At 41.0% G+C, this 72,089-nt stretch overlaps 2 protein-coding genes across 2 annotated transcripts in view; one reads left to right on the plus strand and one right to left on the minus strand.

Moving 5' to 3' along the window:
- The first annotated feature begins 5,669 nt into the window (after nt 1–5,669).
- BTBD7 (BTB domain containing 7) lies at nt 5,670–56,603 on the plus strand. Its single transcript, XM_082647729.1, has 10 exons — nt 5,670–5,844; nt 6,411–7,490; nt 34,870–35,078; nt 37,009–37,084; nt 40,486–40,646; nt 43,471–43,614; nt 46,256–46,445; nt 46,853–47,031; nt 49,018–49,452; nt 51,328–56,603. The coding sequence occupies exons 1-10, from the start codon at nt 5,763–5,765 to the stop codon at nt 52,141–52,143; spliced, it is 3,372 nt and encodes a 1,123-aa protein (XP_082503855.1). The 5' UTR covers nt 5,670–5,762; the 3' UTR covers nt 52,144–56,603.
- A 10,164-nt stretch (nt 56,604–66,767) lies between these two features.
- Nucleotides 66,768–72,089, minus strand: part of UBR7 (ubiquitin protein ligase E3 component n-recognin 7) — a 16,300-nt gene continuing 10,978 nt past the window's right edge. Inside the window, exon 11 of the mRNA XM_082647730.1 lies at nt 66,768–68,967. Within this exon, the coding sequence (XP_082503856.1) occupies nt 68,875–68,967 (93 nt within the window). The 3' untranslated portion in view covers nt 66,768–68,874. The remainder of the gene's footprint in view (nt 68,968–72,089) is intronic.

Raw genomic sequence — 72,089 nt, forward strand, 5'->3', positions numbered from 1 at the left:
TCTAAACTCTCACTCTGATCTCATCTATTTGAAGATGCCTTCAAAAGGCAAAGGTCTCTTGCTGACTGCTTCTGATTTACTGTTCACAGTCTCTTTTTGTTTTGTTGTTCTTATTAGGTGTCCAAGGATAGAACTGAAGATTACAGTATCTGTGACTTTAGGCAAGTTACTAACCTCTCAGACTCATCAGTTTAAAAAAGTGGGGAGCAGTATTTGGAGAATTAAATGGATTTAATACATATAAAGGCTCTAAGAACAGAGTCTGGCATATAGTAAACCCTCAATAAATGTTAGTTGTTATGTTAAGTAAAACATGTTTGGGTAATGAGAATGGGCATATGAAGTTATATTCTTTTAACTTAGTTTTTTTTTTTTTCTTTTTAAGCTTTATTTCTAGCTGCTCTGAAAATGTGAGATTTGACTATAGAAGTGATCATCCCACTTTACCTCATTAGGCCTGTACCCCTTTTCACTCTCAAGCATCCTGATTTGAATGATATGATTTGAATGATGTGGTCACCTTAGATTTGACAGAAGTGAAATATTACTATAGTTTTACATTTCTTTTTAATTATAATTGTTTTTCATATTCACATATGCCCCACATTCCTGTTCCTCTATAATTATCCGTAAAAATTGGACTAAGTGGAAAGCATGTTTAAATTCCAAAGTCCAATTGCCTTTTTTTCCTCTGTACACTAACATTTAATATAGAAGTAACCCCCCTCCCCATCCTCATTTTCCAAATCAATAAGTATTACAGCTTCAGTGGATTTTAGGAACCCTGTTTTGATGTAATTTATAGATGTTGCAACCCATACATTTCAGTTTAGGTTTACAAAAACTGAGACTCATAGAAGTTAAATGTAGCTTATCCTGTGTAAGTGGTAAATTAGTGACAAGAGGGAGAACTCTATCCCAGATACCTGACACTCATTGTTCTCTCTGCTGCCTAAAGTGTAACAAGTATTTTTATGCAAAGGTCAGAGTTTTCTAAACTCTGCAAGTGTTCTGCAAGTCCATTCTTTTAATGCTCTGTGGGGCAAAGGGCCTCCTTTAGGTTATGCTGAATACTTCCTCTTGGAGGTTCACAATGCACCTTACCACTTTAAAGATGCCAAAAAGTTCTGAAGTAAAGAAAAGTAAAGCTTTGTTTAATACTGCATTTTCCAAACATTGCGAAAACTGTTTGGAAATGCTAGCCTAGGGATTTTGGGAGGAGAGAGAGGTTGATTTTTTGGTTTTGAAATTTTTTTCATAGGGTTGTTAATTCTTTCTGTTGCATTCAGCATGATTTTTCTCCCTTAGTTGGGTCTACTACAATCACTGAAGCTTATTTTAAGCCAGTTGGCTCCTCTGATTGAGATTGGTCATGTCAACTATTAACAGAAGGAGCTCCCCCAGAAAGGTGGTTCTAGGAAAAGGGTTTATGAGTTCCCTAGGGCTATTTGCATCCTCTGGGCCTCTCCCAGTCCCATAGGCCCTCTCTTTCCCTTTCCTTTCCTGTCATATCATACAAAGATTAGATTTCATCTTGTTCTGTGTAGGATACAGACAAAGCTTGCCTGGAATGAAAACATCCCTGGAGAGGTAAGACTGTGACTGACTCTCACTTCCAGCATTTAAAGGCAGTGGATTCGATTAAGAAATAAATAACATCATACTGCGTTCCACTTGGCATGAGGTTTTGGTTACCTAAGAAATAAATTGTTCTCTGAGAATTTTGAGAGATGCAGCTTTAGTAACTTAGTCAGGGTTACCCCCAGGATTTGGAATTGGGGACACAGGGTGGACTTAAGGGTTATATCTGATCCAGAAAAGATTCTCCCACCAAGTCTTTCCAAGACCTGTGTTTATTTTAGTATTAGAGCTCTAGTAGAAGATATTAATGTCACCCAAATCAGTTCATCTTGAAGGGGATTTCCATTGACTAGGAGCTACCAGGAAGAGACTCTGTCCCTAAGTCCCAAAGACATTTTTATTTCAAGCCACATCACCAGAGTGAGACCCCAGCTGTCCTGGTGGTGCTAATTATAGTGGCAAATGGCCAAGCATCTGTATCTCAGCTGCGACTTCTCTAGTGCTTGCTAGGTGTTCTTGTGTCTTCAGTGGGTCTGGTGATGTCTTCTAACCCTTCTGTGGTTGCTTTAGAATATCTAATTGTGCTCATCATAAAACTGAGATTTTTTAAAGGCATTTTTGGCATGGTTTTAATCTCAAGCAGACCAGTGTAATAATGTTTGGTGTCCCTGCAAACTGTACAAAATTCTCAGATGAAGATTATTCTCGTATATGTGTGTACACACATTTATGTGACAAAGTGAGAACAGTTAACTCTGTCCACTTCTATAGATGCTCTGACTTTTCTTCATCTGGAAGCAAGCCTCCATTCTTCCTTGGTTTGTTTCGACAGCATACTTTGTGCTATGTTAGTGGGTTTACTCTGCAGTCATTAGAAATCAAAAAGCAAAACAGAACAACAACAACAAAAAATGAAGCAACATGGAACTTCACGAATTGAAGTTGGAAGAATGGAACTTCCTTCCTTAAAGAAGGAAGTGAGACGAGGACTACCATTAGAGTGACACTTTATTATTTATTTTTTTACCATCTTTATTGTAGTATAATTGCTTTATAATGGTGTGTTAGTTTCTGCTTTATAACAGTGAATTGCTTTATAATGGTGTGTTAGTTTCTGCTTTATAACAAAGTGAATCAGCTATACATAAACATACATCCCTATATCTCCTCCCTCTTGCGTCTCCCTCCCGCCCTCCCCATCCCACCCCTCTAGGCGGTCACAAAGCACCGAGCTGATCTCCCTGTGCTATGCAGCTGCTTCCCACTAGCTATCTGTTTTACATTTGGTAGTGTATATATGTCCATGCCACGCTCTCACTTCGTAGAGTGACACTTTAGAAACACTTTATCAGCACTTTCCACCATCCACCATTACTTCCAGATTTAAAGCTCATCTTTTTAATCTTTTTTTTTCTCATTTTGGTAAAGGCTTTTATTTTGCATGTTTTTATTCTGGATTTTTCTTAATATATTTCAAACTTTTTTTGAGAAAGGATTGCCTATGCTGTTTTTATGTTTTAAATACAAATCTTTAGTGACTGAGAGTAGGATTTGACCCGTAAATGAGGCCACAGACTTGGCTTTCCAGGATCCTATTTTCTTTTCCTTTCTTTTTTTTTTTTTTTAATATTTAACTATGGTTGATTTACAATATTGTGTTAGTTTCAGGTGTACATCTTCAGATTCTTTTCTATTATAGGTTATTACAAGATACTGAATATAGTTCCCTGTGATATATAGTAAATCCTTGTTGTTTATTTTATATATAGTGCTGTGTATCTGTTAATCCCTTATCCCTCCCCTTCCCTTTTCCCCTTTGGTAACCATAAGTTTGTTTTCTGTGTCTGTGCATCTGTTTCTGGTTTGTAAATAAGTTGATTTGTATTGTTTTTTAGAGACCCTATTTTCTTTTAAAGAACCAGTAAAAATGCCTGATAGAACCTTGAAACTTTTTAAGGAGCTCAATTTGAAACCTAAGATTTACTACTTAGACTTACTGTTTTTTAAAGTTTGAACTGAAATTAACACAGACACATTTAGTTTCCATTTTATAAAAGTTGACAACATTCAAAGTGAATTACCAAAAAATTGCTTTTTCTACCTTTTTAATATTTAAGAATAGAAAACTGTGAATTTACGTACACTGAGCATCAACCTTTAAGAAAACTGACTTTTCTGGAAGAAGTAATTTTCTTGATTAAACCCTCTGGATTCCTTGCTGGGTAGTTCTTAACAGAATGTACTGTCGGGCTTCCCTGGTGGCACAGTGGTTAAGAATCCGCCTGCCAATGCAGGGGACACGGGTTTAAGACCTGTCCGGGAAGATCCCACATGCTGTGGAGCAACTAAACCTGTGCGCCACAACTACTGAGCCTGCTCTCTAGAGCCCCGAGCCACAACTACTGAGCCCTCGTGCCACAACTACTGAAGCCCATGCACCTAGAACCCGTGCTCTGCAACAAGAGAAGGCACTGCAATGAGAAGCCTGCGCAGCACAGCGAAGAGTAGCCCCTGCTCACTGCAACTAGAGAAGGCCCGTGTGCAGCAATGAAGACCCAACGCAGACAAAAATAATAATAATAAGTAAAATAAATATTTTTTAAAAATCTAAAAAAAACCCAGAACGTACTGTCACATCTCTTGCTGCCGTGCATCAGTAACGTGCACTGAAGTAAAAAAAGTCTGTAATGTGCTGTGTTCTCCTAGGGTAGGTAGGTAAATTTCAAATAGGAAATTAAATTTGCTCATGTGAGCATACGATTTGATTGAAGTTACTGCTACTTTGCATGATATGTAATTAGTAGAAAGTTTCCCAGTTTTCTCTTGAACACTATAGGTAGATAATTCTATGCTTAGATAAACAAATTTCCACATATTTATAGTAGGAAAAGATTGAAGGAAAGGACAAATGTAGAGTGATTTTCTTAAACTTGAATTCCTAAGGTTACACTGTGTAACAGAGATGAAAATAAATTCCAAGAATCTTGACATAGTTCTGTTTTCCAGCAGGTTTTTTGTGATATGTATGTGTGTGTGTTTAACTTTTATTTGTTAAAACGTTTCATTCTTAATTGTGAGGCCAGATTGACTGCCTACTGGTTGGTTTCCTAACAGTTCCAATAATAGATTTTAAGTTGTGTTTTCTCTTAAGCCATTATTGCTTTTGGTCAAATAAATTTTATATATCTGGATGGTATAAATATTTTGAAGCATTCCTGTTAACACTCAGAGAATTTCTTCTCTTTGCGCTTATATCTTCTGCTTGCAGCTCTGAGAGTTAAGGTTCCGTGATGTAGAATTTAATCTATAATTGTTAAAATTATCTCTTAAACTGGTACTACCTTGTCCCTGTTAAGTCATAATATCAGGTAAAAGAAAGCAGTGTTTTTATTTCAGGGCTTTATGGAGAGGAATGATAAAAGTTTTTGTTTTTCCTTGTGTCTCCTCACTGTACTTATTATAACTTCTCTCAAAATTGCTATAGAACAAGTAGCCTAAAGATAATTTAGTTTGAACTGTCCACCTTTCCTTCCCCCTCTTTCAGTAAAATGCCTAATTACACAGATTAAGGATCAATTTAAACAATTTTATCTAAGGTAGAAAAACAACAAAACATTCAACTATCTGTTCTCTGTATGTCTGCATCAACATACATGCATTTGCACTACTGGTATCAAACACCTCTTAAGTGTTTGTAAATGGCTTAGAATGTTAGATTATATTGACTGGTGGTTGCCTCTAAGGAAAAAAAATTTTTTGAAAAGTTTCTTTTTAGTCTAAATACTTTTCCCTGTGATTTGAAATATTCTTTCTGTAACTATATTTAAATAAGTCTGATATGTTACTTTTTACTTTCTTAGAAAGTATATAATTGGTACCTTTTATGGCTCAAGATTACAGATAGTACTGATTCATAGTTCAACTGTTTACATTTTCTGAAATTTTTACATGTGAATTTTACAGCATGTCATTATTTGCAAATAAAAGCAGTTTTCAGTAGCTTGCTTTTTTTTTAACTGTACAATTTGAGATACATTTGAAAAAATGAATTAAATTATTTTTGTTTCATATCAAGAAATGGATGAAAAGAGGCTACTGGATCCAGGGTTGAAAGTTCGTAAAGGCCTCTGGGATTATACTCTGAAGAACCAGCAGATGGAATGCCTGAGTGACTGAAGAAAATGGGTGCTAATGCATCTAACTATCCTCATTCATGTTCCCCGAGGGTAGGGGGAAATTCTCAAGCCCAACAGACGTTTATAGGTAACTGTTTCCGTTTTTCTAACTTCATTTTCTTTTGTGAGTATAAATAGAATCGGGTTTTTGGTGGTCTTTTTGGATTAAAAAAAGGATTAAGCTATGGAAAAAGTTATTACAGATAATAATTCTGTAGCATCCAGATTTTTTCCCATCAAATGTAAATCTGGCTTATATGATTTTTATCCTGAGCAAGCTGCTATAGCACAGTTGAGCTTTTCTTTGGTTGTCTTAACCATAATTGCCAGTTACCCTAGGAAAACTAGGAATCTCCATTGGTGTGGAAACAGCAAAATATGTTTCTTGTGTCTTGGTCCATTTGTTTTGCCCATACAAATGCAGAATTTTTTACAATTAATAATCTGCTTTGTTTGTCCCTATTCTTTCTTTAATATAAAAATGAGTTATCTGAACTCTTTAGTCTTCCTTTATGAAAACAGAAATCAGTTTTATTTGAATGGTTCAGAAATGTCTGTAAATATTTTTAGCACAAAATGCATATTAAATTGAATGCTGAAAATGACTGTCACGAAAAAAGAGACAAGTTTTCATTTGTTTAATTTCCTTCTTAGGGACATCATCCTATTCTCAGCAAGGCTATGGTTGTGAATCAAAATTATATAGCCTTGACCATGGCCATGAGAAACCACAAGACAAAAAAAAGAGAACCTCTGGCCTTGCCACCCTCAAGAAGAAGTTCATCAAGCGTCGAAAATCTAATAGGTCTGCTGATCACGCCAAGCAGATGCGAGAACTCCTCTCTGGGTGGGATGTTCGAGATGTCAATGCATTAGTGGAGGAATATGAGGGAACTTCAGCCTTAAAGGAGCTTTCTCTACAAGCCAGTTTGGCTAGACCAGAAGCCCGGACATTGCAGAAAGATATGGCCGATCTTTATGAGTACAAGTATTGTACTGATGTAGACTTAATATTTCAAGAAACTTGTTTTCCTGTTCATCGTGCCATTTTGGCGGCAAGATGTCCATTTTTTAAAACACTACTTTCTTCCTCACCCGAGTATGGGGCAGAGATCATAATGGACATCAGTACAGCTGGTATAGATATGCCCATGTTTTCTGCGTTGTTACACTACCTTTATACAGGAGAGTTTGGAATGGAGGACTCAAGGTTTCAAAATGTTGATATCCTCGTTCAGCTTAGTGAAGAATTTGGAACACCAAATTCCCTTGATGTAGATATGCGTGGACTCTTTGATTACATGTGTTATTATGATGTCGTCCTTAGTTTTTCTTCAGACTCTGAACTGGTTGAAGCTTTTGGTGGAAATCAGAACTGTTTAGATGAAGAGCTCAAAGCTCATAAGGCTATTATTTCAGCACGGTCCCCATTTTTTCGAAATTTATTACAAAGGAGGATACGGACTGGTGAAGAAATCACAGACCGAACTTTAAGGACTCCCACAAGAATTATATTAGATGAGTCCATTATACCAAAAAAATATGCGAAAGTTATATTACACTGTATGTATACTGACGTGGTGGACCTCTCCGTTTTGCACTGTAGCCCCTCTGTGGGGAGTCTCAGTGAAGTTCAGGCTCTCGTCGCAGGGAAGCCAAACATGACTAGGGCAGAAGAAGCCATGGAACTTTACCACATAGCACTGTTCTTGGAATTTAACATGCTTGCACAAGGTATGAAATTCTGATTTTTAATCTTGATTTCTAAAATGACATATTTGTCTTCCAAATTGAAAACACAACCAGTATGTTCCATGATTTCAGTGTCTGGGATGTAACAGGGTCAGTTTTTTCAAATCTGTAGTTATGACATCTGAGACAGAATGAGGGTTAGTTTTAATGTGGCTCTTCATTTGGTATTAAAACCAAGCATTCAAAACTAATGACTAAGCAATAGATGAGACTTGAGGCTCTTTCTTCCGTAATGTAAGATGATAGGTGTGGGAATATATAATTACCCAGCTACCATCCACCTACACCCTGTCTGCTCTTGAGCTTTGAGCTAGCCCTGTTTCCCAGATTTCAAGGTTATTCTTGATCTAAGACTCCTTGGGTGACTTAGATTCTCATATTTACACCAGTGCCTTATTGATTCTTAAATATTTAGAATAAGAATGAAAGTTCATTACAGAAATGAAGATAGTCCCATTTGGATACAAATTAATTGAATCAAAGAATTGGGCAAGGTTTCTGACTTAAATTTTAAAATATTCTATATCTTTTCAAGTTCAACTTGTACCTCAAGCAACAGTTTACAGGGCATAAGGCAGAGTTAGTGCTTAGACTCGTGCCTTCATTTAATTTAAACTGAAACTAAGTTAGAATGGCACATTTTGTGTGTTACAAGCAAATAAATACATAAAAGTTACATTAAAAGAATTGTATATCTGTTGGTAAACATTAGAATCTTAACATTTCAGAGCTGGAAAGAAATCTTCCATGGGAGAGCAAAGGGAATTTGCTGGCTTGACAGAATGCACTCTTAGCTTTCTATGGCTGTATATTAAAAGAAAACAAGCTATATGACATGAAACTACTTGAGAAACTTGGCTGGTGAGGGTTTGCTAAAAGAACACTAGAAGTTGCCAATTAGAAGAGAATGTTAATGGTTTGGGTAAAAGACATTAATTTAAATAAGGAAAGCTAAGCACATTTTTCTAACTTGAAAAAATGTATGGCTAAATCAACAAATTAATAAGACTTTGAGAAATAAAAATAAAAGCCCCAGTTAAATAACAATGTCAGTGACAACATGAATGAGAGAGATTATCAGAAGACATTATAAACATGAGTGAAAAAGTTAAGATTTCTATTACGTAAAGAATCTTTTAAAATCTTATTTTACCATTACCTGTGTAGTAATAGTACTAATTTTGTTTTATTACCATAATCAAAATGTCATCAAAATATTTTCTTACTAGTTTAAAACAAAAATTATCAGTAATAGTAGACTATTAGACATCAGAATATAGGAAAATATGTCACAAAAATAACCTAGCAGCTTGACCTACCATTCTTTCATTCTGTAAAAGCAAATTTGTCAGAAAATGCCTCTACAGAAAAATTTAAAGGTTGCAACATTACCAAAAAGAGATAATAATCTCTATTTTCTCAAAATGGCTTTATTTTTTTGACAAGTTTAAATAATAAGAAACCAAAATGTACTGTGTATACTTTACTGTTTTTAAAAATGGGAAAGCACTCCTTAATGTTTTTTTGTTTTGTTGCTGTTAAGTTTTTAATGGAAAGTAAAATGGTGAGCCAGTTCTTGGATCTTGGATAATACTTGATCTAGAGTTCTTTTATGTTAAGTGAGTTAAATTTTTTATATATATAATTTAGCTAGAAATTGTATTTTTTGGAGCACATTTAAAGCTATAAAACAACACTCCTTGCAGAACCTTAATTTTGGTTACTTAAAACAAGCAAACAAATATTCCCTTAAATTTGGGTGTACATGGGCTTCCCTGGTGGCGCAGTGGTTGAGAGTCCGCCTGCCGATGCAGGGGACACGGGTTCATGCCCCGGTCCGGGAATCCCACATGCCGTGGAGCGGCTGGGCCCGTGAGCCACGGCCACTGAGCCTGCTTGTCCGGAGCCTGTGCTCCGCAACGGGAGAGGCCACAACAGTGAGAGGCCCGCGTACTGAGGAAAAAAAAAAAATTGGGGTGTACATGACTCTCTGTTTCCTTTAATTATTCAAAATATAGAGTTTGGGTTATTTGGTGTTTTGTTTTTCGCACCCCATGTAGGCCTTATCTTTCTTCCATACCCATTATACTGTTCATACTAGGGTTTATAACAGACCATAACTTCAAGGTAATTTTTACCTATTCCCATGGGAAGGAGAATATTTAGTCACTTGGAGAGGGATTTTATATCATAAAGCCTAAGACCTCAGGCTCTGGTACCAGACAGGCTGGATTTGAATCATTTACTATCATGTTTTAACTCGTTTGACCTTATAAGTCATCTCTCTAAGCCCCTGTTTTCTCATTTGTAAAATAAGAATTGTAATGCTATAAGGTAGGTTTATGAGGATTAAAGGAAATAATATGTTAAGTGATCTGAATAGTGCCCAGTACATAGTAAGCATTCAATAAATGTTATCTGCTAAATGCTAATCATCACAACATACATTGTTCACTACCACAGTCTTTTCTAAAACTAACTTTTTAAGTTTTAAAAAATAATTTTATAATTATATTGACTAAATCGCATATTGAGAATAGTTTACAGATTGTTTTAAGTAATTACTGTTTTTAAGATTTTCTTATAATTTTATCACTAGTGAGTTGGTGCATACCACTTATCAAACTATTGTATCTGGCTGTTTGTCACTCAGCTCTCAGCCAGAGTTCTGCAAGCAGATTAAACCTATAATCCTCTGAGGCATCTATTATGTGTAATGAATTAGCATCTCTTCCATGCATCCAGCATGATACTAGTTACATACCATTTTGGAGAGAATTAAGAAAACAGTCACCGAAATAATTTTCTGTGTTCTATGATTCAGACGAGGACTCCCAGTTAAGAAAGGCTGTGAGACTAGACTGGCAACTTGAGGATAGGACCATATTGTTTTCATCTTTGTGTCCCCAGTGCCTGGGGCATAGTAGGCACTCAGTAAATGTTTATGAATTAATGACTGTTACCTTTTATTCCAAATTAGATTTAACTTTAAAAGTTAAAGCCCAGTTTCAAAAGGAGACAGATTCTATCGAAGGAGACCTTGAGACAACGTATGCCCTTCAAGGTGGAGAGGTGATTTAATAGTTTTAAGAACATTATAGGGCTTCCCTGGTGGCGCAGTGGTTAAGAATCCGCCTGCCAGTGCAGGGGTCATGGGTTCGAGCCCCGGTCCGGGAAGATCCCACGTGCCGCGGAGCAACCAAGCCCACGCGCCACAACTACTGAGCCTATGCTCTAGAGTCCGTGAGCCACAACTACTGAGCCCACGTGCCACAACTACTGAAGCCCACACACCTAGAGCCCATGCTCCGCAACAAGAGGTGCCACCACAATGAGAAGCCCGCGAACGGTAATGAAGAGTAGCCCCCGCTCGCCACAACTAGAGAAAACCCACACATAGCAACGAAGACCCAACGCAGCCAAAAATTAAATAAATAAAAAAATTTATTTTAAAAATTAAAAAAAAAAAATAACATCATAAAAAGAGGCAATATAGGCAGACAGCCGGAGTGGTTTGGCAAGTAGATAAAAGGGAGGATTCCTGGCCTACACTGAGAATGTGTTTTATTCAGACAAGTAGGCAATCACTGTTAAGGAGGTGAATTAACAGGTAATGAGGCCTCAACTTACTGTGTGCCACCCTTTATTAAGCTCCCATGAATACGTGAGTTAGTACTTTTTCATTTTGTTTCAGTGGTCCATCTGTCCTTGCATTAATATCACTTGCAACCAGGTGGCAAATCCTGACCTCTGCCCCCTCAATTCCCTTCTAAACACAAGAGACCTGAGGTTTATTTTCAAACGAAGTGAGCTAGAGAGATTCCACATCTGGAGATAACGATAAAGAAGGGTCGGGGTAAGGCTCAAGGTTGAAACCTAGAATTATGTGAAAGCCTACAAACTAAATGGTGAAGTCATTCCCTGACCTTCACCTGCTCTGGTCCAAGCCCGGACAGATACAAGACAGTAAATTGGGCTCCAGAAGTGGTGAACAGCCCAAGAGCATATAGACCTGTTTCAGAGTTTCATGATGAAATTACACAGTGAAAAAGCCAGCATACCTTCCAGTGGTTCTACAGAGAAGACTACAGTCAGCAAGCCTCCTTCTGTAAGAGCTTCCAAGTAGGTATTTACTGCCTCAGTCTTAAATATAAAAACCCTGGACATTTGAGGAAAGCTTCCAAATTGAGACAGAAATAATAACATAGAAGAAACAGACAATGAAGGGAGCAGAAGAAAAACGTCAGTAGAATCAAGATATCCTTACAGAAAAGAGCATTTTATTGAACAATGAGACATAAATAGAATGCTATAAAAGTAAAAACAGGAGCTTTTGGAAATGAAAACTGTAATAGAAGGATTGAAAGGGAAAGTTAAGAAATCTAGAAAGTAAAATAACAAAGAGAGGGACAACAGTGGAGACAAATAAGAAAACTAGAGTATTCATCCAGAAAGTGTAACATCTTAAATAATGGCTTTAGAAATATATACTAGAGAAAATGGAAGAGAAGACAGTATCTAAGGAATAATACAATCAATATTGCCAAAGTGAAAGGGATTTCTATATTAAAAGTTTCATCCCTTTCACTAGAAAACACCAGGGAAAAAGAGAAGATTCTGAAATGATTTAGAGAGGAAAGAATTAGTTTCCATACAAGAAATAGGAATCAGAATGGTATTGAACTCTTCAGTAGCAACAACTGAATTACATATTGCCTTTAAAGAGCTGATGGAAAATTGTTTTAAACACAAAATTCTATGCTTAGCCACACTGTCAATCACGTGTCAGGCTAAATAAATGCATTTTTCAGTCCTGCCTCGAAAAACTTACCTCCCGTCTACCCCTACTCAGGAAGTTACCAAGGATGTGTTCCACTAAATGATGAAGTAAACCAAGAACAAGGAAGTGTGGGATCCAGTAAATGGGGTCTAACACCAGAAAGAAGAAAAGAAAATCCTAGGGACGAGCTGTATGTTAGGTGTAGTGGGCGTCTAGTCTAGACTGGACTAGGAGGAGGAGGAAAGGCTCCAAGAAGTAAATATCTGGGAAGAAATCAATTACCTGAATGTTTGAACATTAAGTGACAAGTGACATTGAAAAAGGTGTTATAGATCTTTTGGTACATTTATGAAGAATTAGCTATTGTTAATTTATAAAAAATGAAGCAAGTGAGAAAAGAGGAAATTAATATTTGCCAGAAAAATTTAAAGTTACATATGGAGGAAAATGTAATTCTAGTATCCAGCCTGGCTCAGCAATAAGTAGTATTTAAATAGTCATCATAGGGACTTCCCTGGTTGGCCAGCGGTTAAGTGCTTCCACTGCAGGGGGTGTGGGTTCAATCCCTGGTGGGGGAGCTAAGATCCCACATGCCTTGTGGCCAAAAAACCAAAACATAAAACAGAAGCAATATTGTAACAAATTCAATAAAGACTTTAAAAATGGTCCACATCAAGAAAAAAAAATAGTCGTCATAATTTGAACATTGAATTTTGGTTTAATAAAATTTCTAAAATTTTATTTTCATAAAATTTTATAAAAATTATAATAGAAGGAGATAAATACCAGAAGATACTAAAGTACTAAAAAACTGAGAGTAGTTGCCTCTGGGAAGCAGGACTGGTGTGGAAGAGAGATAGGGCAGGAGGTTTTATTTTTAGAGTAAGCTTTTTATTGCTAGGTACAAGACTTTCAAATTATGAGCATACACTGCTTTGATTACAAAATTGATTTTTTATAATAAAATAAAGATATGACATCAGTACCCAGAAGAACCAGAGAGATCTAGATTGGCCACAGTCCTGAAGAACTGGGGGATTTATCATATCTATCAGGACTGTTAACTAATGAGATCATGCTTATAATTTTGGTCTACACAGGGCTTTTACTTTCCTCTCATTTGGTTATCTTGACAACCTATGAGTATAGTAGGGCTCAGAGATTAATAACTAGCCTTCTTCTAAGCTTGTAAGTGATGAAGTTGTGACTCATACCAGCCCTTCCAACCCCAAGCCCAGGAATTTGGGCATGGTGAGGCACGGGAGCAGTATGAGAACCACTTTTCGAGGATGATGGTGGGAGGCCACTGTGGCCTAGTTGCAGGAACAAATCAGCAGACTAGTGGTTGAAGCATCAACTCAGAGGAGCCTCGGCTATAAGCCTGGTGGGACTGAACCGCTTGCAGATGGGGCTAAACACATATGTGGGGGAATTGTGGGCCAGCTGGAGATTTAAATACCTGGGTACATCACCACTCAGACTGCTTCAGAGCACTTCGCCAGAGAACAGAGGGCTTTGTACTGAGCGGGCCGTTCTTTCCTGAATAGGCAAGTATTCCAATATCAGTTATTTGACTTTTTCAGCTGCCCATAGTAAGGAACTCCTTCCTAATGTTGGGAAATTCCTCACTGTGTAGGTCTTCACAGAAGGCAGAGCCCACCTCCCAGTGTAAAAACCTAAAAGGTCGGATACTTGCTTTCTCAGCCTTCTCTGTGTTTAGGGCTTCAGCACATGACCTAGGCTTTTTCAGTCCAGAGCTGATGGCACAGAGAATCAGGGACTGTAGAGAATTCTTTCTGGAAGCAGGGTAGGAGCAGCAACACCAACACCTAGTGGAAAAGGAGAGAAGTCAATGACAGTGGTACCAGTGATGGCATTCACTGTCCAGGAGTGGTTTTGGCCACGGTCCCAAGGCTGCACAAGGTACTCACTGGACTGTTTCTGTGGTGTAGTACTCACTTGCAGCCTTCCTTTGTTGTTTGTTTTCTGAGCCTAATCTCCAACTTTCCCAGCAGCTCTGTACTGACAGTATCCTTTCAAATAAATTCCGTTTCTGCTTAAGCCAACCAGAGTTGTTTTCTGTGGTTGCAGCTTAGAAGCCTAGTTCATAACAGTACCTATATTAAAAAGACTAGTGTATAAAATTCCAAAATAGAAGACTAGGTTGGAAGAGCCTCAAAAGAAGGACCAGGTGTTTGATCACTGACTTTGCACAATGACCTTAGCATACGCTGTGTAAGCAGCCTTGAAAATGTGAGAACAGTGAGAATATACTATTGATTCATAATTTTTTTTTAATAAAAATCCACTCTTTAGGAGAACTACAGGTTTTCTCATGAACTTTAACAACCCACAGGCCTACAGTAAGAACTTCTGTTTCCATGTCATAAATACCATTGACCTCAGAACAAAATAGCCCAGAATTAACACCAACATCTACATGCATATTCCAGTCCAGGACATTTTACAGTAATATGCTTTAAACAGATTTATTTTTTCATATTGATCAAAACTGTATTTTTCAATCTTTGGAATATGAAATTTATAACTTTAGTTCCAAAATAGCCTCTGAAATTCATTGTCCATATTTTTAGGCATAATACATGTGATTATATTTTATTGGATTAAAAATCTAATAGAGAAACAACTGAAAGCAATGACCTAATTTTTTCCCTTAGCAACTTGGTCAGATTCCAAGAGTGTGTGACTTGAAACGAATGCAAAATAGCAAAGACTAACTGTCCCCACTCTAATCCATTCCTCCCTCCTCCCATTGTCCCCATGTTGACACTCTTCCTTCTGTCTCCGTTTGGTTGAGCTGACAGTTCATTTTGCTTCTGTCTGTAGTTATTTCCTCTTCAGCAGATTAGTCTGGATATACTTCCTAGAGAACAATGGAACTAAGTTAAAGACCATTATCAACAGATCAGAGTAGTAAATATAGGTTTCAGTTAAATATGTGACATAGATGAATTAATCTCAGTTTCAGGAATGGCAGCTCAAAAGACTCAAGTTACACATCTCTAATCACAATAAAATTTAGCTTACAAAACTTACTCAAAATTGTAACATGTAATATTTAAAATATTTAATTGCACATTTTATTTTAGAACTTAAACCGTTTTTCATATAAACTATAAACTCTTCACCTCTGACCCTCTACTCACACTTTTCTTTAGTTTTGTAATATCTTTGACTTTGTTCACTAAATGTTCAAATTCTACCCTTGTCTTTAAGACCAAACTCACATGCTACTTCCCTTGTTTGGTCTTAGGCATTACAAATTAAAAGTATTTTCTGCTTCTTGCAAACTTCTAAAACACTTTGATTATTCTTTTAGGTTTTTACATCTTCTGACTTATTTTGAAATTAACCTATATAACTGTTTCGTTTCGTCTACCAATTAGTATCAACTATATTCTTTAAAGATAAGATCAAAATCTGGGTCATCTTTGAATCACCCAAAAAACCTAGCACAGGGCTTTGCTCCTGGTAGACTCTCAGTTATATATTTTGAATTATGTTTAGAACCTATGAAAACTGAGTAACTTTTTCTTTTAAAAGGGGGGAGGGGTATAATGTTTAACCCTAGAAGTTGAAAATAAAATGAAAGCAGGGAGCCTCAATCGAGATAAATATGAAGTATTGTTTATAAAAGTAAATTTAGATGTGGTCCAAATGATGTATAACTCTGTACTGTTAAACGCAGTTTTAAGTTAAATTTCAAGTAAAATTGTCTCATCAGCTCTTTACTTTGTTGGTCCATTGATATGAAATAGAATATCAATTGAATTTAGAATATTCTTGGAAGCCAGTCAAGGCTATTAATTTTTTGAAGCCAAAAAAGTTTAATCCAAGTATAATCTTACCTTTTGTGCTAATTATAATTTAGATCAAAGAATTAATTATGTATCTAAAATCTCACTAATAAAAACATATTTACAGTAATAATGCAAATGTAATTCAAAACGTTAAAGTAACTTGGAAATTCTTATTCTAAATTAGGCTTCTTTTTACTTCTTATTTATCCTGTTTTTTTGTTTTGTTTTGTTTTTGCGGTACGCGAAAAATGGCCCATAGAACTTTCCCTATGGTACGCAGGCCTCTCACTGTTGTGGCCTCTCCCGTTGCGGAGCACAGGCTCCGGACGCGCAGCCTCAGCGGCCATGGCTCACGGGCCCAGCCGCTCCGTGGCATGTGGGATCCTCCCGGACCGGGGCACAAACCCATGTCCCCTGCATCAGCAGGCGGACTCTCAACCACTGCGCCACCAGAGAAGCCCTATCCTGTTTTATTAAAGGAAAATAAAATTGTAAAGGAGTTGCCATTTTCTTGTCTATTGAAAGTAGAGTGTTTATTCACCCTTATTTTATATACTTAGAAGACAGTGAGTGTAAATATTATGGCTTGTTATATGACTTTTTGAATGTAAATGTAATATACACCAGGCACTTTACAGTCATAGCAAGTGTTATTTTAAAATACATACAGTTTATTTGAAGTCTATCAAATGTCTGTTCCTCTTTATTTAAAATTATGCAGAGTTTAATTAGAAGCCTTTTCTCAACACTAAGCGCAACCTTTTTTCTGTAATACTGAAATTCCAAGGATGCCACAGTGAAGGGAAATGAAATAGAGGAAGATTGGTTTGGTTTATTTCCCCCAACCCAATTTGTGTGTTTATTATAGTCAATGTCTAAGCAATTGGATTTAATTTGAATTTTATAGATATTAATCAGATAGAAGATGAAATGCTATACTCAGGTCAGTATGGATATGAACACAAAACTTTGAACAACTGTACTACTTCTCTGAGATAAGAAAGAGCTGAGCATTTATATTATTTAAAGAGTATGTTGAATTCTGCCCACTTGGAGGTAGCAGATAGCATCTGCAGTGTATTCTGAAACAGCGATACTTGATTTCAGGTTAACTTTTTTTTTTTTTATTTTTGGCGGTACGTGGGCCTCTCACTGCTGTGGCCTCTCCCGTTGTGGAGCACAGGCTCCGTACGCGCAGGCTCAGCGACTGTGGCTCACGGGCCCAGCCGCTCCGCGGCATGTGGGATCTTCCCGGATCGGGGCACGAACCCGTGTCCCCTGCATCGGCAGGCGGACTCTCAACCACTGCGCCACCAGGGGAGCCCAGGTTAACATTTTTTGAACACTGTTGCTATACAAGATGCAGTGCCAGGGAGAAGAGAATTACAGTTTTCAAATGCCACTGTGTACCTAGCAGGCACTTCAAATATGCTGTGCCCAAATTTAATGGTATTTTATAAACAACATTAGATGAGGTTAGATCTATGTTCTAATCCTGCCTCTGCCACATACTAACCATATAAATTCTGTCTGGGTTCCTCAGCTTGAGCTCGTTTATTCCTCTTCATAGAAGTACAGGCACCAAGCACAGTGCCTGGCTCACAGTTGGGCTTTAACAAATGGTTTTAAAACTGGATTACATTAACTCTTAAGTAGACAATTTCTAAAGATAAGAATTGAGTTATTTTCCTTACACATAATTTGACAGTACAGTTCCAAGTCTCCGAGGTCTAAAAAAATTACCAGATTCAGACTTTTTTTAAAGCAATGATGCAATTGCAAGAAACATCCAATGTTAGATGGCAGAACAGAGCCATTCCAAAAAATGGTCCATAGAACTTTCCCTATGGTGGTGGGCTATTTGGTGTATACTCCCATTTTGCTTTGATTCAGTTATAGTTCCCTTTTCTCTTAGAAACACTAAGAAAAACGGCCTAAATTGTGGCCTTTTCCTAAAGCCCCAACTTATTTTTATTTTTCTGACTCTGCCATCGTCAGATTTTGACCTTCCTCTTATACCTTCTATTGCCAAGGAGTGCAGAAACTAATGCAGTGTAAGATGCAGGTTATACCAGTACAAGGAAAATGGGATTGGGAGAGGGCATTATTAGTGAGTTAGGAGGGGAAATGACAGGAGGAAGAACCTCTGTATTATACAAGTATCCTGGCTTTTCAAACTCAGTGTTGACATACATAGTTGACGTTTCTGCCTTAAAACCAAATATTGCACTTAACTCCTAAAATATCCAGAGTAGAAGGACTCTGCCCAGATACAAGTATTCTGTCTACTTCTGGTTTTAAAAGTGGCTGCAGGAAACTATTGCAGGAATTAAGATAGATTAAATGTTTTAGCTATTACAGTGTGCAAAACATTGAGCTAAGTCCTTTTTGTGTAAGACCTCCCTTAATCTTTACAATAGCTCATATGGTAGCTGCTATCATCCTGCCTGTTTTAGAGATGAGATGAGTAACTTTACATTGTTACTTCCCCAAGGCCACTTCTATTGATCAAAAGATGGACTTCAAAACAAGAATTTACCGACCACCAACTCTATATGCAGTAGCTAAGCTTCCTATATACTTTGGTTTTTTGGCCGCCCCAAGCAGCATGCCAGATCTTAGTTCCCCAACAAGGGATCAAATCCGTGCCCCCTGCAGTAGAAGGGCGGAATCCTAACCACTGGACGGCCAGGGAATTCCCTATACTTCGTACTTTTAAAAAGTTTATAGACAGTGTGTTTGGTAACAGTCATAAGTAAACCATTCCTTGTAACAACTTTAAATTTGAATGAATTTATTTCAAAAGCAGTGTATGCTCATTGTTGAAAAAGGGAATCGTACAGAAACATAGCCTAAAGTGTATTTTCACCTATTACCACTCCTTTCCCCAAATCCTTATTGATGACATGATTTGAACAGTTTGAGTTTCCTTGCAAACCTTTGCATGTGTATGAGTGTGTGTGTGTATTTCACATGCATATCTTGTTCTGTTGTAATATAATAGTACCATACTATACATGTTATCCTGTGTCTCGCTTTTTTACATACTTAATAAACTTTGGGAAAATTATGTTGTTACATAATAGTTACTTTATTTTAATAACTGTATTCTTGTTTGTTTCTAAAAATGCAAGGATGCCCTGGTTGGATATTCAGATAATAAAAATAATACAAAAGGCGTTGAAGAACCTTCAGAATCACTACTCAGTGAAAAGCACTTAACAAATAGTACCTTTTTATAAATATCTCCTGAAGACTGAATCTGAGTTTGGAGTGTTAATTTATGAGCCTGCTAAAACATTCAGTGAATATAAACTGACTAGAAAGTTCTTCCATCCAGCTGTTTTTTCATATATGTAGATGAAAAGGAGTATCAATTCCTATTATAAATTAACATGGGCTAGCCTCACTAAATATGTCTCCACGAAGGGGGTAGCTTTGATATATTAAAAGACTTTGAGCTCTGGTTTTGTTCTCTCCACTGAAACATGCCTCATACTTAGCACTGATGTGTCCATAAGACTTTGAATAAATGTTTTTACATGTCAAAGTACTTGAAGGTGAAATATCCACACATCTGAAAGTCATGCCAGAAAACTGAAAACACTATTTGCACAGTTACATGGCTTTGTTTTTAACCATGTTCCTCTTCAACAATAATAGACCCCTGAAGTGGGTTTGTTTTAATACTAAGTTTTCACTGTCAGTGTTCCTTCCTAATGAAGTTTACATTAAAGAACAATGCTGGAACTTCCCTGGTGGTCCCGTGGTTAAGACTCCGGGCTTCCACTGCAGGGGGTGAGGGTTCAATCCCTGGTCGGGAAACTAAGATCCCACATGCCGTGTGGCACGGCCAAAAAAAGAAAAAAAAAAAACCAATGGTGAATTTTGGAACCTGATTCACTAAACTATTTCTAGAAAATACGTGGGCATCACCTTGGTTTTCTAAACCTTGATATCTGTCTGAGCTTGTATCTAATTATGAGAGGTTCAGAAATGTATGATTAAATAATTTCTTTGTTATTTTTATGCCTCATTGTAAATTCTAGATGGATAGTTTTTTGTTTATAAGTGTAAAGAAAAATATTAAGTATCTAAAGTCTTCAGTGGTGTGAACTCCCCCTCCTAACCTAGTTAAATAGAAGGTAGCAAGTACTAAGTTAAATAGTAGATAGATACAGTGTCGTAAATCTGTTCATCATGATAGGTCTGTGAACCTGAGAGAACAGCAGCTGCCTGGGTTTTCAAGCAAATAAAGGTAACAATGGGACATTATGGGGGGAGGGAGGAATGTAACCTGTTGATTCAAATGGATCCTTGGTATAGAATTAGCACTGTGACTCCTATACTTTATTCACTTAGCAAACACTTATTGACCTCTTAACTGTATGCCAGACCCTGAGAGTAGAGAAATGAATAGGATAGTCCAGTGGTGAGTGCCAATAGGCAATTCCCGTGTCAGTGCCCTAATAGAGTAAAGCACTGAATGGTAGGGAGCACATAGGAAAAAGAGGAGCCTCAACCCTCAATATAGGGAGTTACGGAAGGAGAGACAGGGAAGGAGGGACAGTATCAAGAAGAACTATACAAGAACTTTACAGGGAAGTGACCTGGAGAATGAAAGGAGTTAAGTAAATAAAGGTTGGAGATAAAGAGGCACATATCAGGCAGAAGGAACTGCAGGTAGCAAGGCCTAGAGATAAATGAGAGCAAGGCACTTTTGGCTGGTGGGAAGGGGAGGGGTTGCAGAGATAAGAGAGGTATGGGATGGAGAAATGAGGCTATAGCAGCCGGCAGGGCTGTGTAATGAAGAACTTGGTATACCATGCTGAGACTTTTGGCCTTATCCTGAGCCTGTGGCCTGATTAAATTTACATTTCTGAACGCTCTCTTTGGTTGCAGCATGCAGAGACCATAAGAAATGTTCCAGAAATAGTGTTTTTATTTTAAATGCATACGTTCTTTAAGCAGGTAAAATCTATTAATTACGCATCAAAAAGTACTAATTCTTTTTAAAAAGTTCCTTACTCTATTTATTCATTTATTTAGTAGAATTTTTTGAGCACCTATTTTTTTTGCCAGGCACTGTGTAAGCTCTAGCTCACGTTATCCTCTGTGGTAGGTATTATCTCCATCTTACAGATAAACTGAGGCTTGAATATATTGTCACCTGGGTTTACAACTAGAAAGTGTTAAGGCCTAAATTTGAATCCTGGCTTTTCCAACTCCAGAGCTACTCTTTCCCATTTGAGGGGGAGAGGGAATATGATCTCTGTAAGAAGAAATCATCTGTGAGGTACACTGTTTCAAAGGGAGAACACGATTATATTGAAGAGATAAAAACCAGTAGATATCAAAAAGTTTTCTGAAAGTCATAATTACATTGGCTCTACCCCAAGAGCTTTGGACTTTTCCTTTATTATGATAATGGAATTAAGGATACTAGCTTACTGTTTTGTTACTAGTGGGAAAATGGTTTAAGAATAATAAACATGGTATAGATATAAATGGGTATTTTTTGTTTTTAGATAAAGAGGCATACACTTCTGAGTTTTTCACGTAATAAGTACTAGGATTATTTTTATGTAGCATTTTAATAAATGATCTGTGAGAGAAAAGTGCACATTTAGGTTGTCACTGACCCTTTCTGTTCCCTTTATGATCTTTGACTTGCTCTGCTGTCTTAAGATTATGCTCCCTTCCTACCCTCTCCTACCCCCGCAAATCCCCATACTTGCTTTTGAATTAGAATACACCAGAACGGTGGGGGCCCTCTTCAGGGGAACTTAGTTATAGTAATAGCTGCCATTTATTTAATGTTTATCGTATGTTAATGTGCTAGATGCTGTGTGTATATTTTCTTATTTAATCCTCAAAATAACCTGATGAGGGAGATTTTTAGGATTAGGAAACATTTTTCAGATGAGGAAACAGGCAACATTTCATACATCACACAGCTAAAGGGAGTTGGGATTGGGTCTCGGATCAGTCCGACTCTAGTGGTGTATCTTGGCATCTCTCTTCCAGTAAGATGCCTGCACATGAGAACGTGTGTTCAATTTCAAGGAGTTCAGGCATCCTGTAGGTCCCAGAATTAGATCCCCTCGCATTTTAGTTTAGCAGAGGCCTATATATAGTGTTTGTGTGCAGAGAACGGACATCCCCGTGAATGCTTCTCCCTTTCATTATGCTGTTCTCACCCCAAAAAACACTTAAGCACAAATATTAAAAATGTCATATTAGAAACGTTAATTTATAACAGACATTGAAGAAATATAAATCTATATTCAACTAAGTATCTTAGGGATTCTTAGTCTTTTTTTTTTTTTTTCCTTTCATGGTATAAAGAGAAATCTTCAGTCTTTTGTCAGTTGTCTGTGTGCTCTAGCCTCCTCTTTTAGTTACTAAAGTTGTTCTTTAGACATTTTCAGCTTCTTTCCCATCTTTGTTTTTCCCTTTCACACAGCTTGGCAGAGCTGTAAGAGTAAAGAATACAAGCACTCTTTGTACATTTTCACACACAAGTTACATGAATCTCAGTGATTGCGTCTTTCCCATCAGAAGGGAGTAATGTTCTCAAAGCAGCGAACCTTCTCATTTCCTTCCCAATATTTGCTTGGATTTTGTGGTCATTGATTGATTTTATATTGAGCACTGAGGGAAGGAACTCCTGGCACCTTCTATAGCCTGGTGTTTTTTGTTATTTTTTTTATTATTTGATTTTTTGAATAGATAACCATTCAAATGGAACAGAATTCAAAAGGTACAAAAGGGTACTCAGCGAAAAGTCTCCTGCCCTCTCAACTTTTTGTCCCCCAGCCCCTATGTTCCCCTTCACAGAGGCAACCAGTGTTACCAGTTTCTTGTATATCCATCCAGATAGACAATCCAGAGATTGTATTAGAACATAACTTTTAAAATATACTGAAAGGGAATTTTAAAAGATATTTGGAATGGATCTATAATACTAGTAATGCTTTCTGGCATTTAGCTATTACAAGAAAATCTTATAAGGCTGTTAAAAGGGGCAGAAGTTTGAAAGACATACTTCCACATAGATAAATATGTTACACTTAAGTCTCTGCCTGTATGTTAATGCCCTTCTACCCAACAGGGACAACCAGGTTCTGAACATTAGCCAAAAGAGTATAAGAAATAAAACCCAGAAAAACTCAGTCTCCTTTTTTTTTATAATGAAAATAGATTTTAATCCAGAGTTATTTTTCCCCCAGCTTTATTGAGCTATAATTGACATATAGCATTGTGTAAATTTAAGGTATACAATGCAATGATTTGATACATGTGTACATGGCAAAATGTTTACCACAATAAGATTAGTTAGCATATTCTTTATCTCACATAATTAACATTTTGTTGTTGTTATGGTGAGAACATTAAACCTGTGCTCTCACAGCAACTTTCAAGTATACAGTACAATATTGTTAACTAGTCTCCATGCTTTACATTAGATCTCTGGACCTTATTCATCTTATAACTGAAAGTTTGTACCCTTTGACCAACATCTTATTTTCCCTGCCTCTCAGCCTCTAGAAACCACCATTCTATTCTCTGTTTCATGAGTTTGATGTTTTTAGATTCCATGTATAAGTGATACCATATTTTTCTTTCTCTGACTTATTTCACTTAGCATAATCCTCTCAGGGTCCATGCATGTTGTTGCAAATGGCAGGATTTCTTTCTTTTTATGGCTGAATACTAGATATAGTTTATAGATATAGATATCTCACATTTTCTCTATCCATTCATCTGTTGATAGACACTTAGGTTGTTTCTATGTCTTGGATTGGCTATTGTGAATATTGATGTGATGAACATGGGAGTGCAGATATCTCTTCAAGATAGTGATTTCATATCTTCAGATATATATACCCAGAAGTGGGATTGCTGGATCATATGATAGTTTTATTTATAATTTTGTGAGGAACCTCTCTACTGTTCTCTGTGGCTGTACCAATGCACATTCCCACCAACAGTGCACAAGGGTTTCCTTTCTCTCCAACCTTGCCAGCATTTGTTGTCTCTTGTCTTTTTGATAATAGTCATTCTAACAGGTGTGAAATGATATCTCATTGTGGTTTTGATTTGCATTTCCCTGGTGGTTAATGATGTTCAGCACCTTTTCATGTACTTGTTGGCCATTTGTATGTCTTTGGAAAAGTGCCTATTAAGTCCTTTGCCCAGTTTTTTACTCAGATTGCTTGCTGTTGAGTTGTATGAGTTCCTTATATATTTTGGATATTAACCTCTTGTTATTTATGGCTTGCAAATATTTTCTCGCATTCCGTACGTTACCTTTTTATTTTGTCAATTGTTTCTTTTGCTATGCAGACACTTTTTAGTTTGTTATAGTCCCACTTGTTGATTTTTGTTTTTGTTGCTTGTGCTTTTGGTGTCATATCCAAAAATACTTGCCGAGACTGATGTCAAGTAGCTTTTTCCCAGTGTTTTCTTCTAGGAGTTTTACAGTTTAAAGTCTTTAAGTCCTTAATCCATTTTGAGTTAATTTTTTGAGTGGTATTAGATAGGGGGTCCAGTTTCATTCTTTTGCATGTAGGTATCTAGTTTTCCCTGTACCATTTATTGAAGAGACTGTCCTTTCCCTCACTGAGTATTCTTGGCTTTCTTATCAGTCCTTTTTTTTTTTTTGGCCAAACTATGATACACCTTTACCTAAAATATTGATTGCAGTTCTTACTGCTCTTCAGAAATGTAGTTACGTTAGACATGTTCTGAGAAAAGGCAGCTAAAGCTGATCAAAGAAATGAGTACTGTGGCAGACTAAAATGATTAGGATTGTCTAGTATGTCAGAAAGGATATTGCTAAGACGCTTATAAACGTACTGTGACCCCTAATGACCCTCACCTTCAGGTATTCATACCATTATGCAACCCCCTCCCCTTAAGTGTGAGTGCGACGTAAGACTTGTTTCTAACTAATACAATATGGTAAAGATGATGGGATATCACTCCCATGGTTTCATTATATTATATAAGACTCCATCTTCATAGTAGACTTACACTAGAGACTTTTTACCTTGCCAGCTGTGAAGAAGTAAGCTACTATGTGGTGAGATGGCCTGTTGAGTGGACTGCATGGCAAGTACTGCAAGCAGCCTCTTGGAGCTGAGTGTGAACCCCGCAGCTAATAGCCAGCAAGAAGCTGGGCCTTTAGTTATATGGCTGCAGGGAAATGATTTCTGCCAGCAACCCAAATGAGCTTGGAAGCAAATTCTTCCCCAGTTGAGCCTTCAGATGAGAATGTAAACCCAGTTGGCACCTTGACTGCAGCCTTAAGAAACCCTGACTAAGGACCCAGGTGACCCGTGCCCAGACTCCTGACCCACAGAAAATATGGGATGATATGTTTGTTGTTTTAACCCACTAAGTTTGTGATAATTTGTTACATAGCAATGGAAAACAAATACATTATTTAATCTTCTGATTTTCATAGGTTAGAATGGTTTAATATCAACAATTCCATGTGATTTAACTTAATTAGGGGAAATCAGTAATTTAAATCTAATTTATCACAGAGCCTTCAAGGTGATAACCAGCCACGCCTCTATAAAAGACTCAGTTCAGGAAAGATGGTGCTATCGGCCACAGTCCCAGCTGCTGCAATTGGCTGGAGGCTATAATTGATATTCTCATTGTAACTATATCACTCAGAGTTCAGTCAGGGAAGCTGAGCAACTCTGACTTTCGGGGTAGGGGGATTATTATAGGAATTGGGCCTTACACAGTTGTGGGAGAAGCTGGGGAAGTGAAGGTCTGAAAGGGAGAGGAGTTAGACCCAAAGGAGTTAACAACCAGTCAACCTGGGAAGCCAAGGACATCGAGCCACTAAGGTGGAGCTGCAAAGGGGGAAGCACGCCCGATAGTGGCTCCGTGGATCTGCAGCCAATCATCTGGTGGTTGCCTGGGGCTGGTGTTGTCACCAGGGCTGCAGTTGGGAGGGAGAGCTGGATGCAGAGCTGCAGAGCAAGGACAAGCTAGAATCCACGGGCACCTCTGTGTCTGCCTGTCACCACATCTAGCTACAGTGACTTTTTTTGTTGTTTGTTTTTGGGATTTTTGGTGGTTTTTTTCTGTTTTTTTGGGGGGGGGGCTGCGTTGGGTCTTTGTTGCTGCGCGCGGGCTTTCTCTAGTTGCAGCAAGCAGGGGCTACTCTTCGTTGTGGTGCATGGGCTTCTCATTGCAGTGGCTTCTCATTGCAGAGCACCAACTGTAGGCACACGGGCTTCAGTAGTTGCGGCACGTGGGCTCAGTAGTTGTCACACACGGGCTTAGTTGCTCCACGGCATGTGGGCTCTTCCCAGACCAGGGATTGAACCCATGTCCCCTGCATTGGCAGGCGGATTCTTAACCACTGCGCTACCAGGGAAGTCCCTACAGTGACTTTTAGAGAGTAATGGCTGCTGCTGCTTCCTTTCAAATCACACATTTCTGTTTTGGCCAACTTTAGCTTAGAAACAGACAGGGATGGAGATCGTGGAAAAGAGTTTTCGCTTAAGCAAGTTTAAACAGTACAGGTCAGCACAGTCTCCCTCTTCCATCACCCAACCTAGATTTTCTTCATGCTTTGCCAGCATTTCATCAGGTCTAGATAGCCTGCCAGGTGAGATGACCCAGACCTTCATCCCAGGAGTATCTGCAGTTGCCCAGCCTCCATTATCACTGAGCAAGGAAGCACCAAAAGGTACTGCAGTTGAGTCCCTCGGATTCTGGACGAACACCTTCCTGCTCCTTTTGCACTGCCCCAGACCTAGCCCCCTGGCACAGCACTCTCAGTATCCACTCTCACAGTATTTATATCCAGGTCTTGTAATTCCTTGGGTGGGTGTGCTTTCTTCCCAGAACGGGAACTGTACTTTCTCTCTCAGAATGTGATTATGCTTGAACAGATCCTCATTATTGGTTTGGAGCTAGTGAGAGGAGGCAGGGGCAGATGTTGAAGAAGACAAACCCTGTCTTTTCAGGCACCTCCAGGGTCTTCTGGCAAGAGAACGCTACTGTCCTCTAGCAAGGAGTTGGGAGGCGCTGCTCCTCCCAGCGTGGAAAGTTCAAGTGAATCTTGGGGTTTAGCATTCCTAGCTCATCCACCCAAATATCCCCCTTGCAGGTTTCTGTGTCCACCTGTTCCTATCAAGACCCAGATTTTGTCAGAGGTTTGCCAAGACTTTGCTCAAGTCTTCTTTGTAGTTCTGATATCCTTAAAATTAAATCTTGAGCCTGAGTTTTGGCAGTCTTTTCTGCAGCTGCAGGAAATAAGGGTCTCTTTGAACACTGATCTAGAAGTTTCCTGATTTTGACAAAATTCTTAGACTTTGAGGGGTGACTGTCATTTTCTTTTTTTCATGACTTTTCATCCAGCCACATCAGGTCCTTCGAATTACTAATGTTTCCATTCAAGTTCAACCACTATTGCCGAACTAATACTTCACTTAGTGAATCTCAGTATTGTCATGCTGCTACAGGCAGGGGTTATCACCACCCCACTTGTCATTAGGAATGGGGTCCTCTTCGCCATCTTACCAGCGAGTGATTTAGTTCCAGAATCTCACTCAAGAATCTTTATTTCCTAGGGCCACTTATCTTACTATCATAGTGTGGGTGTCTCCTCTCATTCCCCCATAACCTGTGCTGAAACAGCCTAAAACAAAGGCTTGCTTGCAGGTAGTTTATTTGGTAAGGCATCCCATGAACAAGAATGAGAATTAGAGGGATTGCAACGGGGGAGGAAGGAAAGCAGCGTAAGAGTGGGCCATTGTGTTGGTTACCACTGGAGGCTACTGGGCTTCAAGCCTGCTTCAAGCCAGGATCCTTGAGGAGTTTTGTAGAATCTTCTTCAGAATGGTCCTCCTGAAGGATAGCAGAGAGGAACCTTTATCCAGCCAGCTCTCAGATGTTGCAGAGTCCAAGGACTAGCAATGAAAAACACTAAGGCATAGATTGACTTGTCCTCTAACCCCCATGTCTCATGCTTATTCTCTGCCTCGGATCTGGAATTCTGGTTGCCTTTTTAAAATAGACGTGCAGGGATGATGTGTTGATAGTGGTGTTTTAGAAAGCAAACCTTTCGGCTGCGTGATCATTATAGATTAGAATACTGAAGGGACAGAGATAGTGGGAAGCTTTTCTATCATTAATGTGTGAGGTACTGAGGATTTGAACCAAGGTGGTGTTAATGGGAATGGAAAACAAAGCTAATCAAAGAGCATTTTGAAGGAAGAATCAGTAAGAAACATTAACTAGTTTATTTTGTGTGTGTGTATGTGAGAAAGAGAGAGAAAGATAGTTGGCACAGCTGATTTAAGATTTCTTGCCTAGAAAAAGGATAGTGTTCATGGACGCACTGGCTCCCCAGTATTATTTAACATAATCCTCAGAACTCTGATGGAATTATTTCATCCTGGATGTGAGGAAATGAGACTAACAGAGGGTGGTGTGCTTTGATCCAGTACAGGCTGATAGGTGAGAGCCAAGAGTTAGTGATATAATTACCTGAATTCAAAGCCTTATATGCTCTTCCTGCTACTTTATGCTGCCCTCATTTCCCTCTTGTTTCATAATTCCTTTCCTTAGGATTTGAATCAGTCATGTAGAGGTTAGTAGGAAAGAACTGAAACAACTTTTCTCTCAAGCCTATTTGCACTTGAAGTCTTCATTCTAACTCTGGTGCCACTGAAGAGTCACTATGCATGCTCTAAGGCCAGCCTTCCTCTAACCTTATTATGTTGTTTTATGTTGCATGGCAAGCCGTAATCTCCATAATTCCTTTTCTTTCTTCCCCCTTGTCTATTTCTTTCTTCCTCTTACCACCTCAAACCCAATATGAAACTCTAAATTTGGAAGCAGCTTATACATTTCCTGTTGGATATGAACCAATGAAAAGGTCTCCCACTGATATTGGTGAAACATGTATGAGGGTATATACCTAGGAATAACGAAGAGTATGAGAGTGGCAGTAAAGACAGATGCTGACAGTGTATTATTCAGGAAATCTGTCAACGTTGAAGTGCATTTTAGTTATCAGAGGAGCACGAAGAGGAGAAAAACAAAAATGTTCATAATAAAAACAGAAAGTCGTCCTATTTAACATGCAGCAGTAACAATCATTTGTATTACTAAATGTCAAATTAATTTGTTTCACTTTGTATTTCTGCCTTGATCATTCATGTTATATAGCTCAAATTTTTGGAGAGAGGCATTTTTGCCACCTTAAGTTAAAGATTAGAAAGAAGATATTCTGGTGAAAGAGAATAGAAGAAAGGATATAAAAAGTTGGAGATGGATCTGTAAAATGGGGTTATCACACAAGCAAAAAGAATTGTAAATTGCAAAAAGACAGACTTCATACTGTCTGCCAGCCTCACAACAGCATTGTTGGAAATCTGCTACCTGAGCAAAATACATGGGCATCTTTGAGCCATTACATGGCTAGGCTACAGATGAGTTTTTCTGTTACAAGGAAATCATTAAAAGCTTTGATTCATCCAAAAAGGTGTATGGTTTATTAGTCATTGCTGTGTAACAACCACCAGAGAATCTCAGTGGCATTTAATAAAAAACATGTATTTCTCACAAATTTCCAGGTCAGTTGACATCCCAAATTTAAATTTGCAGCACTGGAGTCACTCTGATTGCCACCATGGTTGAGTAGGGCCAGTGGCTGTGTTCCCACTGCTGCTCATTTTCCTCCTGGGACCAACAAACTAGCCACAGTATGTGCTTCCCATGGCAGTGGCAGAAGGTGAGAGGGCAAGTCTAGTTCCCAAAAGTACTTTTGAAGCCTTTTGTCACATCACATTCACTAACATTTAATTGGCCAAAGCAGATCTCATGGCCAATTCCAAAGTCTTGGGGCAGCGAAATACACTATGCCCGTGGAGGTGGTGGGGTAGGGGGATCAGAAGGCTGGGAGTAGTGAATATGTCTAAACAGTAATCTAGCACATGTGGATACTAGTCTAATAAGCTCTAAAGTTCTAGTTTAAAAAGATAAAGTAGTCATTCTGACTGTGTCATTTAGTTGTCTTTAAAGAAATGTATGTACTGTTTAGTCTGTAGTTAGGAAATGGAGTCAGTAAGCTCTATAGGGAAAAAAGAGAGCGCGTGCCCTCTCTTATGTTTGTTTTTAATTAATTATTTACCAGGTGTCAGGTAGATAGATAGAATCAGAGATAAGATGGGGCCACTACTGGAACTTCCCTGGTGGTGCAGTGGTTAAGAATCCGCCTGCCAATGCAGGGGGCACGGGTTTGAGCCCTGGTCCGGGAAGATCCCACATGCCACGGAACAACTAAGCCCCGTGCGCCACAACTACCGAGCCTGTGTGCCACAATTACCGAAGGCTGCACACCTAGAGCCCGTGCTCTGCAGCAAGAGAAACCACCACAATGAGAAACCCACGCACCTCAATGAAGAATAGCCCCCTCTCGCTGCAACTAGAGAAAGCCCGCACACAGCAATGAAGACCCAACGCAGCCAAAAATAAATAAATAAATTTATTAAAAAAAAATAAAAAGATGGGGCCACTACCCCAAAGGAGCGCTCAGTCTGATAGAGGATTCAGACAAATATATCAGAAAGATAAACTATTATGAGAGTTTAATGCTATTACAGAGAGAAACACAGGGCACCATGGAAACTTTTAGGTAAGAGGAACACCTGACTTTTGACTTAGGCTTTGGGGAGCAGGTTCAAGATAGGCTTTTGAAAGAGGCAATATCTAAGCTGAGTCTAAAAGATGTGGAGGAGTTACGAAGGAAAATTAAGAGCATTTCAGAAAAATGGAGCAACATATGTAAAGGCCTAGAGGTGAGAGAGTTCGGTGGAATTCTAGGAAATTGTAAGTAATGCAGTATGACTCGAGTGCAGGATATGAGCCGAGTAGGGGCTGGAGAAGTTGGCAGAGGCCAGATCACCCAAAAAACTGCAGTTTGGATTTTATCTTGAAGTCAGGCTACTGAATAATTTGTTACATATATAACAAAGTTGTGTGTGTTTGTGTGTGTGTGTGTGTGTATGTGTGTGTGTATATATATGTGTGTGTGTATATATATGGGGAGGGAAGTGCTAGAGGAGGGAGGAGGAAGGGCTAGATTTCCCAGAGGAAACGAAGTGACTTTTGGATTAAAGATGTCTGCAGAATATCCGTGTGAACTCTGGGAAGTTAAGGAATGAGTCTGGGAAGTTTAAGAAATGAGTCTGGATGTCAGGAGAGAGCTCTAGGTTGGACCTTGAAAGACATAAGGATACAATGGGAGTTAAGGCCATGGGGACAGGTGACATTACCCAGGAAATTGTGCAGTAGAAAGAGCTTTGTAATTACAGCACTTGGCAAGTAGGTACTCCAGAATGTTCGAATGAAGGAAGAATATCATCAAGGATACGGTCTCATTTAAATCTCATATCATAACCCTGAGTTAGGAATATAATCCCAGTTTTACAGATGAAAACATTTCAGGCTCAGGGAGGGTAAGTGATTTGCCCAAAGTGACTTTTCTGCTAAATGGTCAAGCTGGGATTTCAAGTCAGTTTGATTTCAAAGTCCATTTTTCCTGTCATGTCTAGCTTCTTTGTAAACCTCAGAAGTTTAAATATATGATGTTATCTTTAATTCCCTTTCTTCCCTCTGCCAATATCCTGGTTTTAGTAGGATTGTGACACATTCTTTTAAAAACCACATTTTCTCTAATTTGCCTGGCTTTGTCCCCAAACATGTCTACCGGGTTGCCTGTCCTGTCATGTTGACTCATACTACTTGACTCCACTTCAATGCCCGCTTTAAAACAGCGGACTGACGGGAGTTCTCCACTGGCTGCTGGGCGAGGCCCGTCCTCAGCTTGGCATTCAAGGCTTACAGTAAAATCTTGAGAACTGTTCAGAACTTTTCCATATTTCCCACTTCTCATCAGCACATATTCATGCCTTTGGTGGTGTTTACATGCAGATTTCATTTATAAGGATCTCATTTTAATGTTTAGATTAAAGAAATTAATCTTTAATCTTTAGATTTAATTACTCTTATGCTTACTCTGTTATTTCTAAAAATGATTTTATCTTTGTGGCAGAAAAAGCTTGGATGTCTTCCTACCTTAGTTCCATACCCAGTGTAAGGGTTCTTGGTACGCTACTCCTAATGCGACAAGCTAGCCTCTGCTCCTGCCTTTTTCTAGAGGGATCCTTTTGTTGAGGGGAGGTAAGGAGAGCAGTTCTAACTGTTAGAAATTTCTTAATAATGAGTCAAAATCTCTCTTCTTTTACCATCAAGTGTTTCCCAGGACTTGCCCTTGCAACCACAGAGAATGGGTCATTTCTTTTCTGCCTCATGAGGTTCCATCAAACATTGAAAGATAGCTCTTATGTCTCTCCTCAGGTTTCTCTTACATAAATCAATAATAATCTTGTTTGTTCAGAGCTTTTCTTCAGTAACAGGTCTCAAACTCTCCACTGTACTTACACCCTCCTCTGAGAATTTTGGAGTTTTGTCATTGCCCGTCTAAACACAGGGCTCACAACAGAGCACAGCACCCCACAGGAGAGCAGTGCAACATTATTCCTTTGATTATGACTCTATGCTTGTATCTTAAAAGCCTGAGATTGCTTTAGTTTTATAGCAGCCATGTCACATTTTGCATTTGCTCAGTTAACATACCCAGATATTATCTTTAAATAAGCGGTTATAGTTAAGCTAGCTCGCCCCTGTCTTTTACTGTGCTGTTGCTTTTCTTTAATCTAAATATAGAACTTTCTGATTTTTTTAGTTAGATTTCATCTTCATTTCGATCCATCTTTTTAGCTAATTATGATCATTTTATCCAGTGTATTTTTAACTGCGTTTCCCAGCTTTAGGTCATCTCAAGACTTTGAAGCATACTTTCCACAACTTAATTCAAATTCCTTTTTTTTTTTTACATCTTTATTGGAGTATAATTGCTTTACAATGGTGTGTTAGTTTCTGCTTTATAACAAAGTGAATCAGTTATACATATACGTATGTTCCCATATCTCTTCCCTCTTGCGTCTCCCTCCCTCCTACCCTCCCTATCCCACCCCTCTAGGTGGTCACAAAGCACCGAGCTGATCTCCCTGTGCTATGCGGCTGCTTCCCACTAGCTATCTAGTTTACGTTTGGTAGTGTATATATGTCCATGCCACTCTCTCACTTTGTCACAGCTTACCCTTCCCCCTCCCAATATCCTCAAGTCCATTCTCTAGTAGGTCTGTGTCTTTATTCCCGTCTTACCCCTAGGTTCTTCATGACATTTTTTTTTTCTTAGATTCCATATATATGTGTCAGAAAGAGAAAGTCAAATTCTTGATTAACATCGGAAAGACAGAGACTCTCCGCTCCATCCCGGGAGTTAATCAGTGTTACTTGCAAATGGTTCTGTTAGCCACTGTTCTGTCATCCCTCCACATCTTTCTGTCTTATCTTCAAAGATCTCATTTGTACATTCAGCAAATTTTTATTTAATGCCTACCATGTGGTAGAAGGTGCTAGAGATACAGTGAAGACAGCGGTCCCCGTCTTCTGTAGCTAACAGTCTAGAGACATCATGAAGTGTTTTGTTAAATGCTTTGCAGAAATCAGGTTATACAGTTCTCTATGATATTCTGCTTATCTGGTACCATATCAGAAAAGGGGAGGAAGCATTACTTTTTACAGACTCGCTATTGGTTCCTAATGATCTTATATCACCTGAAAATGGGAGTTGTTATCTTTCTCTTTTCACTTTTCATAGGTTCACAAGAACTTTGAGCTTTGGAAGTCTCCAGAGTTCACTGCTGCCCTTTCTGTCTTTTACTACTCTATCTTTTAAACCTCTGAGCTCATTAGAGAGCAGCCTGTTTAGCCACATTTTTGTTGTTGTTGGTGGTGGTGGTGTTTAAACAACCCCCCCCATTATTGGGGTTCTTTTTTTATTTTATAGTAAACTTAGTTGTGAAGAATTTCTGTCCAACTTTAGCCATTTTCCCTTACACAGTCTTTGTCACTGTAATTTTACTTACATTTTATCTTTGTATTTTGAAATTATCTTTCCTAAGGAAAATAGATGACTATCCTCAGATTTTCTTCTTCTCTTCTTTGAGCTTTTAAGGTGCCATAGTCTCTTTCTCCAGGATCCTGGTCCTTTTCACTTAAACCACATATTTCTTTTTAGTTCACCAGATGAACAAAAAACTGCAGTATTTTATCTGTATTCTGAGGGATTAAACTATCGACGATGCGAAGTGTTGGTTTTTTATTAGAATAATACAAAAAACAGATGTCCTCATAGTTCCTAGAAGATAGCCCACCTGTCTTACCCCTAAGGGTGGATTCTCTTATCAGTCAGGTGTCATCCAAGCCTTCCTCTTGCCAGTTCCCAAAACTGTACCATTTCTACCTATTCTTCTTTCTTTCCACTTTGGTCCAGTGCCCTCCACTATAAGGTCTTATACAGATTGTTGAGTTGCACATAGATGTTTATTTTCTTAAACAGTTATGAGGGTTCCTTGCCTTTTTCTATGGATCTGTCTTTATGGAACGGCAGATTCCCTATAGATGTCATAATCTATTACAGTTACCAACTGTTACCCCATCCCACCAAGTCTTGGCGATTACCATGAGATTTTATTTATCTCCTTGTTCTTTTTTACCATTGATACGTTTAAGGTTGGTGTCTAACACACTGATGTTCAATAAGTAATATTTATGATTAATCTCAAGAAGTATTTGCCTTCTCTTTTAGGCTGTGAGGATATCATTGCTGAAAGCATCTCATTAGATGCCTTAATTGCCATCCTCAAGTGGAGCTCTCATCCGTATGGCTCTAAATGGGTACACCGACAAGCTTTACATTTCCTCTGTGAGGAATTTTCCCAGGTCATGACTTCGGATGTTTTCTATGAACTCAGCAAAGACCATCTGCTTACTGCTATCCAGTCTGACTACCTACAGGTAATCATTTATACACCTCTCAAATTCGTTGTCATTCATAGGTGCACCAAGAAACCCATCTGTACTCTGTTACTCTCCCATCTAGGGAGATCAGCCCACCCAGGAATACCCTCTTCATGTTTGTGCAGCCACAACCTTCTAGCTCTCTGGCCCTTTGTGCACTCTGCCGCCATGATTCAGCATTGTGAACCGGCCCAGGTCCTAACCAACCACGCCAAAGGGGTTGTGACAGTAGGCAAAAGGCAAGGTCAGAAGCATATCCCAATGGTGATTCTCTTGGCTTCTGTTAATAATAGATTCACTGTAACAGTTTCGTTTATTTGGTGAAGTATCAGAAGATAGTTAGTTTAAGCAGCACAAAGTAAGAATAATACTCAATTTCTGACCTACTCAAATGCTTATAAAAACTCAATGTGTGTGTCCTGCTGAAGTATAATAATGTTTTCAACTACTTATTTTTAGTCAGAAGTACTTTTAAGCAAATTCTTATGCCCTTGACTTATATGTCCTTCATAATTAGGTAATTTAAACTAACAATAGATTTAAAATATTGTAAAAAAATACTTTCAGGTAGAATATGTTCAAGCTTTTTTTTTTTCTTTTTTTTTCTTTTTGCATTGGCTGTATGAATTTTATGCTAGAAACTGTACAACAGTTTTAATGTTATGAAGTCATAAACTCATTGAGCCATTTCCTGTTTCTTTGTATTTGTACCAGAAAAATTATGAAATGCTTCCATCTCAGTCAGAAATGAAGATTTAAAAAATCCATTTAGCATCTGTGTTTTTCCTTCATATATTGCTTTGATTGCAGTACAAATGTTGTCATAATTGCTTTTGATTTATTTAGTATCTGTGTTCATTAACCTTATTTCACTGTCCTGATGCAGACATTGTGGGAGTTAGGATTTGTCAGTTCTCTCAATTATTGTTTTTAGAAGCTTTGCATTTCTTCTTAGAAAGTAAAAACCTTGGACAGCAGCCTAGATTTTGCCCTCAGATTTTAAATAAAGTACAAAAGAGGGGCTTCCCTTGTGGCACAGTGCATAAGAATCTGCCTGCCAATGCAGGGGACACAGGTTCAAGCCCTAGTCTGGGAACATCCCACATGCCGCGGAACAACTGAGCCTGTGCGCCACAGCTACTGAGCCTGTACTCTAGAGCCCTCAAGCCACAACTACTGAGCCTGTGCTCTAGAGCCCACGAGCCACAACTACTGAGCCCACGCACCACAACTATGGAGCCTGCGCGCCTAGAGCCCGTGCTCCGCAACAAGAGAAACCACTGCAATGAGAAGCCCGTGCACTGAAATGAAGAGTAACCCCCACTCGCTGCAACTAGAGAAAGCCCGCACACAGCAATGAAGGCCCAACACAGCCAAAAAAAAAAAAAGTACAAAAGAATGAGGGGCACATTGCCATTTCACAGACAGTGCTTGAAGGGTCCTTCGCCATTCAGTAGCATACTTTGTGGAGATTGTAGAGTCTTCTGCCAAAACAAGTTGCCATACTTGTTTTTTTCTGCTCCTGCAGGAGATAGCGGTCACACTGTATCCTTACACTTTTACCTTCATCTGTTTATCTCCATATTGTCCCCAAAAGAATTTAAGCCAGCTGTATCGAAGGCATATAGTAAGGTAAATTTAAAACAGGGGAAGAAAACAGGAAAAGAAAAAATAACGATGGAAATAAGAATAAAAATTTAGTTAGAGCCAAGAGTGAGGTTACTGGACAAAACACATGTCATTCAGTCTTGTGTATTTGCTGCTGATACACCACAGGTTTAGCTCAGACATTGGAAACAGCCAGTGTAAAGAGTGAAGCGTGACAAGTTGCACGTTGTATTTACTTTATGACCTAGGAAGAGTCATTAATGAGATTAACCATCTATCTGATTGCACTAAAATAAATGTAAACCGTTTTTTATTATAGGCAAGTGAACAAGATATCCTTAAATATCTGATTAAATGGGGTGAGCATCAGTTAATGAAGAGAATAGCAGACAGAGGTAAGCTCAGAAAACTAGCTTGCAACTGTAAGCTTTTCCTGGAAGTTACTGAAGTGCATGCCGCACATCAGTCTTTTGACAGTTGCCACTGTTGCCTGGTGAAAACAAATTTTTACAATCAGTAGAATCCTTTAGTGGAAAGGGTATACTTTATTAGAAATAAATATACCAGAAAAGTTAATTTTGCAACTTTAAAGCGATACTCTTAATGTTATCTTTCTATGTGTTTAATAATATATGTTGACTGATTTATGAAAGTATTAGAGTGAAATTTTTCATTTAATTAAAGTGTTACAAAAGCATGTCGTTGATGAAAATGTTCTAGAATTAGATAGTGGTGATAGGTGCACAACATTCTAAATGTACTAAAAGTCCCACTAAGTTGTACACTTTAAGGTGGTTAAAATGGTGAGTTTTATGTTATGTGAATTTTACCTCAAGGAAAAAAAATATATATGACTACCCAAAGAGAGTATATTTGTTGTTTATTTGAAATTTTTGTGGAAGGTAAAGGAGAAATAATCCTTTTGAATGGCCTTCAGCTGGGGATACTGCAGAAGAGATAGAAGCATCATATGTAGCTTATGATTTTAACTAAACTTTGGAAGCTTATGATTCTATAGCAGTCTTATATTTATAGCTAGGGTTAGCCCACCCACCTGTGCTCCTTCTTTCATAGAATATTGTGTTCCTCTAGCTAGCGAACTCAAATCAAAATATTAGAAAAATTAAATGCAGGTTTTCCTTTCCTGTCATTTTCAACAGCTTTATATAAATATAATTTACATACCATAAAGTTCACCTTTTTAAAGTGTTCAAGTCAGTGTTTTTTAGTACACTTACAGAGTTGTTCTGCCCACATTTTAAAATATATTTTATAAAATCAAGCTAGGGCTTCCCTGGTGGCGCAGTGGTTGAGAGTCTGCCTGCTGATGCAGGGGACACGGGTTCGTGCCCCGGTCCGGGAAGATCCCACGTGCCGCGGAGCGGCTGGGCCCATGAGCCATGGCCGCTGAGCCTGCGCGTCCGGAGCCTGTGCTCCACAACAGGAGAGGCCACAACAGTGAGAGGCCCGCGTACCGCAAAAAAAAAAAAAATCAAGCTAAACCTGCCTTCAAATCTTTTTATAGTGTCCCTTTAATATACTACCTAAGCACTAGGGAACAAAAGCAGTCCTCCTATCTTATTTCTCCTAATTTATCTTTTGCTAAAAGCCTTTAGCAGTTTCAGATTTGAAATTTTTTAAATACAAAATCCACTACTATTAATTTGGGACATTTTTGAAATGCCATTATACAGTCTGTCCTTATTTGCAGATTCTATATTTTCACATTCACCTACTTGCTAAAATTTATTTGTGATCCCCAAATCAGTACTCATGACACTTGCATGTTCACTTGCAGAGATGTGCAAAGTGACACAAAATTTGAGTCATACGTTTCCAGCTTAAGGTAGAACAGAGTGACACTCTGCCATCTTATTTCAGCTCTCAAAGCAGTGTCCTTTTCATAATCTTTTTAGTGCTGTGTTTTTCACATCTTTATGGGTTTTTCTGGTGATCCCAGGGTCTAAAATGGCCTCCTAGTGTAATGCTTAGTACTGTTTAGTGTTCCTAAGTCCAAGAATGCTGTGATGTGCCTTATGGAGAAAATATATGTGTTGATAAGCATAGTTCAGGCATGAGTTACAGTGCTGTTGGCTGTGAGTTCATTGTTAGTGAATCAACAATATGTACTAATAAGGTGTATTTAAACAGAAACACACAGAAAACAAGGTTATGTCTTGATTGGTTAACAAAACTAATGTGACCAGACGCTCACAGGGACCTAACCCTGTGTTTCCCTAAGGAGCAGTGGTTCAGTGTTCACTAACTGTGGTGGCTTTAGAGAACAAAACCACCCCAGATAACAAGAGTTGACTGTATATAATGCTACATAATCATCATAGGCTTGTTCGCTGATGTAAGGCTGGTAATGATGAAATGTCATATTTATTTTGAGCAGATAATGAACATCCTTGATAAAATTTCCCTTAAAAAACAGTGGTTTTGGGCCTCCCTGGTGGCGCAGTGGTTGAGAGTCCGCCTGCCGATGCAGGGGATACGGGTTCGTGCCCCGGTCCGGGAAGATCCCACATGCCGCGGAGTGGCTGGGCCCGTGAGCCATGGCCGCTGAGCCTGCGCGTCCAGAGCCTGCGCGGCCGGAGCCTGTGCTTGGAAGGCTCTTTCACAGGGATGAGGAGGACGCTGCACCAACCAGGGTGCCCTTTGTTTCAGTCCCCTTCATACATAAGGTTTCTGCCCTTACGTGTTACATATTTGGGAATTTCTTGTAATATTTCATTTGAAACCAGGACACCACTACTTTGAGAAAAAATTTCTTTTGAAAAGCAGTGTCTTTTACAAGTACTGAAGCCAAAGCATAGCAAGACAAGAGAAAAAAAAACCCTGTTTCACACACGTGCAGTAATTTTACTTTGAATGACTCCAAAAATATCTTACCCTCTCAAAAAACAATATCTCTTTATCTAGCACGTGATTTAAGGGAAATACCAGTTTGCCTGTAGTGTTTGCAAAAAATCCAGCATTTATATTTGTGAATGATAAAGATCTCATTTTTTTAAGGAAGAAAAATATACAGCCTCCTGGTTTAAAGATATGATTAAAAAATCCCCAAATATGAAATTTCCTTCCCACCTCAATATCAAAAGCATATGTATACACTTCAGCTTTTCCCCTTTCACTAATACTCAATGAAGAAAACATTTTATTCTCTGCTCTGGACAGTGGTATTACACGTCCGATGTTAAAAGTTTCACTTTTATGCATTAACATTCCCATATTACGAAAATTTAGGAGGTTCATAAAATTCTTAAAGTCAAATAGAGTGTACATTAGGTTTTGCTGCTTTAAGATACCAGGTGATATAATTTTAGAATCTCGTTAAATGGCTGTTAAACATACATAGTAACCTAATGAGCGTACTGATAACCTACAGTGATCAGAAGTAACATTTGGCCTGCATTGCCCTTATTGTACTTTTTAAAAAACTGGTCACCAAAGTGAGAAACCTTAAGAAAAAGCCCTTGGTCAAACTAGATTTTAATAGATTGTCGTTTTTTCTCCTTTGGGTTAGTATATGGAAAAGAATTCTGTATTCTTTAATGCAGAACAATCGTAAAGAATGTTATTGTACTGTTGACACCATGCTTTTTTCTTTGTCTGAGAGTATCGCTATTATGAAAACTTCTTAAGACATAAAAATAATTTACTTATAACGCTTTTTAAAGCAGATATACTTAATATAAAGAGTGTTACTGAAAGTGTACCAGAGAAGAAAGCAAGCCTTTCTCTGAAAATCTGGATTTGGTTGGAGACTCCTCATTTTCTGTCTCTGTCGTAGAGCCAAACTTACTGAGTGGCACTGCTCATAGTGTGAACAAGAGAGGTGTAAAAAGACGAGACCTGGACATCGAAGAGCTTAGAGAGATCCTTTCTTCTCTCTTACCTTTTGTGCGAATTGAACATATTTTACCTATAAACAGTGAAGTCCTAAGTGATGCAGTAAGTGTCTTTTTTCATTTATCCCTTTCATGAAAAGAAAGTGTCTTTTTTTAAAATCATTGTAAATAATTTCTACTAATGGAGTATCATGAAACTAAATTCCATGAGGACAGAGACAGATGTCTGTTTTGTACTGTATCGTGTCCCCAGTGTCTGGCACATGGCACAAATAAATGTTTGGTGGATGAGAGTTGAGTGGATGTCAGTCTTACTTTTGCAAGAGGATAGTTTCTAGTGGAGTTGATCCAGCCATTTATCAGTGTAGATCAAGTAGGAAAGGGTAGAAATTACCTTTGGAGACTCTTTAAGAATAGCAGTAAATCAGAGAGCAGGAGAGAAGGAGATTAGTTCATTGTAAAAGGGATGAATCTTATAATTGTATTTCAGGTAAAAATTAATGGAGCTGACTGATTGTTACTTTCAAAAATTTTTAAGTGAATTTTTTAGACTGTAAGAATTGCTGTAATTAATGGATGGGAAAAATAAATATTCTTCACATATTGGTTTATAACTTTAATATGATGTTGTAAACATCATAATAGTTTATTATTCAACTGCACAGAAACATTATAAAAGTCATCTGGAAAAAAACTGATAAGAATTCTTTTAAGTTCTCTAAAAAGAACATAATTAAGGAGGGATAACTCTTCCATAATGTAAAGTATATTTTAAAACTCTGTTAATCTGTGGTGCTAGCATAATAGAGAAGACAAAATAGCCCAGAAAAAGATCCTGATTAATATAAGAATTAAACATATAATAAGCGAGCTATCACAAATCACTGCAGTACTATACTAACCCATCAGTGGGAGAGGGAAGAAGTGTGCTTAAAGTTAAACCCTCATTTCACTTGCACACAAAATTAATCCCTGTTAGATTGAAGAATTAAATATTACGTTGAAATATGGAAAAACTAGAAGAAAATAATTAAATATTTATGAACTCTCTGATTAGAAAAATGTTCAGTCTCACTAGTCATCACACACACACCAAAGAAAGCAAAATAAAACAGTAAGTTATCATTTTTTTACCTATTAGGTCACTGATTTTTGAAATAATATTACTGTTCCATAGGGGAGATATAGCTGGTACATTGGTAGCATCATCATTAAATTTTGGGAAATAGCCTAAATATCTAATAACAAGGAAAATAAATTACAGCACGACTCCTTGACAGAATATTTTGCTGCCTGCCCTGACCAATGGTTGTAAAGACTAATATACAACATAATAATGGAATATAATTTTAGAAAGAAGGATAAAAAACTGGGTTTTTTTACCTTTTTTTTTAACATCTTTATTGGAGTATAATTGCTTTACAATGGTGTGTTAGTTTCTGCTTTATAACAAAGTGAATCAGCTACACATATACATGTATCCCCATATCTCCTCCCTCTTGCATCTCCCTCCCACCCTCCCTATCCCCCCCCTCCAGGCGGTCACAAAGCACCAAGCTGATCTCCCTGTGCTATGTGGCTGCTTCCCACTAGCTATCTATTTTACATTCGGTAGTGTTTATATGTCCATATATATACTACCACTCTCTCACTTTGTCCCAGCTTACCCTTCGCCCTCCCCGTGTCCTCAAGTCCATTCTCTAGTAGGTCTGTCTCTTTATTCCCGTCCTGCCCCTAGGTTCTTCATGACCATGTTTTTTTCTTTTTTAGATTCCATATATATGTGTTAGCATACGAAAAATGTGTATTTTTATGTATTCTAAAATTTAGTTAGGTAAAAATTCATTTGAAAAAGACTGGAAGGAAATATATCAACATTATTACAGTTGTAACAGATTAGAGTTGTGGGGTTTTTTTCCTATTTTCAAAATATGTCTATTGCTGTATTTTAATTCAACATGATTTTAATGCAGCAATTAGACGTTTATTATATTTAACAAGAATAATATTAAAGAAACAGTGTTTGGTTTTGTTTAAAACCTGGGACCCAAACCAAATTGATCCCTGAGTTTGGTTTAGAAAAAAATTTTAGAACTTTTGTTTAATAGACTTAGAAAATATATATCTCTGCTCTTAATCCCCTGCCTAACACATAGCAAGTCCCCAGTAAAAGTTCCCTAATAATGGCTGTGAACCATAACGCTCTTTCAGTGTATGCTAAGCACTGTGCCAGGCGCTGCTTATCTTCCTTACCTTCATTTACTCTTCACAGTCACCTCATGGGCTATAGGACTTGATTTATAGTCTCCTAGCATAGATGTGGGAACAACAGGGCCACCACATTTAGTTAGTCGTGCAGTGTCCCATCTCCAGGGCTACCTAGGGGCCCTTAAGGTGAGGCCCAGGTAAAAGGAGATGTCCATGGTCACGTGGCTGTTAAATGGAGAGTTAGGGTTTGAGCCAAGTTCTCCTTCCCTTAGAGCCCCTGCCCCTAATCACCGTGCAGACTGTCCATCCTTGTACTGTAGATACAGGCCCAGGAATGTGCTTGTTTTGTCTTGAGGAGGGTAAGGTGGGGAGGAATCCGTTCCCAGATGAGTAAGGAAAAAAACAAATTGGTTCTCATTAAGAGTTCTGAAAGTTAGTCTGACTCATTATATTTTTAATTAGTACAGCTCTTGTTTTTAAAACATCATTCCTCTATGTAGAGAAAAATGGAAAATTGTAGTACCTTTTTATGGCTTGCTGAATCCTTTAAATATTATAGAACATTTGAAGTATTTTTAAATTTCACATATATTCCTAAATTTGTATTTAAATGCTAAAGCTCAAACATTTTGATTTATAGGTATAATTATTTTTATCTTTGTAATATTGTGGTGCTACACAAATCTCTGTTTCTCAAAAAAAATTTTTTTTCTTTCAAGATGAAAAGAGGCTTGATTAGCACTCCTCCATCAGATATGCTTCCTACAACAGAAGGCGGCAAGTCAAATGCCTGGTTACGGCAAAAAAATGCTGGAATATACGTTCGTCCTCGACTGTTCTCTCCCTATGTAGAAGAAGCAAAGGTAATAAAAACCATTTTAAGATGTTAGACTACTTTGTTACACACTATAAACACGAAGACATTTATTGTGGTGTCACTTAAATATTTGGAAATAGCCTAAATGTCCAATAATAGGGAAAGTGAAAGTAAATTCTAGTTTGACTGCTCACCAGAGGAGCTTTCCAAATGTTGAGTTATCAAGCATGTTTTTATTTTTATAACTTAGGTCATATTAAATTGCATTTTACATCTTTCTCATCAGTTTTTCTTGCAAACTGTTAGTTTGGAAAAAATTTTTCATTTTAATGAAATGGTCATCAGTATTTTGTGATCTTCAGGGTGGGAGAAATGTTTGAAAGAAGATTGCATACATATTTTCTTCCTTTTGTAAACTAAAGAAATGCCATGACTTCTTGTAACATATTTTTGTAGTGGCTGCTGGAAATTGTGTTTAGTTTTGGAATAGGTATACAAACTAAGACAAAATTTTAGGCCTATTAAGTAAAAAGTTGGCATTATGTATATTATAACATAAAGAACTCGCCACGTAAATATGGTAATGGAAGATGAAATACTGCAATTTTTATTAGAAATGTTCAGCCGTAAGATCTTTGGGGTGACCTTTTGAGGAACTGACAGTCTTTGAAAGTCAGAAATCACTAGTAAGCTTAATGAAATGAATTAACAGGCAAAACAATGTGTTTGGGTATAGAAACATAGTTATCTTAAAATTTTTCTCATTTTTATTGTTGGAGTCCCTAGTTTAAGATATGTCTATGAAAGGATTTGTGAGAGGTTTATTTTATTGAATAGGTTGATAATCTATCCCTTATTGAGTAGTTGACACTTTTTTTTTCCAGTTTACCAATTTTATTTTATTTTTAACTAATTTGTATTGGAGTATAGTTGATTTACAATGCTGTGGTAGTTCCTGCTGTACAGCAAAGTGAATCAGTTATACGTATGTCCACTCTTTTTATTTATTTATTATTTTTATTTTTTTGCTACACCGCACAACACACAGGGTCTTAGTTCCCCGACCAGGAATTGAACCCATGCCCCCTGCATTGGAAGCACAAAGTCTTAACCACTGGACTGCCAGAGAAGTCCCTATCCACTCTTGTTTAGGTTCTTTTCCCATATGTCACTGCAGAGTATTGAATAGAGTTCTTGGTACCATACAGTAGGTTCTTATTAGTTGTCTGTTTTATATATAGTAGTGTGTATATGCCAGTCCCAATCTCCCAATTTATCCCTCCCCCCCACCCCGAGTAGCTGACACTTTAAATAGTTGTAAAACAGAGGAAAAAAGCAGAATGGTTGGGTCTGGTCTTTCTGAAGTAAGTTCAATGATTAAAGTCACTCAAGCAGCTGAGGCCTCTTGGAAGGTTGAGTCTGGGGATAAAAGGCCCGTAATAATCTAGATCTACCCTCCCTTCTGCTCTGTCTCAAAATGGAGCAGCAGTAAGCTGATCAGACAGTCCTCCTGTACCCATGCATAAGCAGAAAAATGCCCCCAGTAAATGTGCAAAATGTTTTTACATGATGCCATTTTGACCGTTCTGCAGTTTGCTGAGATAGATTCATCTGAAACTTACTTAACAATTAGGTTTATGTATAGGTCTGTTGAATTTAATATCAGTCTTTAATATTTTATATTTTGAGCGTTTCTTGTTGGCTCTGGTATTTATATACATTGTTGTATATACATACATATATACATATATATGTATATATACATATATACATTGTTTTCTTTATAGTAACTTTATGTATAAGTTATTTCTGATTAATTTTATATCCCTTCTTCAAATTTCAAATACTTCAATTAAAAGCAGATTTTTCAGGCTTCCCTGGTGGCGCAGTGGTTAAGAATCTGCCTGCCAATGTAGGGGACACAAGTTCGAGCCCTGGTCCAGGAAGATCCCACGTGCCTCGGAGCAATAAGCCCGTGCACCACAACTACTGAGCCTGTGCTCTAGAGCCCGTGAGTCACAACTATTGAGCCCGCATGCCTAGAGCCCGTTCTCCACAACAAGAGAAGACACCGCAATGAGAAGCCCATGCACCACAACAAAGAGTAGCCCCCGCTCGCCGCAACTAGAGAAAGCCCGTGCATAGCAACGAAGACCCAATGTAGAAAAAAATAAATAAAAGTAAATTAAAAAAAAAAAAAAGCAGATTTTTCAGAAAATGATTCTTTCTTTTCAAAGATGCTCCAAAAAGATCCTTTAAAAATTAAAGAGGTAGGGCTTTCCTGGTGGCGCAGTGGTTGAGAGTCCGCCTGCCGATGCAGGGGATGCGGGTTTGTGCCCCGGTCCAGGAAGATCCCACATGCTGCGTAACGGCTGGGCCCGTGAGCCATGGCCGCTGAGCCTGCGCGTCCAGAGCCTGTGCTCCGCAACGGGAGAGGCCACAGCAGTGAGAGGCCTGCGTACCGCAACAAAACAAAACAAACAAACAAACAAAAAAAAAATTAAAGAGGTAGGAAAAAATTAAAGGGATTAGGGTACTTTTTCCTTTCACCACTAATTTTAAGCTTCATACACTGGAAACAATAAATTAATTCCCTTTTTATATGATGATGGCGGTGATCTTTCTCTAAATGTGATTTAGCAGAGGTGTAAGGTTGACTAATTCTGTTAATACTGAATTGTTTTCAGTCAGTGCTAGACGAGATGATGGTGGAACAAACAGATCTTGTGCGTTTGAGAATGGTTAGAATGTCCAATGTGCCAGACACACTTTACATGGTCAATAACGCCGTGCCACAGTGCTGTCACGTGATCAGCCACCAGCAGATCAGCAGTAACCAGTCAAGCCCTCCTTCGGTTGTAGCAAATGAAATCCCAGGTAAGGCAGTAACCTTGTTTCAGGCATTATATTTAAATGAATGATCATATTTTGGATAGTCAGGACTTAAAAAATTATTTGAATAAAAGAATGAATATATTTAAAAGACTTTTGAAATATCCTGAGATCCAGAAGAGAATATATGCAAGTAAAATTTTATTTGGGCTGTGAACTAATAATGCAGTTCAGGAGCTGTTTGGTATTACCAAGAGCCTTTTGGACACAGTGAAATTTTAAAACCTTAAAAAATAATTAGAAGTATATAAATTACTATCCAGGAAATTAAAATACTATCAAAAATTTATGAGAAGATTCTGATGCAAAACACATGCTTTTTTCTTGCATTCAGCAGGTGGTCTTTTGTGTAGCTCAGGTATTGTGCCTACAAACTATTTCTCTTCTTCCAGTTCCTCGTCTCCTCATTATGAAAGACATGGTCAGACGTCTGCAGGAGCTACGACACACTGAGCAGGTGCAGAGAGCCTACGCACTTAACTGTGGGGAAGGCGCCACAGTGAGCTATGAAATTCAGATTCGAGTATTGAGAGAGTTCGGGCTTGCAGATGCTGCTGCAGAGCTCTTGCAGGTGGGAAACGGCACTAAACCATTTAAAATAGGGAGCCTTGTGTTAGATTGTCAGTTATTATTAATAATGAAAATATTATGGTATTCTTTTGGATTTTGTGATGTTGTGTTATATGTCATATTTTAAAATTTGCAATTTCTCATTCTAAATAAATATTCAATTTTTTATACTTGAAAAAAGATTAAAATATAAGGAGCCTTGACTGTCACTCAGGCAGTATTTTACATATCCCAAGGAGCCCTTGTAGCATGTCTTTTTCTTTGTACATGCTCTTTGACTGTCCCTGGTGTCTTGGATGACCTGAAAGCCCCCAGTGAGAAGCAGTGTGGTAGAGTGGACAGGGCACAGTCTCTGGAGTGAGAACTGGGTTTATAGCCTGGCTCTGCTGCTTACCAATTAGTTAACTTGGAGCAAGTTACTTAACCACTCTGTGCCTCAGTTTCCTTACCTGTAAAATGAATTGTTGTGAAGATAAGAGCTGCTGTATGTAAAGCAGCTATGCCTCTTGTATATATTAAGCACATAAATGCTAACTGCTAAAAGTTCATGGTATGTACGCCCAACAGAAGTGGAAGAGAAAGTAGAAAATTCTGACCTTCCTCTGCTTTCTGTCCCTGGTTTGCTCACTAGGTATCAGGTTTTAGCCTACTACATACTTAACAGACCTTCCATATGCCTCTCTTTTTCCCTCTCTCCTCCCCTTCATTATAAGAATTTTTTTTTTGCATGATGGTTCAAACCCTATAAGCATGAGAATCAAGGAATGAGTGCTTTTTATTTTTTTTTTAACTAGCACGAAGAAACCCATTTCTAGTAATTATTTGGTACAAAAAGCAGTAGCATTTTTGTATAAAATGTGTAAAGTAGTCTTCACAGCAACTAAAGTAGAACCTAAAATAAAATTTAATTTCATCTGGTCAAGTGATTGAATTGTTTTCTTGCCACTAACTGCAAACCACTTTAGCCTGAGTTTTCAAAGGGGAACATGGTATGGTGGCCTTAGGCAAGGAGCAGGCCATTTTTAGGTTCTTTTTTTTTTTTCCCACCATTTTTAGGTTCTCGATTTTCAATTTTTACTGTGGTTTCTATCTCTAAAACAGGCTTGTTTTCTGTTCATTTCTATTCTCTTTGCCATTCTAAATTGTATCTTAATTTGATCTCTTCAATTGTGTAAGTTTTACAGTTTAAGAATTTCCATTAGTGCTTATCAAAATATTAATCAAACTTATTTCTATATAATAGGTAAGGAATAGTATTTTGTAGTTTTTATTTCAGACTGAAAGTGTACAGATGTTTTGCCAGAAAGTTCTAGAATCCTCACTTATATGCCTTTTCCTCCTTTTTAAAAATTTCTTAATTTTTTTAATTTTTTAAACATCTTTATTGGAGTGTAATTGCTTTACAATGGTGTGTTAGTTCCTCCTTTTGTTTTTATTTTTTTATTTTTTTGGCGGTACGCGGGCCTCTCACTATTGTGGCCTCTCCCGTTGCGGAGCACAGGCTCTGGACACGCAGGCTCAGTGGCCATGGCTCACGGGCCCAGCTGTTCCACGGCACGTGGGACCTTCCCGGACCGGGGCACGAACCCGTGTCCCCTGCATCGGCAGGCAGACTCTCAACTACTGCGCCACCAGGGAAGCCCCCTCCTTTTGTTTTTAATGTTAATTTTCTTTTCTTAGCAAAGACATATTTGCATTAGGTTTTATTTCCTGTTTTTGATTATCACATAATCTTGCAAGAGATTACTGACCTGCTTTCTGGAGTATTCAGTTACACTGCTCTCCTTGATAGCTGCTGCGCTCTACCCTTTTATACTGTTTTTGAGGTAATTTTTCCTTGGGCTTCTGGCCTAGAAAAGTCTGTTGTGCCTTTTACTGTTGCCGAATGTGGTTTTCCTAGGTACTCGCTTAACTCAGCCTGTAAATTTCTGTCCAGGAAATCTGCTAACAAATATCCTACCTTGTTTACCCCCCCATTCTTTCTTAGAATCCTCACAAGTTCTTTCCTGATGAACGTTTTGGAGATGAAAGTCCACTCTTGACAATGAGGCAGTCTGGGAGATGTCGAGTTAGCAGTAACCCCGCTGCAGAAACCGTGTTTACAGATCCGGACTCTTTTGTGGCCTTCCATCCACCCTTGCCACCTCCACCACCGCCATACCACCCCCCAGCTACCCCAGTCCATCACCACCTCAAAGCGGGCTGGAGACAAAGACCTCCCAGCCAACACCCTTCACGTTCGTTCTCTTATCCCTGTAATCATTCACTGTTTCACTCCAGAGCAGCTCCTAAAGCAGTGCCCCCTCCAGTCTGTTTGCCAGGTGTTCAAGCAGCAGGACCTGACTGTCCCGGCACCACAGGGCTGGGGAGACAGACGGTAGCCGCCGCCGCCTCAGCAGCAGTAGTATCTGAGAGACAAGTGGTAAGTTTGCACCTCAGTAACCTACCTAAAATTACAAGCTTCTGGAATGTTAGAAGCAATTTCCTTGGCCCCTGGGACTCAGCGGTGCCCAGAAGTGTTACTGACAAGCTGAAAGCATAGACTTAAGGGAGTATGGAAAAGGGAGAGAAAAAGAGAGTGTAGGGGGATGAAAAAGGACGGAGAAGAGAGACGAGGTGTTTGCGGTGGGAGTAGGCCAGGGCCTTCCCTTGTGTTCGCGTGCAGGTATCCAGAAGGGTGGGGTTACTGGACAATGCAGATGACGTTACCGGTTTCATAGTGTGCTGTTCAAGCACGTGTCAAGAGTCTGGCCCCGACCTCTATTCTACCAAAGGCTTTGTTGGGGCAGGAAGGGGAAGCTACTTGTAGCTGAGTATACCATCGGGAACAATGTGGCAGAAGACTCCTCATTCATAAAATGGGCAGAAAATTAACCCGCATGCATGTCTCTGCCTCTAGCAAGCTATTCCATCAGAACACTCATTTGACTGGAAATCACAGTCGCTAGCGCTAGTAGGTAGTAAATTAAGCAAGAATTCTTTGCTTGATCTTGCACTGCATTAGAGGCTGAATTTCTGTTTTATATAATACATTTGGAAAAAAAACAGTGGTGATTTTTAAGTCTGCCTGCTTAGTCACATACTGTTAATAGTGTTCAATATAGAGAAGAACAAAAGATACATATATTAGTTAAGGGAATCTTCATTAAAAGATGGCCTTTTGGAAGCTGTGGACTAGTGTACGCCTTGGGTCACATTATGGTCCTTCCTCACCTTATACCCTTCTATCCGCTTTCCCTGCTGTCCCCCCGAACCCCTCCAAAAAGAAGAAACAGCAAAGATTGATAGTGTTGAATAAACCAAATTCCCATCTTATTGGCCTGGCCCTCAGTTCTACAGTTACAAAAGTTCTACTACTGTATATTTTATTTATTTATTTATTATAAATTTATTTATTTATTCTTGGCTGCGTTGGGTCTTCGTTGCTGCACGTGGGCTTTCTCTAGTGGCGGCGAGCAGGGGCTACTTTTCGTTGCGGTGCACAGGCTTCTCATCGCAGCGGCTTCTCTTGTTGCGGAGCACGGGCTCTAGGCGCATGGGCTTCAGTAGTTGTGGCTCGCGGGTTCTAGAGTGCAGGCTCAGCAGTTGTGGTGCGCGGGCTTAGTTGCTCCGCAGCATGTGGGATCTTCCTGGAACAGGGATCGAACCCGTGTCCCCTGTATTGGCAGGCAGATTCTTAGCCGCTGTGCCACCAGGGAAGTCCTACTTTATATTTTAATTAAAACTCCCGTCAAAGGTGTTTTATCTGTATGTTCATTACAGTCTTGATTATAATAATGAAAAATTGGAAGCAACCTTAAGGTCCAACAGTGGAAGAATGGTTAAGAAGTCATGCCTCATCAATACAGTGGAGAACAGTATGCAGTAATTTAAATAGTATTAATGGCAGTGTTATATATGCACTAAATTTTATGAAAATATGTGTGCAAAATATAAAAGGTAAGAGAACTGCTTCAAAATGCTAATAACAATGGTTATCTCAAGTAGGGAAGTTTAGGGTTTTTGTGGGGGTTTTGCCTTATAGCTTTCTATATTTTTATCATTTTAAAAATAAGCAGGGGAATTCCCTGATGGTCCATGGAATCCAGGTTAGGACTCCATGCTTCCACTGCCGGGGGCCTGGGTTCGATCCCTGGTCGGGGAGCTAAGATCCCACAAGCTGCGTGACACGGCCAAAAAAAAAAAAGCATGTATCATTTTTCTAAGAGGAAACAAAAATCAGTGAACATCATTTGAAAAAGAGGGAGTCTTGGGCCATTTTCTTTTAACCCTCCCCCTGTGTTGTTTCTGTTTGCAGTGTACACAACCTGTGCTAAATGATCTAATGCCAGATATCGCCATGGGAGTGTCCACACTGTCACTCAAGGACAGGAGGCTTCCCGAACTTGCTGTAGACACAGAATTAAGCCAGTCAGTGTCTGAAGTAGTACCAGGGCCTCCCCAGCATCTATCGTGTATTCCACAGAGGCATACACACACATCTCGAAAGAAACACACACTAGAGCAAAAACCAGACACTCGAGAAAATCAGCAGGAATATCCAGATTTCTATGACTTCTCGAACGCTGCTTGTAGACCGTCTACTCCGGCTCCTGGCAGACGCAGCCCTTCCCCTCCGCAAGGTGGGTATTTTGGTCCCGATTTGTATAGCCACAATAAGGCATCACCAAGTGGCTTAAAGTCAGCCTACCTACCTGGCCAGACCTCTCCTAAAAAGCAGGAAGAAGCTAGGAGAGAATATCCACTTTCCCCTGATGGGCATCTGCACAGACAAAAGAATGAGCCGGTACACCTCGATGTTGTTGAGCAGCCTCCCCAGCGGTCGGACTTTCCTTTGGCAGCCCCAGAAAATGCCGGCAACGGTCCAACCCATGTGAGGGGGCGAACAGCAGTGGAAACTGACTTGACTTTTGGGCTGACTCCTAACAGACCTTCACATTCTGCATGTAGCTCCGAAGCTCCAGAAGAGAGATCTGGTAGAAGACTGGCGGACAGCGAGCCCTTGGGCCATGGAGCTCAGCGAAGTACAGATTTGGAAAGGGAAGATTCAATCAGCAGAGGAAGGAGGTCACCAAGCAAGCCAGACTTCCTCTACAAAAAGTCCGCCCTTTGAGAGCAACCTCCAAGTCGTCTGTGCCTGAGATGTGAAACATCCCATCTTATGATGTAACCCAACAACTTAGAGTATTGATGCCAGCTGATAACTCAGTTTCACGTCATTTTATTCTAGTTTTTGTATATACACGTCTGTTAGACATGGCATGCTAAGAGGGTTATTCTGAATGCTGCGTCTGTTTTGTGTTGGAACAATTGTGTGGGGGAAGCATTTTTAAGAGCAAGCAAGCTGGCACTTTTTTTTTTCTCTTTACAAATGATGGAATTTTTTTGCACTTGTACTTTTATCTGTATTGTTTTTATATCAGTATGTTAAACTTTATTGCCACATTTAAAGGACTGTATTTTCATACTTTTTTGCATTTTACCTTTCATCTAGCAATTTCCACGTGCATTGGATTGCACACTAAGATGTATTTTCTTATGAAATAGTTCTGTGTTTATTTTTTAATTATAGAAATTCCAAAGAACAGCACATCAAAATGCTCCTCTCTTTTCAGTAATCGTTTTAGTTCAGAAATCTTCCTGCTCAGTCTTCATAAATCTAACGTCGTACTTTTTAAATGAGTCTTGGGAGCTGGTCTTCATTCCTCCAGCAGGAATCCAGTCGGGATCCTGAAGTTTCCTGGTTCAGTAAAGAACAAGAAGGAGAAAAGCCTTTTGTGTCCAGACTCAAGCTGTTGCTTTATTCACAGTGCAGATGCTGTTAGAATCACTGCAGATTCTGGTAGTGTGGATTAGAGTTTCACTAGATGAGGTTCTAAAGCGATCGGCTTTCCTGGAATCCTAAAGAAGTGGAATTAGCGAAGTAACTTAAGCCTGCCCTGCGGGGTTGCCGGTTCTGAGCTGCGACTCTCCAGATGTCGGGGGAGTGACTGCTTTGCTGCCTTCAGTTGTCTTGCTCTCTGTGGGAAAAAAACAAAAGGGCTTCAGCCTTACGGATGTCATTTGGTGTTTGTAAGCAGATATTTTCTTTTAAGTGTTTTTCAAAGTGTGTCTGAATTTTGGTTTCCTTTAAAGAAGTTGTTGTATAATGCATAATGCTTTGTCACCAAAAAAGAAAAAGAAACCTTTTTTTTTTTCCTTCGGTGAAATACTACATGTCCTACTTGAACTCCACTGGGGACGCTGGTTTGGGATTTTACTGAACCACTGAGCACATGGGATCTTTTAAGATCCCCTCCCTTAGAAGGGCAATGTGTGAGCTAAGGACTGTTTTTTTCTTACTCTCCAATGTAAATACATTAGTATTTGAGTTTTTAAATCACTTCAGCATTATTTGAGCATTCACTTTCTATTTTTACACATACACACACAACCGTAGCACTTAGAAGAAAAGAGACTTTCTGAACACTCCCTCCCGTGAAGGATGTTGGGAGCCTCTTCTCTGTGTATGTATATATATAAAAAACTCTGAATCACTCACACTCACTCTAAAACTATGCAGGGCTAGGGAGCCTTTACAAGCTACCATATAAATGAATGACATGCACTTTTAAGTAAATAGGTTTCTATTGGGTGTCAAGAACTCTGATTTCTCCCGAAACTGTAGTTTCTCTTACAATCTTTTCCTACTTTTACCCTGTGGATATACACTCAGGAATAATCTGACATTTTAAAAAATCCTAACAGTAGGTAGTCTTAAAGATGGGAACACATCAGTTTGTCTGTCTCCACCGGCAAACCGCTGCCACTCGCTCTGCTGCCTGGCTAGTTAGCTGCTGCCCGTACGTCCCTCGATGTCGGCCAAGCTGCACACCGAGCCCCAGATCTCCCAGAGTCAACACCAGGCTACTGTGAGGTCGGCTACACATCGTCGCCTTTGAGGCTCCTTTTTTTAAAGATGAAAAACGTTAGGACTCTGTTCTCATTTTTAGTAGGTTTTTGACTTTATGATAGATGACGGTGTCTTTTGAAGCCAATCTCAGTCTGTCTCTCCTCAGAAACACAAAGTGTTAATTCCATCATATTCCTTAATGTGTATTCATATACATGTGTTGACATGAATTATTTTGATACAGTTTTAAATTTCTATTCTGAATTCAGACTGTGCTGTGCTGGTACTGCAAAGAAGAGTGAGTAGACATAGTTGGTGGGGGAAATCTTTCTCATCTCCAACCTGTTTTTTTTAAAAATGTTAGACGAGAGCTATTGGTGCCACACATGCATTTTTCTGAAAATTTATTAAATATTCTTTCACGTCCCTAAAATATAATTATAAAAGAAGTGACCACTGTTCATAGTTTTATTTAATTTATGAAGTTTGCTTTTAATAATTTAGTAGCATACCTGGCTAAACTCTATGTATAGAGAGAAACGCGCTGTGGATCGTGGACTGCTGTGACTTCCAGAAGGGAAACAGATGTGGGTTTAGTGTTAGGGTAGGTGTTAGTGGACTTTTAATGTATCTTGTGAAGTATGGTCAGTAGGGTAGGTTGAATAGCTATGTGCCTCTGGCTTTTGAACCCATCTATTCAGTTTTCTTTAATGCTTACTAAGCATTAAATTCTTTCAGTGCTGTACGAAGATAAATGTGGAGTCTGAGTAAGATTGCTCTCAGAAATAAACATGTATAATATAAAATTTAGGCCACGGGACCTAGCATTTTACTCGGTGTAGAAATTTCATGAGAACCAAATCTCAACATACCAGATCTCCTCTCGAGGCCATGGACAATCAGGCCATTAGACAGTCGCCACCTTTGGTGTCCGCCGTGTCGAGGTTAGCGAATACCAGTTAGAGCCTGGAGCGGAAGGAGAAGATCTACGTTTCTTCAAGATGCTGTTGGTCTGTTTCTTATATTTCTGTTTTAGTTTTGTGATTTTGATTAGTAATTTCAGTTCAGAGTCACCTGTGACTCCTAAGGGAAAAAGATAGCAGCATGAAAGGCAAAAATTATTCCTGAAAAAATCGTTGTTTGAATTTACCATGTACTATACATACTCTTTTTCACACGCCCCTGTAGCTTTTTCTAGGCATGTCCCTAGACCTAATCTCTCCTGACATTTTGGTAACCAGGTAGATTTTAAATGAGTTCTTTTTATTTGAGTCTTTTGGGGTTTTTTTGGGTTGAACTCTATGAAACTTTGCTTAATTCTTGTTTCTGCTTCCTTAACAAACTGTTCTTTATTGAGTTTTCTTTGGATTTGTTGTCCAAGCTCTAGCAGCAGTGGACCATACGTGTCCCTTTGGATTTAGGTGATGATGGAGGGGAAACCGCATATGCAGCAGCAGCAGCAGGGTGCAAAGATGACCCCCACGTGTTGGCAGCAGCGGGACGCAAAGATGATCCCCGCGTGCTGGTCTCTAGAGGTGAAAGATGAACACTTCTCAGTAACTACTCATCAAAATATGAATTTTCATGTTGAAATCCGCCTTTTAGGGGAAAATGTGTTTCCTGAAACACTTGTAAGATACTGGTTTTGCAATTCTAAGGCATTTATGTTTTTATCTTAGGACTGAACTCAAAGGGAAATGTTTGCCTTTTTTTTTTTTTAATTATTTGGTTGACCTTCAACTTACTGTTGAAAGTTACTATTAAAGCAGCAGTGATGGGTGCTATTCCCCGTTCTGCAGTGGTTTACTTTGTCTACTAAGGAGTTTACTTTAAAACCTCATTACAGATAACCTTACTAAAAGAATTACCGTCACACACTAAAGTGTATTGTATTATTTTCCATTAACACTGTTGTACGAACAGTGTTTTATGAAATGTTGTCTTTTTGTCCTGTCGATTGCAATAGGTGTTATGTAATTGTTGTATTGGCAAGTTTTGATTTTTCTTTTCCTCTAGAGAAGCCTCAGACCATGAGTCAATCTTCCATATTCTGAATATTATAATGCTGTGGCCGTTTCTATAGAAAGATTACTTGCAAGTGTGTGTCTTGAAAATAACTTCTTGTGTCTGTGTGTTTACGTGGGTTCTGTCTAAGAGCTGAAGTGAGCTCTGGAAGCTTCATCGTGTACCTGCACGTGACTGTGTATCTGGGTTCCATGGGCACGTGGGACGGGATCCTGCTCTTAGGTGGGGTGGCTGAACGATAAAGACTCCTGAACTCCACTTGCTGTTTGTGTACCACGTCTGTGCATCAGAGAGGTGGTATCTTCTACAACACTGCATTTCTTGTGGTTGTGCTGTTACTGGTATAAAGTCAAGTGCCTTCAATGCTAAAGGCTCAGAAATTTTTCTTAAACTGATTTCATGTCCTATGCAAGTGTTTTCTACAACCTGCATAACCAGTACTTTGTAAAACTTGTTTACGCTTCAAATGTACATAGTGTTTTTTAAAGAAATATATAGTATTTTTATTTAGGTACCTCCAAACTTGAATTCGTCTGTGTGAAGCATTGTAAAATGATACATTTCTCTTTTGAGTATCACTACAGTTGTACAAAGGTTTTCACTGGTTCTATTTTTCTACTGTTACTGACAAGCATGTAACACTGACTTTATCCTACATATAGTTGGCGTTTCAAATAAATGGCTTGGATAGAACCCGCTGAGTTGGATACAGTCTGTTTTAGCAGGTAGCACACAGCCCTCAGTTATAGAAGCAATGTTGTCCCCACCACTAGGTAGAAGTGGGAGGTTTTCTAGGTGGACTTCTCCTCTGTCTCTATGCTTTCAGTTATTCAGAGGCTTTTTTCAAGTATTATGGATTTCTTGGAAATACCATGTTTCATTTGATTCAAGTTCAGAATTTTCTGTGATTTCACTGGGGCGTTTCTGAGAGATTTCATTTTACAATTTGAGCAAAAAAGTAACTTGCACAGGGGTCTCCAGAGGAAGTTCAGCATTCCAAACACAGGGACCCAGCAACTGGAATGAATCAGTCACTGGAAGGGCTGTGGTCCGTCGGTGAGAGACCCAAATGCACCCCAAGATTCACAAGCCTCCAAGTGTCAGACACCGGGCTTAGATTCAAACTCAGGAGCGTTAATATTTTTCCATTTGAAAGGGAAATGGAGTCATGATCTAGAGTCTAGTTTTCCAAAAAAAACATGCAAAATAGAAAGTTTTCCAATTTCCGTTTTTTAAAATCACTATTTAAAATTTTAACTTTAATCATTTCACTAATAAGTCCCATCCCAGCATTTCACCCTTTGTGCCTCACTGGGGCAGTTCTCTTTTTATATTTCGTAACCATCTTAGGTTTAACTGTGGAATATCAAGATAAAATAAAACCTAAGGTTTCTGAAGGTGAGCTTCCTCAAAATCTAAAACAGGAAATTGGGTAAGTCAACTTTCACTTCTGTTCTTGTGGATTCCCCTGGAAGGGTGAGTTCAGGCCAGCTTCCCTAGCCACTTGGGGCCTTACCTCTCCTCACTGCATTAAGGAATAGTTCTTGAGTCCACTCTTCCCAGAGTTTGGGAATGTGGAGCAGCAGATAAAGCAGACAGGATACCTATTCTCAGAAGCTTTAAAGTAGGAAGAGACTTCCCTGGTGGTCCAGTGGTTAAGAATCTGCCTTCCTAATGCAGGGGACGCGGGTTTGATCCGCGGTCGGGGAACTAAGATACCACATGCCGCGGAGCAACTAAGCCCTCCCAGGGCAACTAAGACCCAACGCAGCCAAAAAAAACCAAAAAAACAAAAAACAAAAACTAGCTAGAGAGACAATTGGAACAGTACATAGCAATAGGAGGTTACTGTGGCTGAGGGGAAGTCTGGCTTGACATGGCCCAGGAATGAATGGGAGGAGAAACACACTGGATTCACTGCAAAGCACTTTATTTTTTTTCCCTGTAATCAATGAGTTAAGTATTGTTTTCTTTAATTCTCTGTGAATCACCTACTATTATTAGTGCATTTTACAAATGAGAAAACCAAAGCACAGAGATATCAAATGACTTGTCCAAGGTCACACAGCTAGTAAGTTGGCAGAGCCTGAGTTCAAACCCAGGCATTGTGGCTACAGAGCCCAAGTTCTCAACCACGGTGTTGTACTGAACACCAGAAAGCATGGTGGCCCAGGCAGGGGGACCATAGTGTGCAGAGAGTGGAGGTAGTTACAAGCATGGCATTTACTTGTTCAAACATTTATCCAATAAGTAAGCAAATTCTACCTGCCAGACCCTGCTAGTCCCTGAGGTGACAGGAATGAACAAGACAGTCACAGCCCCACCCATAAGAACGTTAGGGTCTCAAGGAAGAAAAGACATCGTACCATTACAGAGGTAAGGTTGGGGGTCTTACTGGTCCTGGGATTGGGAAGGCTTCCATGTGGAAGTGACCTTCAAAGTGCAGGGGAAGGTGGAGTCATGGGGCTAGGAGGGGCGGGTTTCCTGGGAGGTTTCGGGGACGAGGCAGAACCTGAGGCAGGCGGTCCTGAGCACTGGGGAAACCGGTGTGGGCTGGGACAGAGGGTTGAGCCCATCTTGCCAGCCCTTCCAGGGCAGGCCAAGGATTTTGAAGTTGATCCCAACAGGATCAACGGGAAACTGCTGTAGGGTTTTAAGCAGGGGCATAAATGTAATCAGATTTGCATGCCGCACATCACTGGATTGAGGCAGAGCAGGAATGCGTCAGGAGACCAGGCGGGAGGCTGCAGAGAACAGAGGAATATGGTCAGGAAGTGATATCTGCAGGACTTGGGCATTGCTTGGATGTGGGGAGAGAGCGGGAGGCGTCAGATCTAGGGGAAAGACCATGAGTTTAACGTTGCTTGTGTTCACTTGGTGATTCCATGTAAGCTGGGAACTCAGAAGCAAGGGGCCAAGCTGGAGGTGCCAGGTGGGAATTGTCCACATACGTGGGTGGCATTGAAAGCCTCGGGAGTAGATAAGGTGACTTAGTGGGGAAGGTTTAAAGATGAAAAGAGAGCCTAGGAATGAACTCTGGAGGAACTCCGACCTTTCTAGGTCAGCTTGAGGGAGTTGCTGACCAAGGGCGGGCTACCAGGTAGAAAGAGAACTAGTGTGGTACTCAGAAGGCCAGGCAGAGGCTGTTCAAAAAGGACGGAATGTGATCTTCAGAATTTATAAAGTGAAAGGAGTAAAAAACAAAACAGGGCATATGGACGCTCCCACTTGTGGAGCAGACAAGAAAAAGGAGCTACATAATAAACTTGTATATTCATAAAAACGTCTGCAAAGACCTATGAGGCAGGACTGCCTCTGGAGAGAGAAGGGCATTGTAATCGGGTGGGGGGAACTTAGCTGTATACTTTTTGTACTGGTTGAATTTTTAAATTACCTGCATGTATTACTTTTTCAAGTTAAATGTTAAGAGATGAAGGATCAATTCCACCCCTCCCCAAAAGTTAACTCAGTGGCTGCTGCTCGGAGATTTTGGAAAATCAGGCTCAAAAGATGCTTTGGGTCGGCACCATGGAGAAGGTGAGTGAGGTTGGCAAGAGCGGTTTGGTGGCGGGATAGGGAGAGAAGCCAGGTGGGGTCGGGTTGGTGCGGGAGTCTGCGTGGGAGATGAGGCGATGGCCTGGGTGAGGAGCTCAGGGTGGAGAGGCGCGTGGAGAGCACGGAGGCTGGGGCAGTGGTGAGGTGTTGGGAGTCATGGCCAAACCCCCTTCTTCATCTCCACATGTCCCTCATGAGAGACTGTCACACGCCCACGTGCAGTCCAGCTGGGGTCTATCCCCCATGGAAGAGGAGGAGGCCAGCTCAGCATAATTTGTTCTTAAAAGACTCTTAGTTCCGGGAATTCCCTGGCGGTCCAGTGGTTAGGAGTCCATGCTCTCGCTGCCGAGGGCCCAGGTTCAATCCCTGGTTGGGGAACTAAGATCCCACAAGATTTGCGGCACGACCAAAACTAAAAAAGACTGTTAGTTCCTAATCACAACTACTTTCTCCAAGTATCAGAAATCATTCAGGGACTTACCTGGTGGCCCAGTGGTTAAGAATCCGCCTGCCAATGCAGGGGACACGGGTTTGAGCCCTGGTTTGGGAAGATCCCACATGCCGCAGAGCAGCTAAGCCTGTGCGCCACAACTACTGAGCCCGCGTGCCACAACTACTGAGCTTGCGTGCCACAACTACTGAGCCCATGTGCCTAGAGCTTGTGCTCTGAAACAAGAGAAGCCACCACAATGAGAAGCCCGTGCATCGCAAAGAAGAGTAGCCCCCGCTCGCCGCAACTAGAGAAAGCCCGCGCGCAGCAACAAAGAGCCAATGAAGCAAAAGATGAATAAATAAATAAATTTAAAAAAATCATTATCTGGGCTTCCCTGGTGGCGCAGTGGTTGAGAGTCCGCCTGCCGACGCAGGGGACACGGGTTCGTGCCCCGGTCCGGGAAGATCTCACATGCCGCGGAGCAGCTGGACCCGTGAGCCATGGCCGCTGAGCCTGCGCGTCCGGAGCCTGTGCTCCGCAACGGGAGAGGCCACAACAGTGAGAGGTCCGCGTACCACAAAAAAAAAAAAAAAAAAAAAAAATCATTATCTATGTCTTTAAAAAAAAAAAAAGAAATCAATCAGCAGTAGCAGGAGTTCATTTTAGAATCCTCTAGGGAGGGGCTTCCCTGGTGGTCCAGTGGCTAAGACTCCGAGCTCCCAATGCAGGGGGCCCGGGTTTGATCCCTGGTCAGGGAACTAGATCCTGCATGCGGCAAGTAAAGATCTCAGATGCAGCAACGAAGATCCCACACACTGCAGCTAATACCTGGTGCAGCCAAAATAAATAAATAAATGTATTTTAAAAAACCTCTAGAGAACCCCAGTGAAGGTCCCTGTCCTTAGTTGCCAGAACCTGCCATCCCATCCCCCTTGTAACAGGACCAAAGCAGATGAACTGAGACATTGGTCATTTCTAGTATTTGTCATCTCTCCGATTGACAGTAACATGACAGCTCCCCGGAAGGGACCCTCACACTCCCCAGACCCCCCCAGACCTTTGCCTCCACATTTGCTTATTTGTCCGAGTTTGAGGGACGCTCCCTTCACAGAAAGTATGGAAGTGAATCGTGGGTCTGCTCACCATCATCCGCTAAGCCTACATTAAATGTCCCAGCTCCAAACGCAGCTTTACACTTGACAGTGATGACGACACTGGGCCCATGGGCCTCACCTCGGTCTTGACTTCACCTCAAGGACCCACTGACATGTCCCTTGTCTGCACACCTTTTGCCCATGGGCTCCTTTTTATTTGGTCTCCAAACCCCCAGAGCTCACCGTTCCGAATAGCCTCAGATGTCGGCCATGAGCCTTTGCGTCAGCATCAGAGTTAAGACGTCCTCCTCTGATGTCTTCCCAGTGGGTGAGCCTCACATCTTGCAGAGCCTTGGATTTGGGGCCAGCGTCACTTGTCTGTAAATTTCGAGGCATCTGCATCCACAAAGTCTGGTGTCCAAGCATGTTTGTGACCACTGCTGGATGGTGGCCGAGCTTGGGAGAGAGTGAGGAAGCCGAGACCAGAAACCCCGAGGGAGGAAGGGCTCGTGTTCCAGAGGGAGACTTGCCTAGCAGGGACCGTCACCGGGCGCCACGAGGAGCCTACGGGTCCTCATCCTTAAATGGGGTGACAGTAGTTCACAGAGTTCACGGAGTGAGCTTTGACTGTGGACTTTTAAGCATTTTGCCACATAATCCTCGAGTCACTCCGAGTCTTCTCCCCATTCTCAGGTGAAGAAGCCCCTCAACACCCCTGGCAGGCCTGCTGTGAGGGTCTGTGGGCAGCTGTTGCCTTTCGCACTCTCCTCCTGAAATCCCTCACCTTAAACCCACGTAAACATCCTCCATTTCTGGAACCTTCCATCAGAGGAACCAGATACCTCGCCACCCTCTGTGACCAAACTAAAAACATTTGTCCTTCCCATTTCTCCACATTCTGAACAGATCCACCCAAACTCTGGTTAGTCCAGGTGTGGATGGCCCTGAGAGGCCCGAGTGCCCCGACTTCCCAGCATCCTCCCGTGGCTTCCAGGACTGTGCCCTTCACAGCGATGGGGTCCGTCGTCCCCCTGGACCTGCTGTTCCCGCTCTCCCAGGTCGCTTGCACAGCCCCCTGGATTCCCAGACCATCCCCCAACCCCATCCGCGTTGCCCACCTTTCCTGCATGCTTCCCCCACCTTCCCACTCTCTCCTCTCCTGCCTCTTGCCTTAGCTGAGGTCCAGCCCTCCTCCCGCCCTGCAGGCCTCTCCCGAGAACTGGCGTCTCGCACTTTCCACACTTGAGGGTCAGGATAGGCAGTGTGTGGCGGCCCCCCTGTAACACCCCTAGCACCTCTGCAGCCCCTGCCGTCTGGCTATCCCACTCTCAGCTCGTGACCGTTACGCTGTCACTCGTTTCATACCCCGAGGCCTTGTCGCAGCCTCGCTGTTGTCCTCTTGTTCCAGGCCCGGCCATCAACCTGGGTAGCGCCGGGGACCATCTCCAGCTACCTGCTCTTCTATTCCCCTCCCACTGACTCTGTGACCTTTCCCCTTGTCCCCAGAAGGGCTCCACCTTTGAAACCTTAGCTCACTTCCTGCTCAGGCCACTATGTCCCAGATGCCCCTCCTGTCTTCCTCTGGAACCTCTGACCTCTGGCCTCCTTGCTCCCCTCTCAAGGACAGCCCATTGTCCCTAGGTGTTGGCCTCCTCAATTTGCTTACCTTCCCACCAATTTTCTGGCCAAACTCAACAAACAATGGACATGTCCATCTCCTGGGTCTGGACCCAGCTTTGGGGGACAACTGAAGACAGTTGTACAGCCACAGTCCCCATGGTCCCCACGGTGCCCAGGCTTCTGGCCTCAGTGCCCAGGCCAGCTGAGTCAGCCCTCACCCAGCTCCTGGCCACTTTCCACCCTAGCCTCCTCTCACGGGGGCCACCCTCCAGCTCGCTCCTCACGCCTGGACCTCGTGGGCAAAATAGGCTGCCACCGTTTCCCTCGTCCTCTCTTCTGTGATACTCCTTGTGGGCGAAGGCACCACGCTCTCCGCTGGGGTCGCCATCCGTTCCCAGCCTCTCGCCTGGGGACGCTGCGCTGGGGTCGTGTTTCTTGGAAGGCGTATGAAACCCTCCCTGGAGTGGTTTAGATGCTGCAAGACAGTCCAATTCTGTCATGTAAGTAGAAGTGAATTTACCAAAACAAAACCCAGAAGAGTCAATGTCCCTCCTATCCCAGGGCAAAATACGACATCCTGTGATTTATGCAAAAACTATTGGCATCTTCCATCACTTCTGCTCCAAGAATGTTTTTGGCCGCGCCACACAGCATGCAGGATCTTTGTTCCCCGACCAGGGATCAAACCTGTGCGCCCTGCAGTGAAAGTGTGGAGTCTTAACCACTGGACTGCCAGGATAGTCCCTGCTCCAAGATTCTTAGCTGTTCCTGGTGCCCCACTTGAATGAGGGCAGACTGTGGAATGAAATGAGCTGGGAGTCACCCCTGGCAAGCTATGGACCCCCGGTTTCTCAGAGCCTCAGTTTTCACATCTGTAAAATGGGGACGGACAATCATACTCTTCAGGCTGCTGTGGGTGGGTGAATGAGATCAGGCGCGCAAACGCGCGCAGCCCGCAGCTGTGCAGTCACCTGACAGCGGGGCAGGCGGCCCCCAGGTTCCAGCCCTTTAACCATGAGCTGGAAGGACAGTCCCTGACCTCGCGGAATTAACCGTTTAGTGGGGAGGACAGATACTAAGCAAATAAACTCACGAATATGTCATCACTAACAGGGCTAAGTGTTGTTACGAAGTGACGATCTGAATATTAGCCACACGGCAGTGTCTCTCCATCCATAATGAAGAGGTCGTGGAGGGGAGGGGAGGCGAGGCTGGGCAGGAGACAGCCGGAGGCCTCCGTCACAGCAGCTGACCTGAGAATGGAATCAGTGGCTGGCTCCACAGCTTTGTGAAGAAACTGGTGGGGAAGGTGTGTCTGTCATTCTCAGCAGCTTCTCTCTCCTCAGCTGCTGCCCCATTTTATTCACAGCTCCAGGCCTGAGGGAGCAGAGAGCCTCTTCCCTCGCGGCTGGGGTGCTGTGACCCCAGCGTAGTCTCAGGGAATGGCCTGAGCGGCACCTGCGGCCCAGAGAACGTAACAGCCGGGGCACAGGCCATGACTCCAGACCCCAGGCGGCCTCTCTCGCTCCACAGGTGCTGCTCAGGGTGGAATGAGACAAACGGGTCGCTTGTTGTGATGGCTGATTTTCTGTGTCAACTTCACTGGGCCGTGGGGTGCCCAGACATTTGGCTAAACGTCATCCTGGTGTGTCTAGGAGAGCGTTTCTGAGTTAGATTAGCATTTGTACCTGCAGTCTGAGTAAAGCAGATGAGCCTCCCAGTGTGGTGGGCATCATTCAGTCCATTGAGGGCCTGAATAGAACAAAAAAGCGGAGGGAGAATTTACTCTCTGCCCGTCTGAGCTCGGACACTGGTCTCCTCTGGCACTAGGACTGACACTTACTTACATCATCAGCTCCCCTGGTTCTTGGACCTTCGGGCTGGGACTGGAACTACCCCACTGTCTTTCCTGGGTCTCCAGCTTGCAGACAGTAGATCATGGGACTTCTCAGCCTCCAGTCATGTGAATCAATTCCTTGTTTTATAGATACATAGAGACACAGAGAGAAAGAGAGAGAGAGAGAGAGATGGGTGTATATATCCGCTATTGGTTCTGTTTCTCTGGAGAACCCAATACAGCTGTAGAACTTTTCAATTTGGCTCATTTAACTACAGGTCAGCTGCATCCAGGAGCCTTAAGGCCTGAGGCAGAGGCAAGAGAGGGAAGCCAGGAGTCGGGGACGTGAGTGGGAGAAACAGAGTAGCACAAGCCACAGGCTCCAACAGGAGGACAGATGGCTGAGGAGAAACCCATCCATCTCCAGGGGGATGCAGTTGAGGCAAAGTTAAGCGGGGGCAGCCAAGGAGTCCCTGGGAGAAGACCAGAACAAAGATTTGGATGGGAGGCCAGTGGAAAAGTCCAGAAGTATCCAGACTTTTTCCACAGGAAAAGGCACCAAAACTGGGAGAGCAGGGGACGAGTGCCGTGTGCAGTAGGGGGCACTCTGTCACCAGAAGTGCTCAGAAGCAGGAGCTAGAGGACCGAAGAAGTGTTCCCTGCTACGGAAAAGTCTACGCGCTGTATGAGCTTCAGACAAGACTAATCCAGGAGCTCAGTGCGCGCATCACCGAGGGCCTGGTTTTCTCTCCCCTCCACCTTCCAGGCCGTTGGCTTCTCCTAAGCCGGGCTCCACAGGGCTCACAGGATTTCTGCCCACAGCTGAGAGAGAAGACCAAGGCGCCTCAAGTCACCCGGCAGGGAAGGGGAGGCATTGCCACCAAGAGCATGGAGGCATGGAAGCCCGGTGGCCAAGACCAGCGCTGGTCCCCTCTGAGCATCACCCACGAGGGAGGGACCCCTTCCCGAGAGGTGAGGCCGGGTGACTTCTCAGATCCCTTCCAACCTAGGGATCCTGTGACTAAGTATGGAACACAACCCGTCTAAGGCCCAGTGGTTCGGGGCACAAGTGAGTAGAGTATGGCTTTGGCCCCGTGCCAAATGCCGGATGCCCCTCAGGCCAAAGCTCGTGCCTGGCAGCCACTTCCAGGTGAGCTGACTGGGAGGCAGCCTCACTGGTTCCCGGGAGCTCTGCTGGGTTGGCTTCCTGTGCTCCCCACAATCCCCAGAACACACTCACCCTCCGTGGGAGCTTCACTAGGTCACTGCCAAGGTCCGTCTGTCACTGGGGCTGCTCTTTCAATTTTCTTGCAGTCCACTAGGGTCCTCTGGGGGAGCTGGGAGAACTGCTGTTTCCCTGTAATCCTGCGTGTTCAGAGATGCGGGCAGCTCCAGGCCTACAGAGAGCACTTCATTCACTTGTGCTTAACTCACCACGGGTGATGACCTCAAGTGTGACTCATTTCCAAGGAAGCGAGAGCTGCGGGGAGGCCAAAGATGGGCCTCTGCACTGGCTTCTTGGTTTGTTCTCACATTTACTTATAAAATAATGGCTACCATGGAGGTGGACCTCATCTCTTCCTTGGCCTGTGGGCTCCCAGCCCTCTCCCTTGCACACAGCAGGACCTGAACACACTGCGATAGGTCATGACCACCCATTTCTTTGTTCTCTGTTCATCTAGGCCCCAGAGGGAATCATGGGCCCTCCCTCCTCAGAGGTGTCCTAAAATGGGGGTGGGGAGGGCAGTGAAGGAGCTCTGCTGGCAGGACCTGGGATCAGGTTGAATCTGGTAAAACAGCTGCAGAGACAGGAACCATACCCTCTGCTGCAGCAGGGCCCCAGGGCAGGCAGAGCTGCCAGAGTGGACCCATTTTCTTAGAGCCTGCAAAGGGAGGCTGTGTACATTTAAAAGTGACTAAAAACAGGGCTTCCCTGGTGGCGCAGTGGTTGAGAATCTGCCTGCTAATGTAGGGGACACGGGCTCGAGCCCTGGTCTGCGAGGATCCCACATGCCGCGGAGCAACTAGGCCCGTGAGCCACAACTACTGAGCCTGCACGTCTGGAGCCTGTGCTCCGCAACAAGAGAGGCCGCGACAGTGAGAGGCCCGCGCACTGTGATGAAGAGTGGCCCCCGCTTGCCACAACCAGAGAAAGCCCTCGCACAGAAACGAAGACCCAACACAGCAAAATAAATAAAATAAATTAATAAACTCCTACCTGCAACGTCTTCTTTAAAAAAAAAAAAGTGACTAAAAACAATCTGAAAAACCACTATTCTGAATTGGTTTATTTAAATTTTACAGAAACCTTATTAGAGTTAAGTATGTAATTATAAGTCCAGTAACAATTCTACAAAAATGCACATACAATGCCAGAATTCCTTAAAAGTAACTAATATCATATTCCTGTTTTGCATAAAACATGCATTAATATCAACTGCCACATGTTGGCCAAAATCAGTCTCTACAAGAAGAGACAGTCCAATACAGTCAATAAGAAAACTAGTTGTTAACAACAGGTTAAAAAAAGAGGTTTTCTGGTTAATGTAAAAGGAACAGTACCTTTCCTAAAACAAGCCCTTCACCACTGGGTGATTTGTGTTGTGCTGCACAGTAATGCATCACCTCCAAGACTGGGTCCTGAGCTGTCATAAGGAAGGGAGGAACTTTCTGATAGTTAAATCAAATGTCTGAGAAGATATAAACTTTCAGGCCACAACAGTACACAACTAGTACCACCTTGCAGAGGGGGGTTCAAAAATCCTCAGACCTGGGACAGAGTTCCCAAGCTGGGGATGTAAACCATCTTGAAGATGCCGTGAGCGCTCACCCTAGCCTTTCCACCCTTTCTACAAGGCCAGCTCAGAGCACACAGGCATCTCCTGTGGCCACAAGACCTTCCAGCTCCACACGTCACTCTTCATCAGGATCTGTAATTAGGAGGTTTGATGCAGAAAAACGAGTTGTACTATTTCTTTAAGTCCTTGACTTTCTGTAGGCCTAGTTCACCTTATCCAGGGATCGGTGGGCACTTGTGACTGCTGGACACACAAAAAATATTAATATACACTTGTGGCCCCAAAGCCTCAAATGTGTATAGTCTCACACCTCAAAGTGTGTCGTCTACTGTCAGGAAAGACCACGCTCCTCCAGAGGGAGAGAGCAACTGAGGGCTCTTTGTTTATCAAAAGGTGTTTTCCACATAGACTGAGGGGCTTTAAAGGGATTTCAAACCAACTGAAAGGACATCCCCTCAAATATGGGGTTTTATACAACATCCCATGAGGTTCTTCAAAAGATCTCACAGTCATTAGGGACTCAGCTGTGGACAGTAACATTTATATACATAAAGCTCATCATTTGCACATGGGATCTCTTCCACATCATCTCCCAAAACAGAGCACTCACTGCCCTGCTCGCTACAAGTAAGCTAAGCCAGTAGCTTTTTTCTTCAGCACAGATTTAAGGGGAAAAATAATAATTTATTGGGGGTTCTAATACCATTTTCTTAACAGAATAATATCAAAATAGGTCTGTTTATAATCTAGGCTTATGAATATCCCTGATAATATAAAGAAACCCAGAGGACTTTGTAAACCACCATGATTTCACAGGGTAGTACCCGGTCTATTTTCTAGGCAGTAGAGAGGGACTAGTATAATGGCAGATTTTCTCCAGGAAGCCCTGTGAGCACTACAGTACTGAAATTCTAATATTCTAGTGCCAGTAGACTTGTGAATGAAATTTTCACTTTAAATTTTTTAGTAAAATTTGTAACAAAGGTAGTCTTCCTCAATCCTGCCATCAGCCAATCTCCTTGCCTGTGATAAACATCTAGGCCAGAAAACCATCAGTCCTGGCTACTCCGGAGGTTCGGCCTGGAGGAAGCAAGCTCTGAGATCCCTTCTAAGCTGTGACCAAAGCTCAGAAAACAGATGTGGGAGAAGGGGCAGAACAGGCTTGAGGAAGCTTTGACCCAAGGCACCATGATCGTAGGGGTGGGGGGAATCTACAGAGGTTGGAGCTGACAGAAGAGAACTTGACAGAGCAGGTCCTGGAAGACAGCGGCTCTGTGACAGGGCAGACACACTCGGGAGTTAAAGAGCAAATCATAAGGGAAAACAAAAACTAGTTTACTTTCTCAAAACCAAATCAAACTTCTTGATACTCATGAGCAAATAACCCTGGCTGGACTGGCATGATGGGGCTCAAGTCTGTGGAATGAGCTGCATTTAGCTGAGTCAGAAAGAACGCTGGTTGTGAAATCAGCAGGAGGAGGCCGCTCCAGGGAGGACAGAATGAGGACCGAAGGTGAAATATGCCTCTTTTATCCCTGGAACAGTGAGTGGCATCTTCACTGGCTGGACGAGAAGGCGCCATATTCCAGTCTAGCTGCAATAATACTGCATCCCATCCACTCTTCTTCTCTTTTTTGACTGAAATTCTTCAAAGAACTGCTGGATGTCCTCTCTCTTAACCACCTGTTGAGGGAGAGCGAAAATTAGGAAAGGGAACATCACAGAACAGCACTAACTGGTTGTAACATTCACAATCAAGTCCAACAGTACTGCTGATAAGGACTGTGTTAATGTGTAATTAATTATCCTATCTCCATTGCATAGACAAGCTCATCCTGGCTCAGAGACTGGCCAGTCAGAGTCACGCGGTAGGCAGACAGCACACTGGTACGGAGCGTGGGTTCCACCACCGCCCTTGGTTTCCTCATTAAAATGAGATGAAAGCAGCACCCACCTAACAGGGCCGTTTGAAGAGCAGATGAGATGTAACACCTGTGAAACACTGCCCAGCACAGAGCAAGTTCTCAGTGAGTATCAGCTGAGAAGACAAGTGGCAGAGCCAGGATGAAAACTAGGAGACCAATGGTCTCCCGAGGCCGCTGCTCTCCCCACGGCACAGCCGTCTCGGGAACGTCCTTCAGTCCCGCCCAAGCACCCACAGCAAACAGAATCTGCTTTTTTTGAGATCTGTGCTCTCTCCTTTACTGAAAAAAAAGGAACCCCCAAACTCTTCCCTCTTCAAGAGTCCAAAATTAAAGATGTTTGCTATATAAATAGAAAAATAATTGGCAAAAACTATGGAAGCAGTACCCCCAGTAAATGGAATAATCATGTTATGCAATAAAAATGAGAAATTTATCTTGTATTTTATCGGAAAAAGGACTAGAACATCACATAGAAGTGTTTCTATTAGCAAAATAAAATATCAAAAATAAGAAAATAAGGGGAAATATGGATAAAAAAGTAAACCAGGCCTACCCGGAAGGAGTCCCTGCGCACCCCAAGAGTGAGTCTGTGCCGCAACTGACAGGTTTGTTAACATGGTTTTTAATTACAAAGGTAACACATTCTTATTATTATAAAGGAATAAAGGTGGGGCGGGGAGAGGGAGGGAAAGAGAAAAAGAAAGCACTGCAATACAGTGAGCAAGAGGGAGAGAGAGAGAGAGAGAGAGAGAGAGAGAGAGAGAGAGAGAGAAGTAAGAAAGAGGACAAATACTTGTGTGTAAAGCGAAAACCGCCCTCTCCACTCCCCAGGGGTAAGAGCGCGACATCCCCAAATGGCACAGGCAACCTGAATAACTCACGGGGGGGAGACATGATCTGACAACTCCTCGAATGAAAGAACTCCACACCAGACTGGCAGCTGACACACCAGTCTCACAGGCACCAAGAGTCAGCCGGGGGTCAACCTGTGAGGAATTAGAGCCCCTCACAGACTCAAGATAGAGATGCTAACACACTCTGAGGCAACCACAGCTCAGAGCTCTAGGGCCCTGGGCTTGGGAATGCACACTTATAAATGCTAGTAAATAGGATACTGGAGAGTTCCAGTGTGAAGGATCTGCCCCAGCTCAGATCAAACATTAAACGCTGAAAGGCAACACAAGGACATTTCTCTGGCAAGGAAACAGTAGGAGGAGACCTAAAAGCCCACAAATTACACAAATTAGAGTGTGTAATCTTTAGAGTTTCTAGGCATCCTCAAATGGTCACAGCCAATATGCAGAGTAGAAATGTTAAAGAATAAATACCTGGGTCCAATAATGAATCATTTTATTGGTTTGTCCTAGAAAATTTGTAGTGTCTAAGCGTTATTATTAGTTTTTAGTCAGACACAAACATTAAATAAAGGGCAGTCCCTCATTTGACAACACCCAGACCTTATTAGCATTCTCTTCTATAGCCAAATACAACCAAAGCAGATGAGCTTTATGACAACTTAAGGTGTTTGTAATGTCGAAAACAAACAATAAAAAATATTTTTCTGTCCTTTTAAATCATCACATCAGATAATCTCAAACTCATAAAGAATGGCTCTAGCTGTCACAAAGATCCATACACTGGGAGACATGTGAAGACTGGATAAAATTGTTTCAAATATGAATGGAAAAAGACAACATACCTACTTTTTTTCTTTTACGTGAATTTAAGTGTGTGTGTAATAAAATCAATAAAGAGCACAGCAACCACAAACTACACAAAAGCAGAGGCAAGAGCATGTGCTTTGACACAACTGAAAGACCCTGAACGTCCATTAACAGTGCCAAGGTTAAAACAGTTACACCCGGGGCTTCCCTGGTGGCGCAGTGGTTGAGAGTCCGCCTGCCAATGCAGGGGACACGGGTTCGATCCCTGGTCCGGGAGGATCCCACATGCCGTGGAGCAACTAAGCCCGTGCACCACAACTACTGAACCTGCACTCTGGAGCTCGCGAGCCACAACTACTGAGCCCATGTGCCACAGCTACTGAAGCCCACGTGCCTAGAGCCCATGTTCTGCACCAGAAGCCACTACAGTGTGAGGCCCGCATGCAGCAACGAGGACCCAATGCAGCCAAAAATATATAAATAAATTTATTTAAAAAAAAGAACAAAAAAACCCCAAAACAGTTACACCCACAGACCCTCTTAGTTCCAGTAAGAGAGAAGCCTGAGGCTGCATTAAGCAGAGGACAGCCTTTGCAACAGAAACGAGAATAACTGTCTGTTAAGAGCTGCTGGGAAGCAGGAAGACGTCCGTCCCTAGTGACAGTGAGGAACATTCTCTAAAAATGAGAAAACCATTTAGGAAGTCTCTTTAACTTTGGACTTCACAATTCATTTTGCAGAAAGGCAGCATTGCCAGATATCCAGGCAGCTACAAGTTCTTCCCACATTTATGAGAAAGCACTCGGTTGGCAGAGACTTCTTCCAAGAAAACAAGTTTCCGGGCACGTCCCGAGTGTCCGTCAGACCCATGTCTGACTTCATTTGTCTGTCTAGCTATAGCAGAGCAAAACATTTTCTGTCCAGAAGGACAACTGTAGGCCATGAAAAGAAAAGTTTTGCTTTATATCTGCCTTTGGAAGATAAAAAAGTATTTTAGAAGAAAAAGTCCATCATAAATGTATGCGTAGTAAAGGGCTAGGAGGTATTTGTAAATTCATCTGGAAAACTATTTTATCTATTTATTTATTTTTTGGCTGCACCCCGTGACATGTGGGATCTTAGTTCCCCGACCAGGGATTGAACCCACGCCCCCTGCAGTGGAAGTGTGTTGTCTTAACCACTGGACCAGCAGGGAAGTCCCTGGAAAACTATTTTA

This window comes from Grampus griseus, assembly GCF_964374135.1.
Source record: "Grampus griseus genome assembly, chromosome: 2".
Classification (NCBI taxonomy): Eukaryota; Metazoa; Chordata; class Mammalia; order Artiodactyla; family Delphinidae; genus Grampus; species Grampus griseus.

What these genes read in the sequence shown, in the direction of transcription:
- BTBD7 (XM_082647729.1), top strand. Translation starts at nt 5,763, where the DNA reads ATGGGTGCTAATGCATCTAACTATCCTCATTCATGTTCCCCGAGGGTA. An exon ending in TCCAGTCTGACTACCTACAG is followed by an intron (nt 35,079 to 37,008) that starts GTAATCATTTAT and finishes TTTTTATTATAG; the next exon opens with GCAAGTGAACAAGATATCCT. An exon ending in GTGAAGTCCTAAGTGATGCA is followed by an intron (nt 40,647 to 43,470) that starts GTAAGTGTCTTT and finishes TTTTCTTTCAAG; the next exon opens with ATGAAAAGAGGCTTGATTAG.